The 72,089-nt window shown below is 44.3% G+C and overlaps 1 protein-coding gene, 2 long non-coding RNA genes and 1 other non-coding gene across 11 annotated transcripts; all 4 read left to right on the top strand.

Annotated features, from left to right (window-relative positions):
* The first annotated feature begins 32,732 nt into the window (after window positions 1-32,732).
* On the top strand, window positions 32,733-39,188 carry LOC127333982 (uncharacterized). Of its 8 annotated transcripts, none has more exons than XR_011752143.1 (10): window positions 32,733-33,064; window positions 33,397-33,716; window positions 33,882-33,951; window positions 34,194-34,368; window positions 34,706-34,779; window positions 34,987-35,103; window positions 35,198-35,405; window positions 35,644-35,710; window positions 35,966-36,139; window positions 37,093-39,188. It is a non-coding gene; the product is annotated as an uncharacterized lncRNA (long non-coding RNA). The 8 variants fall into 8 exon arrangements; XR_011752141.1 differs by having other exon boundaries at window positions 35,605-35,710; XR_007871782.1 differs by having other exon boundaries at window positions 35,198-35,710; window positions 37,093-37,168; window positions 38,772-39,188.
* A 7,397-nt stretch (window positions 39,189-46,585) lies between these two features.
* On the top strand, window positions 46,586-47,243 carry LOC127333980 (uncharacterized). Its single transcript, XR_007871775.1, has 2 exons — window positions 46,586-46,759; window positions 46,933-47,243. It is a non-coding gene; the product is annotated as an uncharacterized protein (transcript).
* An 8,533-nt stretch (window positions 47,244-55,776) lies between these two features.
* LOC139835666 (uncharacterized) lies at window positions 55,777-56,364 on the top strand. The gene has a single exon (XM_071825523.1). The coding sequence runs from the start codon at window positions 55,777-55,779 to the stop codon at window positions 56,362-56,364; it is 588 nt and encodes a 195-aa protein (XP_071681624.1).
* A 13,602-nt stretch (window positions 56,365-69,966) lies between these two features.
* Window positions 69,967-70,609, top strand: LOC139829692 (uncharacterized). Its single transcript, XR_011752137.1, has 2 exons — window positions 69,967-70,124; window positions 70,226-70,609. It is a non-coding gene; the product is annotated as an uncharacterized lncRNA (long non-coding RNA).
* The last annotated feature ends 1,480 nt before the right edge of the window (window positions 70,610-72,089 follow it).

The following is a 72,089-nucleotide window of genomic DNA, read 5'->3' as shown; positions in this document are numbered from 1 at the left end:
ATAATGTTAACAAGTAAAGAACAGTGGTTAGTTTTAACACTATATGACATGGTTAATGATTAATTATCATATACTTCAAAAGAATAACTTTTGAAGAACATGTTCTTTAATAAAGAACAAGTATGATAATTAGGTTGATGGGGTTCTATGGTTGACTATGGTTTCATTTAGTTTCTGGGGTAAGTAGTAGATGGATCACAACAATGTTGGATTAATCAATACCTAGGGCTGATAAGGATGAGTTAAGCCTAGGCATCCTAAGCAGGAATTTATACATGGTTGCTATCAAGGTTGATTCATCTGGCTGGTGATTGCTAGCTAAGGTTTATAGGTTCTTATAAGCAGGGTTGATGATGATTCTTTATTTACTTCAAAAGAATAACTTTTGAAGAACATACTTCTTAAGTAATAAGTAGTATCTCAATTAGAGTTGAGGTGGTCTAGGTTTTACTGTTGGTTCTATTAAGTAAGGAATAATTGGCTCCTAAATAGGATGGTTGATAAGTATCCAATACTAGTAGGGTTTAGTGGAATATGGTTAGGTAATGCTCAAGATTTGGCATAGTTGCTCCTAGGGTTCATTACATTGGTGTGATGCTAAATAGGAATGAATAAGGATGATGGCTTTGGTAATAGGATCTAGGGTTTACACTTGGTTGACCCTACTTGATTATTTAGGTCTGATGAAGATGAACAGATGGGATACTAAATAGTAGTGATATGGTTCCCATATTTTATGTGGATTTTAACAAGCATTGAGTTGCTAAATATGAATCTATGATTACTAATGAAGTAACATTATCACATGTTATTTGGGGTTTAGGTTTGGAAACAATTTAGGGTTCACACATAAAATATTGGAGCTAGGGTTTCTAGTGGAATTAGGGTTTTAGGATCCCACATGAAATTATGGGGTTATCACTTTGTTTTATAATGGAACTAGGGTTTCCTAATTATCCTATAATTTTTGGATTAATAACTTCATTAATAAAGTTGAAGTTATGAATAACTTTGAAATTAAAATAATATTGGATTTGTCCTCTTATTATTTTTAAAGAATTAATAATTAAGGTAATTATTAATTAGGGTTTAAATCCTCCTATTAAGGATTTAATAAATTATAAGCAAAGGAAATATAGTTTTAATATTTTCCTGATTTGCTTACTGGTTTTTATTAATTTTAGAAGTTTTTCTTAATTATTGAATTTTTATTAAATTTGGAATTAAAATTAAAGGCTTAATTAACAAGTATTAAATAATTAAATTTTTATTAAAAATAAAAATTTCATTTTATATTTTTATTGGATAGAGTTTTCTTTTCTAAGAATTTTAATATCTCATTTATATTTTTCTGACTTAAATTGGATTTTCTATATTTATTTCAAGTTGCAGTAATTTACTGGAATTAAATTTAAACAGAAAATACTAATTGTACCGGGTTAGGCTACCCACCTGGTCACTGACCAGTGGGCCAGAGACACGTCGGCTGCCACATGGTGCCGATGTGGCAACCATGGGCTCTGCCGGCGGCCAGTGATCGACGGCGCCGGTGCTACGGAGTTCCCGCGGGGTTGTGTGGGTGCTTATTGGAATCGGGACAGTGAGGCGAACTGATTGGTGGCGGCGCCGCTTCCTAATGGTCGCCGGAGCTTGTCCGACGGCGAGGTACCGCGGCGGCGGACACGGTCACACGGCGCGAGACATGCTACTGTACGCAATCGAGCGAGCTAGGCACTCTGGGGAGTTCAGAAGCTCACCAGGATCATGACGCGCGTGACGGCGAGGCTTGCCGGGGCCTGTTTCGCCGGAATCGCCCGCTCCCGTCGTCGGAGAAGACGAGCTCGACGGCGGCACTACGGTCCAATCGGGGTCGATTCCTCTTGCAGGAAGAGCATGTCGAGGACGGCGGTCTCAGTGGTGGTAACGGCGAAGCTCGGGGATGCTCCGAACGGCGGCAATGGTCGACGTCTGAGCGGCTAGGGTTTCGGTAGGAAGGGGAAAATCGAGCAGAGGGAAAAGAATTGGGGCTAGGGTTCGTCGTGGGGATTTATACGGCGCCAGGACGCGCCTCGTCACGCCTTCGGTGAAGGAGAGCTCGCCAGCGCCGTGACGGAGACGAGCACGGCGTCGTGCTGTCGACCATGCGCGGGGGAGAGGATGAGGACGAGCTCCTCGTGTTATTATTTCCACGAAGGGGTATTGGGCTGCTAGGTGGGCTGGTTTTGGGCTCAGGCTTGGGCCAGTGTTAGGCCACTTCACGGGCTGCACGGCCAGGTAAGTGTTTCTCCTATTTTTCTTTTCTATTTTTATTTTCCTGTTTTATATTTATCCATTGAAATTCATATTTGGGTTTGGTTTACATTTGCAGATCTTTCAATTATGCAAATTTCAATCAAGATTTAGTTTCCTGTCTTTCATACCAGTATTCTATTGGAACAATTATTTTAGATGAGGTTATATTGCATATTAGTGACTTATTCAAAATAACAATTAATCATGAATTTATAGGTTCCCTTTAATTCTCCTTTTACTATGCAATCAATTCAGTTTAGAATTATGAGAGTGGATACTTCCATCTCAATGTTTTTCAGAGATTGTTATTATGTCTTGGTTTCCATTTGAGGAATTAATCACTTGCATAATATTTTATGTGAGCATCTTTTTGTTAATGTCATGTAAGTATTATTATAATCCTATTTCAAAGTTAGCACTAGTGTTATATTTTAATAGCACCTTAAAATACCTAAGGTAGATACTACTCTTATTATGGGTTGGTCTTAATTAAGTGGTTGATCACCACCATGGTTCTAATCAAATGGTGTAGCACTAGATTATTCTTAAGTTCCATAATGAAGCATGAGCTTTGATTAGTGAACAATTCTAGGGTTCTCATCATATTCACCTAATGGCAATTGGTTTGAATCTCAATTAGGGCCTAGGTTTATATTATGATCACCAAAGTGATACACATTCTAGGTTTGAGATATGATTACAGGTTGTAGAATTGAGATGACACCATTTTATATTTGCTAGGTTTTAGTCTCCCCTTACCAAGGTAATATGATTACTTGCTTAATAGTTTATGTGCTCCTTTAGTGAATGAGTACTTGGGAAGTGGTTTTATCTTCTACCAATAAATTTCTAGTATTAGCCTTAATCTATCATTAAGGTAATTAAAGTGGTTATGGTTCTTTTTATAGTTAACTTTGGTCATATGGATATATGGTTTCTCACCATTTAGAGTATAGAGTTTGACTCTAAATGTTTTCTTGTGGTTCTTAAGTGAAGAATAGGTGGAATGTAAATGTGGTAGAATTGTACTCATGATCACCAAGTGATTCACAAGTGAAGGTTAGGATATAAGCCTATGGTTGCTTACTAGTTACCTCCCTATGATTTCATGTGGGGAATGATTTCTAGTTATCCTATTAGGGTTTAACTTATCCTCACATATCTCAAGAGCATGATCATGGATTAGGCATGATCAACTTGTTCTTAATATCTCTATCTCAATTTCTTAGGGTTTATGATCATCACTCAATTTATAATGATCAAGGTTTGGCTTCCTAAGTTATCTCTCTAGAATTAGGTTTCTCATTTCCATGATCAGGCATTGTCTTGATCCATTAAGGTATAGCTCTTCTAATTTACCTTCTTGAATGGGTTTACTATGGTTGCCTCTAAAGTTTATATCCCAGGAGAATGCCTGAGATATTATGTTAGGGTTCTACTTGATCAATGATGATATAATCATCTGGTATAAGGATAGTTCCTTCCCTTATATTCAAGTGTTGCCTCAACTACTTGTGTGTAACACCATAGCTTGGGCTCTCTTATAAAGGGATAGTTATTCTAGGGTTTATGGTGTACTCACAATATCTCAATAGGTATTAAGTCTAAAACTCCACTTGGCTATCTTAGTTGGATTAGTCTCCTCCCTATTTCATCAACTCATGGATATTATCTTATCCAATTGGATATTTGGTTATCTCACCCCTCCAAGATGAAATGGTATACAAATCTATTACTTTAGTTCAATGGTTGTCACTTTTTCTTAATTAGGTAAAGCTATGATTTGTATGATTGGTCTCTCTCATTTGGAAAGGTCTTTAATACTAACCTAAGGTTAGGTTCCATAGAGAATGATGTGATCATCAATATCTATGTTTAATATAATTGGGTTCTCTCTCTAAGGATGGTCTGGAATGATATCCTAGGGTTTCTCTTAAAGGTGATGGTTTGAATACATGGATGTATATCCAAGGTTTAGTTCAAGGTTTATCATTGATCCTCTAATAAGTAACATAGAACTCTCACTTCTCTAGGTTTGATGTATATTAATATGTAGTAGAGAGGAATATATATTTCTAAAGTTTATCTCCTTGTCTTGCTTCCAGGAATGAAGTGGAATGGTTACCATGAGGTTCATGGTAGGATCAAGGATTGGTTTAAGGCATGGAAAAGCTAAGTCAAGAATCGTTTCTCCATTTTATTGTTACTTGATTTGCAATTGAATTGATGTTCATATGTTATGGCAAGGAATATCATGTTGTGATCTTTAATAAGTTCAAGTAGTTGATCCTTGATTAATAAGTTCTTGTGTTGATTTTAATTCCCTTTGATCTAATCTCTTAGATCAAATTATCTCTACCCAAAACAAGGTTTTAACAAAGTCACATTGAGGTTTATAGCGCTTGACTTGATGAGCTACTTCAATTCCACCAAGGTCAAGTGAAACTTCAGTTACTGTGACTGTTTTACTTTAAAGCGCGAAAATTCCCCAGATTTTCTATGCATGAATGCAATGCACACATCTGTTTCCTCTATTTTTGTAACCCCAATACCTGGGATATTACAGTTATTAAGTACGGCTGCCCTGGCTGCTGCTCATTCTTCCTCCGTGATGGTGTAATCGCTATTATTGTTACTGGCACTGTTTTCAAAGCTATGTCGTCTGCTGGAGCGCGGGGTGTGATCTCCACCTCCCCTGTTACTCGTGTTTCTTGTGTTATTGGCGGCATAGACTTGGTGATGCGCCGTTTTCCAGGTGACCTTCTTGACAATGCTGTCGACACTGTCCTCTCCCGATGAATACTGGGCACTGCAGATGAACGGTGTGTCACTTGATCCCAACCCGTGCCTGGTGTCGCAGTTCAGGCAGTAGTACGGGGTCATCTATGATGGTACGGGGTTTGTCGTGGTATCGTCACGGCATATGCCATAGGGTGGCTAAACGAAGTGGTTCCTGAGGGATCTCACGGCGGTATCCGGAAGCGGGTATGGGCACGAGCGACACGGCGACGTACCCAGGTTCGAGGCCCTCCGGTGGAGGTAAAACCTCTACTCCTGCTATGAGTGTATATGATGATCACACAGTACAGTGGTGCTCCTAGAGCTGTGTCCGGCTTGCCCTGAGAGGCTAAGGGAGATGATGATCTCTCTCACAGGGCAGCTCTGTAGGTAGGTGAAAGCAATGAAATGATCGATCCTCCCCGCACTAGAGGGGTAGTGCGGCTTATATAGGCACCGGCACTTTTACACATAAGACCCTATAGTCTACTGGCCGGCTTGGCCGGCTTCGGCTCCCGCTCCTTCCCGAGGCGGTGACGTCAGGAGTGGTTGAGCGTCATGGCCTGTCCCATCCGGCTGCCACGGTCAGCGGTATGGAGGAGGTGTCCCTGTCGCCGTCAGCCACTGTGGCCGGTACGGATCGTCGTAAGCTTCTGACGGCCTGCGCGTGGCACTATTGCTCCACAGTGCCCCGCGCATTACGGAAGATGGAGTCAGCGTGGACTTTGGGAACCCGGATCACCAACCCGGTTCCTTCCAGTGCAAGACTCGCCAGCCTCGAGTCGGTCTGAGGTACAAACCCCAGTCGGATATGGCTTGTAGAAGCCGGCCCAGCTACAGCATTGGTGGCCGCAGCCAGGCCGACTAGGACCTAGAGCCAGCCGGCTTCCGGACCAGCCGGCCACGGCGCCAGCCGGCTGCTCCTCAGCCGGCCTTGCCGCGAGCCGGCCAGTGGCCAGCCGGCTGCTCCGCGTCCATTGCCCTATCCGGGGTCTTCCCCCCGACAGGGTTATCGGATCGAACCGACATCGAGGACTTCGATCGAGGGGTTGATGGCGGGGATGAATTTGTTGAGTCTGTCAGGCCTGCCGAAAGGTCGACTGATGATGACATGATTGACCCTGCGGCCGATGGGGGCGATTTCCTTGCTGATCTGGGGGCGAACGCTTCAAGCAGACGAAGGACTCCTTCCACGTTGACTTTGTAGTGGACGCTCTCGAACGTCATCTCCATGTTTCCTTGTAGATCCGAAAAAGTCGAGCGAGAAGAGTCGATGTGCGGGGTGAACTCATAGGAGCCGAATCGGATCGTACTTCCAAGGGTTGGTGATGATGATGGTGTCGACGAAGCTGCCGACGACATGGTTGGATCTGCCGATGATGGATCTTGTGCCAACAGGTTTTCCACAGACGGCGCCAATTATAGAGGGTACTCCTCGGCAATGCCCTCCGTTTGGGGCTTAGGGTAGATGGATTCCTGTAGGCTGACATGAGACATCGGTTATCAAACAAGCGGGGAGAACGATTTACCCAGGTTTTTCGGCGGACACTCGGCGCGACCGCGGAGCGTCCGCGGAGACGCAAACGTGGCGCATATTTGGGCCAGGTTTGCATCTTCGTGGACGGCCTGGTGACTTTCCGTCGCCCCACTGGAGCAGGCCCCAGGCACATTTCCGGTCAAGGCAAACACAAACGGTTGCTCAGCGTCCGTTTGCGTCGCGCCGCTGGAGATGCCCTAAGAGCAACTCCAATAGTATAGCCAGATGTTGGCTATAAGCAAGATGCCATGTTATCTATAGTCAACATATAGCCAATAAGTACAATAGTTGGCTATAAGAATTTACTACTTTTTCAATGGATAGCCCACCTTTTATTCACAAACCTTGCCTAGAAGCACGTGCTAGAGCTAGCTCTTGCATAAGAGCCAACTTCTTTCTCCTCCTCTTCTCTCTCCTCCAACTAGACATAAATATATTATTTTAATCCTTGTAGCCTGCTGACTAGACCTTATTGTACTTTCTCTAACCACTACCTGCAGCCTGCGAGTGGCATCCACGAAAAAGCGCAAGCCCCCACTCCGGCGATGTAAGGGCATTTCCAACACGCTGATCTAAACCGGACGTGTTGATCCGTCTAGATTAAGTTGTTTGGGTCGCCGCGGGGACACGCGGATCTAGCGGACGTTCTGTTTGAGTCATGCACTGCGTTCAACGCGCATCGGAAAAATTAAATAAAAAAAGAAACAATTAAATCTAAAACATAGTTCATTAAACATATCCCCTGTTTTGGGAAAATTTATAAACATATGCCCTCTTTTGGGAAAATTTATATAAAAGAAAGCCTTTTATATGGGCTTTAAACTAAAAAAAGATAAAACCCTAGGCGAGGGTTTGAGGTGGACGAGGTGGCCGCCGGCGCGCCGCCTAGGCCCTGTGGAGGACCTCGTTGCCGTGTGATACGTCTCAAACGTATCTATAATTTCTTATGTTCCATGCTACTTTATTGATGATACTCACATGTTTTATACACACTTTATGTCATATTTATGCATTTTCCGGCACTAACCTATTGACAAGATGCCGAAGAGCCAGTTGCTGTTTTCTGCTGTTTTTGGTTTCAGAAATCCTACAAAGGAAATATTCTCGGAATTGGACGAAATCAACGCCCAGATTCTTATTTTTCCACGAAGCTTCCAGAAGTCCGAAAGGGAAATGAAGTGGGGCGACGAGGCGCCGACAAAATGATGTCTACGGGAGCTTCTATTCTTGTAGACAGTGTTGGTCCTCCAAGAGCAGAGGTTTGTAGAACAGCAGCAAGTTTCCCTTAAGTGGATCACCCAAGGTTTATCGATCTCAGGAAGGAAGAGGTCAAAGATATCCCTCTCAAGCAACCCTGCAACCACAAAGCAAGAAGTCTCTTGTGTCCCCAACACACCTAATACAATAGGTGCACTAGTTCGGCGAAGAGAAAGTGAGATACAAGTAATATGGATGAGTATGAGTGATAATAGCAATCTGAGTAAAATATGGCAGCGAGTAAACATTCAACAAAACAGTAAACAAACGGAGATTCGATGTTTGGAAGCAAGGCCCAGGGATCCTGCTTTCACTAGTGGACACTCTCAACAATGATCACATAATAGGACTACTCTACACCCTCTTGTTGGATGATGAACACCACTAATTGTGTAGGATTACACGAACCCTCAATGCCGGAGTTAACAAGCTCCACAATATTCAATGTTCATATTTAAATAACCTTAGAGTGTAAGATAGATCAACACAATCACACCGAGAACTAACATAGCATGCACACTGTCACCATCACACTATGAAGGAGGCATAGATCATATCAATACTAACATAGCAATAGTTAACTTCATAATCTACAAGAGATCACAATCATAATCCACACCAAGTACTACGCGATGCACACACTGTCACCATTACACCGCGGAGGAGGAATAGACTACTTTAATAACATCACTAGAGTAGCACATAGATAATATTCAACTTGATCACAAAGAGAGAGAGATGAACCACATAGCTACAGCGGAGCCCTCAGCCCCGGGGGTGAATTACTCCCTCCTCATCATGGAGGCAGCGATGGCGGTGAAGATGGCGGTGGAGACGGCGGTGGAGATGGCTCCGGGGGCAATTCCCCATCCCGGCAGGGTGCCGGAACAGAGACTTCTGTCCCCCGAATTGGACTTTCGCGATGGCGGCGGCTCTGGATGGATTTCTCTGTTTTCGTCGAACTGGTCGAGGTTTTTAGGTCAGGGACGATTATATAGGCGGAGAGGCGGAGTCGGAGGGTCGAAGAGGCGGCGAGGAGATAGGGGGGCGCGGGCCACCCCCAGGCCGCGCCGGCCACCCTCCTGGTGGGCCTGTGGCCCCCCTCTGACTCTCTTCCGGTGCTCTGGAAGCTTCCTGGAATTATAAGATCTCCCGTGTTGATTTCGTCCGATTCCGAAAATATTTCCTTACTAGGATTTCTGAAACCAAAAACAGCAGAAAAAAGCAACTGGCCTTTCGGCATCTCGTCAATAGGTTAGTTCCGGAAAACGCATAATAATGACATAAAGTGTGAACAAAACATGTCGGTATTGTCATAAAACAAGCATGGAACATCAGAAATTATAGATACGTTGGAGACGTATCAGCATCCCCAAGCTTAGTTCCTACTCGTCCTCGAGTAGGTAAACGATAAAAGATAATTTCTGAGGTGACATGCTACCAACATAATCTTAATCATACTATTGTAAAGCATATGAGATGAATGCATCGATTCGAAACAATGTAAATGCAATGAGTAAACAATTGAATCATATAGCAAAGACTTTTAATGAATAGTACTTTCAAGACAAGCATCAATAAGTCTTGCATAAGAGTTAACTCATAAAGCAATAAATTCAAAGTAAAGGCATTGAAACAACACAATGGAAGATTAAGTTTCAGCGGTTGCTTTCAACTTGTAACATGTAAATCTCATGGATAGTTGTCAATGCAAAGCAATATAACAAGTGCAATATGCAAGTATGTAAGAATCAATGCACAGTTAACACAAGTGTTTGCTTCTTGAGGTGGAGAGAAATAGGTGAACTGACTCAACAATAAAAGTAAAAGAAAGGTCCTTCGAAGATGAAAGCATCGATTGCTATATTTGTGCTAGAGCTTTGATTTTGAAAACAAGAAACAATTTTGTCAACGGTAGTAATAAAGCATATGTGTTATGTAAATTATATCTTACAAGTTGCAAGCCTCATGCATAGTATACTAATAGTGCTCGCACCTTGTCCTAATTAGCTTGGATTACCGGGATTATCGCAATGCACATTTTTTAACCAAGTGTCACAAAGGGGTACCTCTATGCCGCCTGTACAAAGGTCTAAGGTGAAAGCTCGCATTGAATTTCTCGCTATTGATTATTCTCAACTTAGACATCCATACTGGGACAACATAGACAACAGATAATGGACTCCTCTTTATGCATAAGCATGTAGCAACAATTAATTTTCTCATATGAGATTGAGGATATATGTCCAAAACTGAAACTTCCACCATGGATCATGGCTTTAGTTAGCGGCCCAATGTTCTTCTCTAACAACATGCATGCTCTAACCATTAAAGGTGGTAAATCGCCCTTACTTCAGACAAGACGGACATGCATAGCAACTCACATGATATTCAACAAAGAGTAGTTGATGGCGTCCCCAGGAACATGGTTAACGCACAACAAGCAACTTATAAGAAATAAAATGCATAAGTACATATTCAATACCACAATAGTTTTTAAGCTATTTGTCCCATGAGCTATATATTGCAAAGGTAGAGGATAGAAATTTAAAGGTAGCACTCATGCAATTTACTTTGGAATGGCGGAGAAATACCATGTAGTAGGTAGGTATGGTGGACTCGAATGGCATAATGGTTGGCTCAAGGGTTTTGGATGCATGAGAAGTATTCCCTCTCGATACAAGGCTTAGGCTAGCGAGGTTGTTTGAAGCAAACACAAGTATGAACTAGTACATCAAAACTTACATAAAATACATATTACAAGCATTATAAGACTATACATCGTCTTCCTTGTTGTTCAAACACCTCACTAGAAAATATCTAGACTCTAGAGAAACCACTCATGCAAACCAAATTTCAACAAGCTCTATGTATTTCTTCACTAATAGGTGCAAAGTATATGATGCAAGAGCTTAAACGTGAGCACAACAATTGCCAAGTATCAAGTTATTCAAGACATCATACCAATTACTACATGTAGCATTTTCCGTTTCCAACCATATAACAATTAACGAAGCAGTTTCAACCTTCGCCATGAAAATTAAAGGCTAAGAACACATGTGTTCCTATGATCCAGCGGAGCGTGTCTCTCTCCCACACAAGCATTTATTCAAACAAAAACAAAAACACACAGACGCTCCAAGTAAAATGCATAAGATGTGACGGAATAAAAATATAGTTTCAGGGGAGGAACCTGATAATGTTGTCGATGAAGAAGGGGATGCCTTGGGCATCCCCAAGCTTAGATGCTTGAGTCTTCTTGAAATATGCAGGGATGAACCACCGGGGCATCCCAAACTTAGAGCTTTCACTCTCCTTGATCATAGTATATCATCCTCCTCTCTTGACCCTTGAAAACTTCCTCCACACCAAACTCGAAACAAACTCATTAGAGGGTTAGTGCATAATCAAAAACTCACATGTTCAGAGGTGACACAATCATTCTTAACACTTCTGGACATTGCTCAAAGCTACTGGAAGTTAATGGAACAAAGAATCCATCCCACATAGCAAATGAGGCAATGCGAAATAAAAGGCAGAATCTGTCAAAACAGAACAGTCCGTAAAGACGAATTTTATTGAGGCAACAGACTTGCTCAAATGAAAATGCTCAAATTTAATGAAAGTTGCGTACATATCTGAGGATCACTCACGTAAATTGGCATAATTTTCTGAGTTACCTACAGAGAATTTTGCCCAGATTCGTGACAGCAAAGAAATCTGTTTCTGCACAGTAATCCAAATCTAGTATCAACCTTGCTATCAACGACTTTACTTGGCACAACAAAACACAAAACTAAGATAAGGAGAGGTTGCTACAGTAGTAAACAACTTCCAAGACACAAATATAAAACAAAGTACTGTAGCAAAATAACACATGGGTTATCTCCCAAGAAGTTCTTTCTTTATAGCCATTAAGATGGGCTCAGCAGTTTTAATGATCCACTTGCAGGAAATAGTATTTGAAGCAAAAAGAGAGTATCAAGAGGCAATTCAAAACACATTTAAGTCTAACCCACTTCCTATGCAAAGGAATCTTGTACACAAATGAATTCATGAAGAACAAAGTGACAAGCATAAGAGGATAGAACACGAATAACTTCAAGATTCTCAACATAAAGAGGGGAAACTTAATATTATTAAGATGCATATAACCATGTTTCCCTCTCTCATAATAACTTTCAGTAGCATCATTGATGAAATCCACAATATACCCATCACTTAAAACATTCTTATCATGGTTCATATGCATAAAAGTATCATTAATTTTGGCATAAGAAGAATTCTTCTCATTAATAGTAATTGGAGCAAGATTATTATCAAGAATTTGAACATGGTAAACAAGTTGCATATTAAGGGAATTGTTTTTGGTAATCCAATCATGACTATGACAAGTTTCATAAGGATAGTTATAACCTATATCATAGCATTCTTTATAATAATCATCAAAGGTCGGAGGCACAGTGTCATCATAAGAATAGAATAGTTATCTTTCACAGTTGGTTTATCTGTGTCCATACCATCATTGTTATTAGAAGGAGATGTGTCAAACACATAATGATCAGTAGCAAAAGGATTTTCAAACACCTCTTCCCCAAGCTTAGAGCTTTCTATATCATTATGGGAGGAAGCATGGATAGCACTGACACTATGGCAATTATTATCATCATCATTTTCAGAATTTGTTTCCCAGAGATTTGCAATATCAAAAGTAGTGTGCTCATTCAAATCATGATTGCTAATGTATGTAAAGGGCATAGGAAGATCATCGTATTCAGATTCATTATCACAATAATCATTAGGAGCAACATACTTACGGTTATCTAGCGTTATCTCATTCACGCGGGGATACGCCGTTACCTCTTTCTTTTTATTCTCCTTCTTCTTCTTCTTCTTCTTCTTCGTTCCCTTTTTCTTCTTCTTCTTCTCTTCCTTCTCCTCGTTCCCTTCTTTAGGAGGAAGAGGCTTGAAGGGTGGCTTGTCCGCATAACCTGATTTACTTTCAGAAACAATAGAACAAACTTGGGAGGATCCCTCCTTTTCATTAATTAGTTGAAAACACACAGCGGTCCTATCATATTTTGGCAAGGTGTCATCTTCTAAAATATTTTGTATGTAAGTATTTGTATGGCTATTATCAATGCAATAAGAAGAACACCCATGCAGGACATCATCAATATCAAGATCACTCATATGTAACAAAGAGATTTTTCTTGACAGTTCTTCACACCCCAAAAATAAAGTAAGTTCATCATGCTGATTAGGAGTAATTTCATCATCACAATACAAATTTGCAGCACTCATTGGGTTCAAATTGTCATTGGAGGAGCATTGAAAATTAAAATGACCCACTTCATGGCAAACTTCACAAATGAAAGGATAGAGGGCACAAACTTTTTACCAAGATCATCTAGAGCCCTAAGCCACTTTCTAGTTTTTTCATTAATATGATGGATGCAATATTCATCTTTGACTTGATTAATTCCACAAGGTCTATGCATTCCACAAAAATTAACATGCTTATAGGAAATAGCATTCTTAGGAGTTTGAGCATGCTTATTGCAATAATTAACAACAATTTCATTCTTCATGCAAGCCTCTTTAAAAGGTTCATGATACTTATCAAAATTCTTTTTAGGCAATTCAAAATGAGAAGCAAAGGCTTTATAAAGATTTGCAGCAACTTGAGAGTCAAGACCATAAGTAGCACTCATATTTCGAAATTTATCGGTATCCATAAAAGCTTCAATGCATTCATAATCATAATTTATACCTGACTCTTTACCTTCATTGTTCTCCCATCTTTCAGTGTTCTCCTTAATCCGATCAAGAAGATCCCACCTAGCTTCAACCTCCTTGCTTGTGAAAGATCCCTCCGAACATGCGTCCAGATAGTCCTTGTGTTGTCCTGAAAGCCTCGCATAAAAATTGTTAACAATAACATTACGGGGGAGCTCATGAATGGGACATTTGAGCATTAGTGACTTCAATCTCCCCCACGCTTGAGAAATACTCTCTCCATCATGAGGATAAAAGTTATAAATATAATTCCTATCAATATGCACTTCATGAGGAGGATAAAATTTAGAATAAAAGAGAGATGCAATTTCCTCCCAACCAAGAGAATGACTATTCTCCAACAATTTATACCAATGCGCCGCTTTACCAGACAGCGAAACGGAGAATAGCTTCTTCTTCACTTCATCCATAGAGATACTTGCACACTTGAATAACCCGCATAATTCATGCAAAAACAGTAAATGATCTCCAGGATGGACAGTTCCATCCCCTTTATAGCGGTTATCAATAACACGTTCAATAATTTTCATGGGTATCTTGAAAGCAGTACTTGCAGTTGGTGGATTTAAAGTATCACAAGCATTATTAGAGTTATCGCATATGGGAGATAAAGCATTATTAGAACAAATTTTCTCCCCTAAAGATGGGAAGCCAAAAAGATCACAGAAACTAGCTTCCCCAAGCTTAGACTTATTTGTAGCATTAGCAGTGATTGCGTTCATACCAATAATATTGCTACTAGCATGCAAATGAGGTTCCATAGGTTCTTTAATTTTCGCATCACACAATTCATGTCTTAGCTTAGGAAATAAATTAAGAAGCTCGTAGTTATATTCCATTATGCCTAACTAGTGTAAAACAAGAAACAAAAAGATGCAATTGCAGGATCTAAAGGAAATAGCTTCGAGCACAAACACAATGGCGCCAGAAAAGTACTGTTACCTGGAACCGGAGTATGAGTGCCTTTTACCTTTCCTCCCCGGCAACGGCGCCAGAAAAGTGCTTGATGTCTACGGGAGCTTCTATTCTTGTAGACAGTGTTGGTCCTCCAAGAGCAGAGGTTTGTAGAACAGCAGCAAGTTTCCCTTAAGTGGATCACCCAAGGTTTATCGATCTCAGGGAGGAAGAGGTCAAAGATATTCCTCTCAAGCAACCCTGCAACCACAAAGCAAGAAGTCTCTTGTGTCCCCAACACACCTAATACAATAGGTGCACTAGTTCGGCGAAGAGATAGTGAGATACAAGTAATATGGATGAGTATGAGTGATAATAGCAATCTGAGTAAAATATGGCAGTGAGTAAACATTCAACAAAACAGTAAACAAACGGAGATTCGATGTTTGGAAGCAAGGCCCAGGGATCCTGCTTTCACTAGTGGACACTCTCAACAATGATCACATAATAGGACTACTCTACACCCTCTTGTTGGATGATGAACACCACTAATTGTGTAGGATTACACGAACCCTCAATGCCGGAGTTAACAAGCTCCACAATATTCAATGTTCATATTTAAATAACCTTAGAGTGTAAGATAGATCAACACAATCACACCGAGAACTAACATAGCATGCACACTGTCACCATCACACTATGAAGGAGGCATAGATCATATCAATACTAACATAGCAATAGTTAACTTCATAATCTACAAGAGATCACAATCATAATCCACGCCAAGTACTATGCGATGCACACACTGTCACCATTACACCGCGGAGGAGGAATAGACTACTTTAATAACATCACTAGAGTAGCACATAGATAATATTCAACTTGATCACAAAGAGAGAGAGATGAACCACATAGCTACAGCGGAGCCCTCAGCCCCGGGGGTGAATTACTCCCTCCTCATCATGGAGGCAGCGATGGCGGTGAAGATGGCGGTGGAGACGGCGGTGGAGATGGCTCCGGGGGCAATTCCCCATCCCGGCAGGGTGCCGGAACAGAGACTTCTGTCCCCCGAATTGGACTTTCGCGATGGCGGCGGCTCTGGATGGTTTTCTCTGTTTTCGTTGAACTGGTCGAGGTTTTTAGGTCAGGGACGATTATATAGGCGGAGAGGCAGAGTCGGAGGGTCGAAGAGGCGGCGAGGAGATAGGGGGCGCAGGCCACCCCCAGGCCGCGCCGGCCACCCTCCTGGTGGGCCTGTGGCCCCCCTCTGACTCTCTTCCGGTGCTCTGGAAGCTTCCTGGAATTATAAGATCTCCCGTGTTGATTTCGTCCAATTCCGAAAATATTTCCTTACTAGGATTTCTGAAACCAAAAACAGCAGAAAACAACAACTGGCCTTTCGGCATCTCGTCAATAGGTTAGTTCCGGAAAACGCATAATAATGACATAAAGTGTGAACAAAACATGTCGGTATTGTCATAAAACAAGCATGGAACATCAGAAATTATAGATACGTTGGAGACGTATCACACAACAGGGCGGCGTGGCCCAGGCCTTGGCCGCGCGGCCCTGGCGTGTGGGGCCCTCGCGTCGCCCCCTGACCTACCTTTCCGCCTACTTATAGCCTTCGTCGAGAAAACCCCAGTACAGAGAGCCACGATACAGAAAACCTTCCAGAGACGCCGCCGCCGCCAATCCCATCTTGGGGGATTCAGGAGATCGCCTCCGGCACCCTGCCGGAGAGGGGAATCATCTCCTGGAGGACTCTTCATCGCCATGATCGCCTCCGGAGTGATGTGTGAGTAGTTCACCCCTAGACTATGGGTCCATAGCAGTAGCTAGATGGTTGTCTTCTCCTCATGTGCTATCATTGTTAGATCTTGTGAGCTGCCTATCATGATCAAGATCATCTATTTGTAATGCTACATGTTGCGTTTGTTGGGATCCGATGAATATGGAATACTATGTTATGTTGATTATCAATCTATCATCTATGTGTTGTTTATGATCTTGCATGCTCTCCGTTACTAATAGAGGCTCTGGCCAAGTTGTTACTTGTAACTCCAAGAGGGAGTATTTATGCTCGATAGTGGGTTCATGCCTCCATTAAATCTGGGACAGTGACAGAAAGTTCTAAGGTTGTGGATGTGTTATTGCCACTAGGGATAAAACATCAATGCTATGTCTAAGGATATTTGTGTTGATTACATTACGCACCATACTTAATGCAATTGTCTGTTGTTTGCAACTTAATACTGGAAGGGGTGCGGATGCTAACCCGAAGGTGGACTTTTTAGGCATAGATGCATGCTGGATAGCGGTCTATGTACTTTGTCGTAATGCCCAATTGAATTTCACACTACTCATCATAACATGTATGTGCATTGTCATGCCATCTTTATTTGTCAATTGCCCAACTGTAATTTGTTCACCCAACATGCTATTTCTTATTGGAGAGACACCACTAGTTAACTGTGGACCCCGGTCCATTCTTTACATCGAATACAATCTACTGCAATACTTGTTCTTACTGTTCTTTGCAAACATCATCATCCACACTATACATCTAATCATTTGTTATAGCAAGCCGGTGAGATTGACAACCTCAGCGTTAAGTTGGGGCAAAGTATTTTGGTTGTGTTGTGCAGGTTCCACGTTGGCGCCGGAATCCCTGGTGTTGCACCGCACTACACTCCGCCACCATCAACCTTCAACGTGCTTCTTGACTCCTACTGGTTCGATAACCTTGATTTCTTACTGAGGGAAAACTCGTTGATGTACGCATCACACCTTCCTCTTGGGGTTCCCAACGGACGAGTGCTTTACCGTCACAAGCACCGTGTGCGTCGATGACCTCCCCGGGCGGCGTGTCAACACCCGGCTTTTTAAGTCCAGATGCCTATTATGCCATTCCTCGCAATCCCAAGAATATTGTTTTTGCGAGACATAATAGATTGATATCACAACACATCATTCATTACAACACATAATAGTCTTACAAATAAAAAGGGATCACATGATCCAGTCTCATTACAATAATAGTTGAGCTATTGATCAATTACAAAACACATAGCGGAAGCGAAGTAGCGGTTGTGGTCCATCTGTTCCACATGCAACTGTTGACGTCAGGAGTGGTCCTAGTTGTCGTAGACGTCCTGCTGTCCTTCATCCTGGTACTGGGGCTCATCTTCATAGTCTGGCCATTTGAATAGCCAGGGACAAAGCCATGAGTACTTTAAAGTACTCGCAAACTAATACTAATGTAAGTACTATCAACTATAGTAAGGGGTGCTAAGCTCTAGTTTCATTTGCATAAAGCCAGTTTTACTTCATAAGCACTTTAGAAATCAAAGCCTCTTCATTTGCCTAACTTTACTCAAGTGGGAACATTAGTGTCATTCCCACAACTCAGTTGCGATTCAAAGTCAAAGTCACCTTTCAATTCAAGTCACAAGTCACCATTTGTATTTTTAGAAAAGTTCTGATGACGGAACAATATGGCCTTTCCAACTGTCCATGACCGCGGACGCGCCTATTCGAATAGGTTAAACTCTGCAGAGGTTGTACACTTGTGCCACAACAATTGCAATAGTCCATCAGAGGTAACTGGCCCTGATTTATCACACTCAGTGCGCGAACTACCAATCCTAACCTTTCATTTACATACTCTAGTATAGGCACCTCTCCCCATGAGCATGGCCTCCCGGTGAGAGCAAACCGCCAACCCGGGAATTTCACAGGGCTTGGGTAGGACATTCACCTCATTTCACGTCATTTCACTTTCAATGGAGGCAGCCTCGGCATAACCCCTATGACGCTTGTTCAGAGGGAACCCATACTAAAATACATAAGTTTCCAGCTAAGCCTTACCCAGATTCAGGTATTGTGGGGGTACTTAAGAATTCGAATGGTATCGCATACGAACCCAACCATCAGTTTTGTAAAATTCACCAAGTCATTCACAAGTGATATTCACCTTCCAAATCTCTCAATAGAATGACTCATCATTCCAAGGTTTTCAAAGTCATTTCAAATCACATGTTCCCATCTAGAGTAGTCATTTTTAATTTAGCACTAGCAACTAAGGGTGAGGGGTGCTAAGTTGTTCGCCTTGATTCTAGGCTAACTTTGAGGCTCTTGTACTAATCCAATACTAACCAAGTACATCATGAATCAAAAAGTAACTTTGATAAATCAATTTCAATAAAGCTTGTAAAGTAAAAAACTTGGGATAGGATCATTAAGCATAAAATAAGATGTAATGGTGCCTTGCTCTTGTAGAGCTTTACACTTGGGTAACTTGCAAGAATATTAGCTTGCAACAAAATATCTTGCATTAGTCTAGCTTGCCTTGATTGATGAGGTGATCAAAGTTCTCTTCTTCTTCCTCTTGGTAGAATACCTCCTCCTTTTGATAGTCTCCGGTACTAGCGTCTATAAACGAATACGAGGATACAATCATCATCTACAATACTTAAGTAGACTTAATTAGCCTTAATGGCTCACTCAAAATAATCTAGCATCATCATCTACATTACTCAACATTAGACTAGGGTTTCTTCTTTAGGGTTTGAAAAACTAATTCCTCTTAGTGGGATAGGGATTAGGGTTTCTATTTAGTTCTTTGGAGAAATAATTTCCTCTCATTGGATCTTCTTAATATTTAATATCCTCAATTCATAAATGTGATATTATGATGACCAAGGTCCATACTTCACATTAATCATTTGAGAAAAATGATTTAAATGAGGTTCCATACCTCATGTAATTTAAATCCTATTTGATTTAAGATCCTCAAGTGAGCAAGTTTGAGACCATCTAATAGAGGTCATCACATTTCTTCATAACACTTGAGAAAATGATTTAAAGGAGCTGCTACACCTCATAGATTTGAAAACTTAAATTTGAAAATGATTTAAATGGGCTAGTATTGACTACATAGCCAATTTTTGATTCTAGCCCATGATCATACACAGTACCCATATCATATTTTTGCATAATCAATTAGAGCTTTTGAAATGTGAATTATGTGAGGTGGAATCATTTCAAAATTCGATATGGTCGATTTTCTAATTTTATTTGAATTCTGAAAACTCTTTGACTTGTTATTTTTACTATTCAACTTCTACAACAGTTATGAGGTTGAAAACAGTGTGGTTGGATAGAGCATTTCCTAGGCTTTCCATCAATATAAAGTTCATCAAATTTGGAATAGTGGATTTGAAGCTATTTGATTTTTAGCAAAGCATCTATAAAGAATTTGACTGAAAGGAATTTATTTGAATTCAAAATCTGGGCCTAGGCGGGAAAGTAAATGGGCCAGAATGAGAGAAAACGAACTAGGCTGGCCCAGTAACGCTTCAGCGCGCCGCAGGCCAACTAACATGGTGGGGTCTACATGTCAGCGACTCTTAACAAACCGAATCGGTACGCGAAACGGTGGCCACACGATTAGAAGGAGATCGGATGGACGAGAGAGGTCGTCGTCTCCGGCGAGAAGGGAGCCTACTGGCGGCGAGGGTTGGGGTCCGGCAATCTTACCGGTGCTCCGGTGAGGGTTGGCGTGGTGCAGGAGGAGGTTGTCAAGGATGGGGAGGCTGCTGGTACAGGTGGCGTCGCTCGAGGTGGCGCCAATCAACGGCGATGTCTGCGGTAGTTCCGCGGGCTCCGGCGTGCAATTGGGTGGCTACCGGCGATGATGTGGAGGAGCAAGGGGTGGAGGAGGTCAAGAAAAGGATGGGGAGCAAGATGGTGTGAGTAATTCCTCGCGGGGTGGCCTCCTTATATAGATGCGAGGAGGTGCTGCGGGTGTGAGCTCGGGTTGATCATGGCGTGGCGTTTCTGGACGGCGAAGGGGCAAGGGAGGTTGCGCGCGAGGTAGCTGATATCAGGGCGAGCAGAGGGAGCATGCTGGCGCAGATAAAGTGAGACAGGACAACTCTGGCGAGGTCAATGTCTGCGCGGTACCGTGGCAGAGGACGGTGATCATGGCGACGGCAACAGGTCCTCCGCAGGCGATTGAGCATGTCTATGAGCTAGCTGGTGCCGTGTTAGTGTTGCGTGCAGCGGCAGAGGAGTAGGGGAGGACGGAGGCGACCGGGCACACACACGTTTTGGCGCTCCCAGAGCGTGGTGAGTGCGCACGGCTGGCATGCCTGGGAGCTCTTGGCATGTACGTTCCTGGCCAGTAGGCGCGTCTCCTTGGCCAATGGCTGGTGTGGTCCTGCTCAGTGATGCATGGGGAAGCTGCTGGACATGATTAAAGGGAGAGGAGAGAGCTGAGAGGGGAGATGGCATGGAGGTGCGCATGGTGCACGGCATGGCCGAGTTCTGAGCATTTTCACACTTTAATCACCACCAGCAAGTACATGGCTTGATGCAGGAGATGCAGAGGATCATGATCATGACAATCCCAAAGTGATTTAGGCTAAAATCTATTGTGTAAAAGGGTGTGTGTCAAAACCAAATTGTTGCCTGCAAGGTATTCGACACAATGGCCGCATGAAAGTTTTGTTTGAATTTTTCAAATCTTTTTGGTGGAGTTGATTTAAATAATCAATGGAGTAGAATGGTGGTGGTGGTGGTCAATTTGGTGCAAGTTTGCAAAGTTTCAAAATTGAGGTGATCTTCTCTTTGTTTGAATGTTGCAACTTGTCTCATTTATAATGGTCAAACTAGGCAGAGTCAACCCTGATGGTCAACTCCAAAAATGTTCAACTTGATATGGTCTTGGATGAGGTGGAAAGAGTTGGCCAGGTTTAGTTTAAGAATCTCTCAAACCAAGGGCTCAAAGTGGGCATGATGTTATAAATTCCCATTTTGACCATTATCATATGTGGATGGAATTTGTAATTTCCTTTGGTTTGATTTGTGTTTCTTTGATGCAAAAGTATTTGTTATTGATATATTAGTGTTTCACAAGCAATGGCACAAGCAATGGTGGCCTTGGTTGATGATTCAAAAATGTCCATTTATGTATGTGAGTGAGATTTGCATTTTTCTCATTTATTTTATTTCCCTCTATTTGATTTGGTTTTTCTTGAATCCAAAGTGATTCTTATTAGTTTAGGAACATTTCCAAACCATTGAAACCATTCCAAAAGGCCTAGTTCAAAGATTTGCAAAAATGGCCATAAGCACATGTATGTGATGAATTGAATTTTTCTTAATTTCTTAATTTCCTTTTCTTTGCTTCACTTAGGCATGGTCTAGGGTCCATTTATGGTTACATTAGGTTTAGGGATGGTTTCAACCCATTTGGGTAGAGTAGGAGGGCATAGGGAAAGATTTGGGAATATGGCTAAGTGTCACATATGCCTCTATGTAAAGTTTATTTTATTTTTGTTCCTCACTTGAATTAGTTGGTAAGTACTAAGTTAGATTTGTTGATGTTTTCAAAACATCTAATCAAAGTAGAAAAGCCTAGGTAAAAGTTTTACCAAAAATATCCATAGGCACATAGGCCCTTTTCTTATTTCATTTATTTTTATTTTGTTTTAACTTGGATGGTGAAAAGGATAGGGTTTAGGGTTTAAGATCCTTTCAAAATACTTCAACAAACAATCATGGCAATATCACAACATATAAGCATGATCACTATATATCAAACTTAATTTAATAAAAGTTTTTGTTGGTTCCAAAATTTGGAAATAGTGAAATTCATTTCTTTATTTTTTTGAAATTTTTGGGATGTTACAAACCCTTCCCCCTTAAACAAATCTCGTCTTGAGATTTTAAGAAAAGTTAGGTTCCTAAGAAAGATTGAGCAATTGGATTAACAGGAAAACATACTTGGCATGGCCTGGGGTGCTTCCTGAGCTTCTGTGGCACTCATGTGGTAGAGGCGGCCGTTGTGGTTGTTCTGATTCCTTCTGGCTGCAAAGCGGCACAGTTGCTGAGCAGGTGCAGCAGTATTGGGGGCAGTCTTGGCAAGTTTCTTGGGGCATTCATTGGAGTAATGACCCACAGTTCCATATTCATAGCAGGTGATGGTTGCCTTGTCCTTTGGGGTGATGGGGGTAGCATTGCTCCCAGTCCTTGGGGCAGTGTTGGTGTTGTTGTTGTTCCCATTCTGGTTGTTGCTGTTGTGGTGGTTGTTGTTGTTATTGTTGTTGTTGTTGTTGTTGTTGCCTCCGGGCTTCGGGGGTCCTCCGTTGTTGTTGGTGTAGTTTGGGCGATAAGTCTGAGCAGGGGGCTTGTTGTGTCTTGGGGTAAATCCTCCACAGGAGTTGTTGCGGTACTTCTGGGTATGGTGGGGTCCATTCTGGTTCATCATCCTGCGCTTGCGGTTCTCGTTGGCCTGATGCAGCTTCCCTTCCATCTGTATGGCGGAGTCCACCAGGGCTTCCAAGTCAGCGAACGGAATGTTCACTAACACCGTTTGCATTTCATCATGCAGTCCATTCAGAAATCTTTCCTTTCTCTTCTCATTGGTGTCGGTCTCATCCGGGGCGTACCTTGACAGAGTGAGGAATCTATCGCGGTATTCTACCACGAACATTCTTCCTTGTTTGAGTTCGCGGGACTCGTCTCTCGTCTTCTTGATCAGTCCTTGGGGCACATGGTACTTGCTAAACTTCAACTTGAAGTCTTCCCAAGTCATCATCTGTCCCGCATTCATTGCACGGGCGCTTGTCCACCAGGCTCTTGCAGGTCCTGACAGGTAGTGGGTGGCAAACAGTACTTTTTCTGCGGATTCTACTCCTGCAACTTCCAGGTTGTTCTCCATGGTTTGGAGCCAATCATCTGCGTCAAGTGGCTCTTCTATCTTGCTGGACATGGGTGGGTTGGTGTTCTGAAAATTCTTCAGCTTCGATCCGGGGTGATCATGGTTTCCATGGCCTTGATTGTTCTGAGCTATCTGTTGCAGTGCAGCAATGTTGGCTTGTCTTTCGGCCCTCTCGGCTTCTCGGTCTGCCATCATCATCTGCAACATTTGCATCATTGCGTCCTGGTTGGTGCTTCGGGTTGGTGGTTCCATCTGAATATTGAGGTAGATGGTAAGATAAGAGGGAAATTTCTATGGTTTGTTTGATTTAAAGTTCAAAAAAGTTCAAAACATGAAAACTTGAGTAGTGTTGAGGGGGTAAAACCAACAACACTTTTTCATTCATACCAAACATCACATATTACAAAGCTAACACACCGTTGGTTTTAAGAACCATTCATCGCTCTACGATACAAGGGAATCCTGATACAAACTCACACCTACGAAAGTGCTTTAATGATACTACTCTTCATGGTGGGTTCTTCATCTTCAGGGGTAATGTGCTTGGCGAAAGGTGAGGGAATTGTCCAACTCCTTGCGGGTCTTGTACAACATGAAGTCTAGCTATGCAACATAGTGGTTCATCTCCGGGTGCAGGGGCATAGTTATTGGTCTTCCCATGGGATCATGTCTTGGGTAGTAAATGAAGCGGGTATTCTTGAGCTTGTTCACATTCTGTCCGCACAGATGGGCAATTGCTTCTTGCTTGGCTCTAGCTATTCCATCCTTCCAAGTGTTTCCCGTTACAGAAAACCAGATGGTTTCCCAAATTGGGGCTCCTAGCTTTCCTTTTAGATCTGCAGTAACTTCCCACCGAGGTTGTCCTCCCGAATGATTATTGAGGGGTATTCCGAAGAACTCGGGATACAGGCGTCCTAGATATTCAATTAGTTGCTTCAAATCCTTCTCGAACATGAGGTTTCCTCCATGGCCAAGCTGATAGGACTTGCAGGTGTACTCCATCTGTGAGCAATTTGGGATGAGTAAGTTAGAGATGTGATCAAGTGTGCAAACTTTTATGTAGAATTTTCAAGGAAAAGTAGAGCATGAATTTCTTTTTTTAAAGAAGATCTCAAGGATAAGAGTGAGAATAAGTTTTCATAAATATTCACTTCATGGGTTTTAAAACTAAGTTTGTCAGACGTCCAATCTAACTAGGGTCTCCTAGGGTCAAATAATGGCTCTGATACCAACCTGTCAACACCCGGCTTTTTAAGTCCAGATGCCTATTATGCCATTCCTCGCAATCCCAGGAATATTGTTTTTGCGAGACATAATAGATTGATATAACAACACATCATTCATTACAACACATAATAGTATTACAAATAAAAAGGGATCACATGATCCAGTCTCATTACAATAATAGTTGATCTATTGATCAATTACAAAACACATAGCAGAAGCGAAGTAGCGGTGTTGGTCCATCTGTTCCACAGGCAACTGTTGACGTCAGGAGTGGTCCTAGTTGTCATACACGTCCTGCTGTCCTTCATCCTGGTACTGGGGCTCATCTTCATAGTCTGGCCATTTGAATAGACAGGGACAAAGCCATGAGTACTTTAAAGTACTCGCAAACTAATACTAATGTAAGTACTATCAACTATAGTAAGGGGGTTCTAATCTCTAGTTTCAGTTGCATAAAGCCAGTTTTACTTCATAAGCACTTTAGAAATCAAAGCCTCTTCATTTGCCTAACTTAACTCAAGTGGGAACATTAGTGTCATTCCCACAACTCAATTGTGATTCAAAGTCAAAGTCACCTTTCAATTCAAGTCACAAGTCACCATTCGTATTTTTAGAAAAGTTATGATGACGGAACAGTATGGCCTTTCCAACTGTCCATGACCGCGGACGCGGCTATTCGAATAGGTTAAACTCTGCAGAGGTTGCACACTGGTGCCACAAAAATTGCAATAGTCCATCAGAGGTAACTGGCCCTGATTTATCGCACTCAGTGCGCGAACTACCAATCCTAACCTTTCATTTACATACTCTAGTATAGGCACCTCTTCCCATGAGCTTGGCCTCCCGGTGAGAGCAAACCGCCAACCCGGGAACTGCACAGGTCTTGGGTAGGACATTCACCTCATTTCACGTCATTTCACTTTCAATGGAGGCAGCCTCGGCATAACCCCTATGGCGCTTGCTCAGAGGGAACTCATACTAAAATACATAAGTTTCCAGCTAAGCCTTACCCAGATTCAGGTATTGTGGGGGTACTTAAGAATTGGAATGGTGTCGCATCCGAACACAACCATCAGTTTTCTAAAATTCACCAGGTCATTCACAAGTCATATTCACCTTCCAAATCTCTCAATAGAATGACTCATCATTCCAAAGTTTTCAAAGTCATTTCAAATCACATGTTCCCATCTAGAGTAGTCATTTTTAATTTAGCACTAGCAACTAAGGGTGAGGGGTGCTAAGTTGTTCGCCTTGCTTCTAGGCTAACTTTGAGGCTCTTGTACTAACCCAATACTAACCAAGTACATCATGAATCAAAAAGTAACTTTGATAAATAAATTTCAATAAAGCTTGTAAAGTAAAAAAACTTGGGATAGGATCATTAAGCATAAAATAAGATGTAATGGTGCCTTGCTCTTGTAGAGCTTTGCACTTGGGTAACTTGCAAGAATATTAGCTTGCAACAAAATAGCTTGCATTAGTCTAGCTTGCCTTGATTGGTGAGGTGGTCAAAGTTCTCTTCTTCTTCCTCTTGGTAGAATACCTCCTCCTCTTGATAGTCTCCGGTACTAGCGTCTATAAACGAATACGAGGATACAATCACCAAAAAATACTTAAGTAGACTTAATTAGCCTTAATGGCTCACTCAAAATGATCTAGCATCATCATCTACATTACTCAGCATAAGACTAGGTTTTCTTCTTTAGGGTTTGAAAAACTAATTCCTCTTAGTGGGATAGGGATTAGGGTTTCTATTTAGTTCTTTGGAGAAATAATTTCCTCTCATTGGATCTTTTTAAGATTTAATCTCCTCAATTCATAAATGTGATATTATGATGACCAAGGTCCATACTTCACATTTATCATTTGAGAAAAATGATTTAAATGAGGTTCCATACCTCATGTAATTTAAATCCTATTTGATTTAAGATCCTCAAGTGAGCAAGTTTGAGACCATGCAATAGAGGTCATCACATTAATTCATAACACTTGATAAAATGATTTAAAGGAGGTGCTACACCTCATAGATTTGAAAACTTAAATTTGAAAATGATTTAAATGGGCTAGTATTGACAACATAGCCAATTTTTGATTCTATCCCATGATCATACACAGTACCCATAACATATTTTTGCATAATCAATTAGAGTTTTTGAAATGTGAATTATGAGAGGTGGAATCACTTCAAAATTCATTATGGTTGATTTTCTAATTTTATTTGAATTCTTAAAACTCTCTGACTTGTTATTTTTACTATTCAACTTCTACAATAGTTATGAGGTTGAAACCAGTGTGGTTGGATAGAACATTTCCTAGGCTTTCCATCAATATAAAGTTCATCAAATTTGGTTGAGTGGATTTGAAGCTATTTGACTTTTAGCAAAGCATCTGTAAAGAATTTGACTGAAAGGAATTTATTTGAATTCAAAATCTGGGCCTAGGCGGGAAAGTAAACGGGCCAGAATGAGGGAAAACGAACTGGGCTGGCCCAGTAACGCTTCAGCGCACCGCGGGCCAACTGACAGCGTGGGGTCTCCATGTTAGCGACTCTTAACAAACCGAATCGGTACGCGAAACGGTGGCCACACGATTAGAAGGAGATCGGATGGACGAGAGAGGTCGTCGTCTCCGGCGAGAAGGGAGCCTACTGGCGGCAAGGGTTGGGGTCCGGCAAGCTTACCGGCGCTCCGGCGAGGGTTGGCGAGGTGCAGGAGGAGGTTGTCGAGGATGGGGAGGCTGCTGGTACAGGAGGCGTTGCTCGAGGTGGTGCGAATCAACGGCGATGTCTGCGGCAGTTCCGCGGGCTCCGGCATGCAATTGGGTGGCTACCGGCGACGATGTGGAGGAGCAAGGGGTGGAGGAGGTCGAGAAAAGGATGGGGAGCAAGATGGTGTGAGTAATTCCTCGCGGGGTGGCCTCCTTATATAGATGCGAGGAGGTGCTGCGGGTGTGAGCACGGGTTGATCATGGCGTGGCGTTTCTGGATGGCGAAGGGGCAAGGGAGGTTGCGTGCGAGGTAGCTGATATCATGGCAAGTAGAAGGAGCATGCTGGCGCAGATAAAGTGAGACGGGATAGCTCTGGCGAGGTCAATGTCTGCGCGGTACCGTGGCGGAGGACGGCGATCATGGCGACGGCGACAGGTCCTCCGCAGGCGATTGAGAATGTCTATGAGCTAGCTGGTGCAGTGTTGGTGCTGTGTGCAGCGGCAGAGGAGTAGGGGAGGACGGAGGCGACCGGGCACGCACGCGTTCTGGCGCTCCCAGAGCATGGTGAGTGCGCACGGCTGGCATGCCTGGGAGCTCTGGGCATGTACGTTCCTGGCCAGTAGGCGCGTCTCCTTGTCCAATGGCTGGTGTGGTCCTGCTCAGTGATGCATGGGGAAGCTGGTGGACATGATTAAAGGGAGAGGAGAGAGCTGAGAGGGGAGATGGCATGGAGGTGCGCATGGTGCACGGCATGGCCGAGTTCTGAGCATTTTCACACTTTAATCACCACCAGCAAGTACATGGCTTGATGCAGGAGATGCAGAGGATCATGATCATCACAATCCAAAAGTGATTTAGGCTAAAATCTGTTGTGTAAAAGGGTGTGTGTCAAAACCAAATTGTTGCCTGCAAGGTATTCGGCACAATGGCCGCATGAAAGTTTTGTTTGAATTTTTCAAATCTTTTTGGTGGAGTTGATTTAAATAATTAATGGAGTAGAATGGTGGTGGTAAATTGAGGTGATCTTCTCTTTGTTTGAATGTTGCAACTTGTCTCATTTATAATGGTCAAACTATGCAGAGTCAACCCTGATGGTCAACACAAAAAATGTTCAACTTGATATGGTCTTGGATGAGGTGGAAAGAGTTGGCCAGGTTTAGTTTAAGAATCTCTCAAATCAAGGGCTCAAAGTGGGCATGATGTTATAAATTCCCATTTTGACCATCATCATATGTGGATGGAATTTGTAATTTCCTTTGGTTTGATTTGTGTTTCTTTGATGCAAAAGTGTTTGTTATTGATATATTAGTGTTTCACAAGCAATGGAACAAGCAATGGTGGCCTTGGTTGATGATTCAAAAATGGCCATTTATGTATGTGAGTGAGATTTGCATTTTTCTCATTTATTTTATTTCCCTCTATTTGATTTGGTTTTTCTTGAATCCAAAGTGATTCTTATTAGTTTAGGAATATTTCCAAACCATTGAAACCATTCCAAAAGGCCTAGTTCAAAGATTTGCAAAAATGGCCATAAGCACATGTATGTGATGAATTGCATTTTTCATAATTTCATAATTTCCTTTTCTTAGCTTCACTTAGGCATGGTCTAGGGTCCATTTAGGGTTAGATTAGGTTTAGGGATGGTTTCAACCCATTTGGGTAGAGTAGGAGGGCATAGGGTAAGATTTGGGAATATGGCTAAGTGGCACATATGCCTCTATGCAAAGTTTATTTTATTTTTGTTCCTCACTTGAATTAGTTGGTAAGTACTAAGTTCGGTTTGTTGATGTTTTCAAAACATCTAATCAAAGTAGAAAAGCCTAGGTAAAAGTTTTACCAAAAATAGCCATAGGCACATAGGCCCTTTTCTTATTTCATTTATTTTTATTTTGTTTTAACTTGGATGGTGAAAAGGATAGGGTTTAGGGTTTAAGATCCTTTCAAAATACTTCAACAAACAATCATGGAAATATCACAACATATAAGCATGATCCGTATGTATCAAACTTAATTTAATAAAAAAAATTGTTGGTTCCAAAATTTGGAAATAGTGAAATTCATTTCTTTATTTTTTTTGAAATTTTTGGGATGTTACACGGCGACGCGCTATTGTGGCTCGAGCGCGCCGGGGACTCCAGCCACGGCGACCACTGGGCCTCTTCCCAAGCTCGAGTGGGGGTCCGGAGGGCTGGCCGCCCGCAACTCCACCGCAGCAGCCCGCAGCTTCGCCTCCTCCCTGATGCGGAGGTGGCGCTCCTGCTCCGCCTAGTGCCTGACCTTCTCGCGTCGGAGCCTGGCCTCCTAGCGCCTGGCCGAGCAACGCCTAGGCCTCGGGGTCCTCGAACGCCTGCCTGGCCTCCTCCTCCATCACGGAGGTGTGGATCACCGCCGCGAGCTGCGGCCACTTGGCCTCCTCCTCCGCGAGGACACCGCCAGAGCGGCGCACATGTCGGGGTCATCGTCCTCCTCGGTCTTCGGAACCAGCGGGAGCGGGTTGCGCTAGTGCCACGACGACGCAGCCCGCATCCTCGATGTAGAGCCCGCCGCGGTGGCGGGCAGCCCTCGGCGCGGCGCGATCTGCTGGCTGCTGCCGGCCTCATCATCATTGGCGCCGGGAGCGAAATCTCTCTTCGGGGCCATGGCAGTGGAGTGGGGGCGTGGGGAGTGCCAGTGGGGAAGTGGACTGGACAAGGACAGTCCCCTCACAGTCCACATTTAATAAGACGCGCGCCCGCCCACCGACAGCTGGGCTTAGGGAAGGCAAGCAGATGGACGCGCGAGGACGCCGCATGCCATCCGCAGTCACGCAAATCTGATCCAGATTTGGACCGGGTTTGGATTGTCCCGGACTCCACGGCCATCCGCATTTTGGATGCCTTGCGGCGTTAGACCGCGTTTTTGTCCGCCGCGACCCATCCGAATGCAGGATGGATCGTGGCGTTGGAGATGGCCTAATCCTGGCATAAACTTGAAGATGTCTTCGGTTAAACCTTGTTGAGATCCCACCCCACGGCATATTCCACATCAATCTCGTTCAGTTCGTCGAGATAAAAATGATTGAGTTTTGACCCGTGATGTTTGCAGAAAACACTAAAACTATGCCTAATAGAGAATTGACACGGTTTATCACTTCAGACCTCACATGTCAAGTCGAACTGATGAGATGACGTGCAGCCGACGACCGGTTCGCTCCCCCGCGTCGTCTCCTCCTGGCGACCGGGGGGACGAAACCCTAAGTCGCCGCCTCGATCTCCCCTCCTTGTCGCCCCCTGAGGCGCCGCCGGTCGAAGGTCGCGACGCCGGGGAAGGGGCGGCGGGGATTCGGGCTCCCGGCTCCACGCGTGACGATTGGGGTAGGAACGCCATGCGGGATCTGCTGGTGTGGGCGCGACGTCGGCGCCCCTACTGCGTCTTGCTCCTGCCGGAGCAGCCGTGGGTCAGGGCGTGGTCGACCAGCGCTCTTCCCGGTGGGGGCTTGGGCATCGGAGGCGGCGGCCTCTACTTGGTGAGGGCGGCGCGGTCCCTGGCGGCGGCGGGAGCTTGCTAATGCTGAGGACCGTCTCCTCGGTCGCGTGGGCGGCGTGGAGGCGGTGGAGGGTGCTCGGGCCGCGGTGGTTGCCCCGTCAACCTCGTGGAAGATCTGAAGACGGAGGCCGGTTTCTATGTGGTACCCACCCCAAGGCCATGACATCTGGCGTTCTCATCGGTGTTGGGTGTGGTTGGGGCGGTAGGGCATGGGGCTCTGGCCGGGAGAACTCCTTGACCGGCGGTGGCGGTCATAGCGTCGGCGATGTCCTAGACGCCGTCTTCCTCCTTGGAGGCGATGCTGAGGTATATCCCCCTCCCTCCTTCCTTGGCGCCCGGGTGAAAACCTAAATCTCCGGATTGGGCGGCGACGGTGCTCAGGTGTCGTGTTTCTTCTTGGAGACACCGCCTTGGGTCGGCGGAAGGTGTCCGTGCTGCGTGTGTGTCCTGGTTATCGGTTGCGGCGTTTGTCGTGTCTTCTTTGGCGATCTCCGTCCTGATGCTGAAGTCTTTTGGGTGGCCAGTGCGTTGACCGGCGGCGAGGCTTGTGGTCTTTCGCGTGCGGTGGTCGTGTCTGGTTCTTATCCTTGGTTTGATGCCCCTGTGCTGATACGTGCTCTAGGGAGAGCTGCTCCACCTGCCGACGGTCCGGCGCCCTACGATCCAGGGCGAGAAGGTTGGGACCTTCTTCGGAGGTGGAGGCGGATGGCATTCCGGCTATGATGCGCCAGGACTTGACGGTGGCAGGATTCCCGGTGGCGAGCTTCACGACGTTGTTTCTCCTCCGCTCTGGTTCTTCCTTGAGATGATGGCCTTGATAACAAGTTGTTTATTTGTAATCTTTTGTTTGCTTGTTCATCGATGTTTGTAAGCTGTTTTTCAGCATCCTGTAATACTTGCCGGCAACTGCCTTATTAATTTAAGGCAGGACTACGGCCTACTTTTTAAAAATTGATTAGATGGGCTATCTCCCCACTTGTCAGCCCCACTAAAAATCCAAAGTCGACAGGGTTCTTCCCTGATGCTGCACTAAATCTCCACCTTCTCTTCTAGACCCCCCGGTGCTGGCGCCGACGGCCCATGCTCGGCTGCCACCCAACCGCCCATCCCGCCTCCTCCGCGCTGAGATCCCGGCCCACGGCACCAGCCAGAGCGCCCTCGGCGACTCCCTGTTGTTCCTCCACCCCACGGGCCCGCATCAGCAGCAGCAGCAGCAGACCAGCGCGGCGGGGGCCCAGGAGGCCGGCAGCACGATTGGGGATAGCACAACTTGCCGATCCATGCAGAAAAACAATAGATGAAGACTTCAAGCTCAGAGACCCACTTAGCTTAATCTTTCATTTTCAATAATTGTGTAGATAGCAGTTAAGCGATCTGCCCATCATTCGCAGGTTTCCTATAATACATTAACCCATTTGCTCGACATTCTTTTCCCAGCAACTTGAAAAGTGGAGAAAATCCAATAAGGGGAGGCCTAAGATTATCTCACATGAAAGATAGAAAACCCACTCTACACCTATATTGAATTTCTTTTGGGTTAAACGGCGCGATCACATATGTTGTGCTTGTAGACATCCCCGTTCATTAGTAATTGGCCATTTTTAGGTACGTGACCATGATCCATCAAGAGACGCAGTAGGAGAAATTGTATGTACGGTTGGGGTTAGATAAATCATCCTTGCAAGACATCTAAAGGTATAATAGATGCCACCCCATGGGGGTTTCACAGCGATTAACGTTTCTGGACCATCGGATATTTACAGTGGTTGTCAGATGTTAGATCTCATCCGTCCATTGTGGACAGCAGCGCGGCTTGCTGGTTGGTTGGAGAGCATGTGCGCGTTCTCCCGTCGGTCCATGCTGCTAGAGAAAGGCATGAAATGGCCATGTGTTACTCGCATCTGACTGCACATGGGTCCCACAGTTTCCCGGGTCCGTCCGTCAGTCGCTGCGGGTGGCTTTTAGGTTGGTCTTACCTTGAGCCGGCCGTGGAAAAGATATTCTCCTCGCGCGGGGTAGACTGGGGCTTTCCTTTCGACGGTGTGCTCGACTCGCTGGCGGCGTGCCATTAGCACACGGGAGGAACTCTGCCTGTGCAAGGAGACATAGAGCCGCGCGCCGTCGCCTCGCAGGGACGATCCACCTCACTTTCCCCTCGCCTCTTCCGCTCCACCTTCGTCGTTCTCTCTTCCTCGCCTCGTCCGCTTGGTCGCTGCCCTGCAGATCCGCCGTCGCCTGCGTCTTCCGCGCGCTCCGCCCACGTCCGTCGGTGGTGGCCGATCTTAGCCCATGGCGGTGCTCTGTCCTGGGTTGGGTTAAGGTGAGGTCCTGCTTCATCGATGGGATTCGTTGCTGGCATTATTTTGCCCTATTTTTTTCCTCTTCCTTTTCCTGTTTCTGGAGTGAGGGTGCCGTTCTTCTCCGTGTCGTCAGTGGTGGCCGGTGCTCGGGTTTGGTTGAGGTCAGCGCGCCTGTTTCTTTAGAATTTTTTCCGTTCGCAGACCCGTCAATGGCCGCCCTCCTGCTTGGTTTGTTTTTGCCTAATTTTGTTTCTTTTTCTGTACGTATTTCTAGAGGTCAGGGTACCGCATCTATTCGTTTCTTTTGCTTCTTTGATTTTTTCCCGTCTTCTTGACCGTGTTTCTGGATTAGGGTGCAGGGTGCCATGCGCGGGCGGTTGAGCGGGCGAGCAGCTGAAGGGTGCTATGTGTGTGGCGGCTGATGCGGGAAAAGGAGCAGGCGAGGGAGGATGAGGATTTGCCAGCCGGCCAGAGGTCACGGTGTACCCGGCGACGGAAGGGCAGCCATGGGCGGTCGGTTGGGCGGCGCACGAGAATCTGCAGGCGGCTCACACTTTCCCACTCTCGCTGGGCTCCTCTCTCTCTGATCTGGCCATAGTGCTGCAATGTTCCCATAGAGAAGCATCAGGACCAGCAGTGAAAAAAATCCTTCAGATGCACCGCATCAACCAGGTGATTGCCCAAACTCATCTCCAGCACAACCTTTTGTTCACGAATTTCCGTTTGGATCTCTATCTATTTGGTTCAGTTTTTGTGGCTTGGGTTCTCCTCTCTAGAGGTTGTTCTTATAATGAAAAGACGGTTGATAATTTGTCTGGATTGCTGCTGATTTTGTAGTTGGAGACAGATCAAGGGTCAAGGTCTGAGTGTTGGGAAACGCCACAAGAAGGGGATTTGTAGGATGAAGGTGACCACAAGCATAGGATGATTCTGGTGCACACTACCTGTTTGATGAAATGCAGATACATGGATTCTTTTTATTTTATTATTCTTCCATGTCTTCCTTTGCAACCTATTCATCATCGGTATTGTATGGATTTAGGAAAATCAGTATATGCAAGTGGAGTTGTCCGTTATTACCATCAGTCATAATTCGTATCTACTATTACTTTCCAGCAACGATGTTGACTGTTCCCTACATAAAATTAGGACACAAACCAAGTACCACAGTGCGTGTAGTCGTGGGCATCTATGAAGGCGCTCCTCAGGCTGCTCGAGTGCATCCTGTAGTAGCGAGGTCGACATCCTGGTTTGGGGCGAGTACCATGGCGGCGTGCCACATCCCTGCAGGCAAGCTGGGCAGCAGCATTTCCACGGGTGATGGGTAAGAAATGAGAGCTTCGTACTGACTAATCTCCATCATACAGTAGGTGTCAAACCCTACAAAATATTATAATATTCGGTTTAGTTCATGCAAATAAGAGCCCAGTACAAAGAAAAGAAATATGCATAGTATTTTAGTATTGGTTTATGAATTGATTAAAACAGATTTCGTTGAGAAGTATTACCAAAATTGTATTGTACAAGCATAATAATAAGCCAAGTGGTCAGCTGTGAAAAAAATCAAAAGAACTGAAAGCACAAACATAAAGGCCGACACTTTATTTTATCTCAAATAGAACATGTTTTTAATTAGCTAATTAGCACGGGTACTGGTGCAGGTACAGAACATGTAAGCAAGGAGAGGAGGAATTAAAAAAAAATACCAATTTGGCCACATATTTGATTTGAGAAGGTTAGAGCCCAATTAGGTCAGACTTTATTCATTTTTAGCTAGACATTTCAAATCGTGTTAAACAAGTTTAGTTTATAGGAAGTTTAGCCACTGTCAGCCGTCCACTCATTTGCGCCAATATTCGTTAGGCTTTAGGTTCTGGATTTTAACCTTTCATTGGCTTTAATTCCTTATGTCATGGATCAAATAAACTATTGATTTTGTCAGCAAGGGTGGCCTGGAGTCCATGTTCAGGTTCTCGGTTGACGAGAACACCGTTGTGCCCGGCACCGGTCACAACCATGGCCATCAAGAAGATCAAATAGGAACGCTTACAGGATGCTGGTACTTTTTTACCACTACCAATCTTCTTAACAGAATCATTTCTTATTGAATTTCCCAAATATTTTGCTATCAAATATGTTCTCTGTTTCTGAAGAAAATGTGCAACCTGAATGGAACTGGCTCAGATGATGAGACCACTGTTGTGCTGGCCAGCCCCGACACCGGGATGGTAATCTTCATGAAGAAACTCAAATAGGAAGGCCTCCATAGTGCAGGCATTGACTTATTGGTGTGATATTTCGGTGTAACTGTTGCCATGCGGCTACATCTGCACTACACTTTACATATCGATGAACTAATAGGTGATTCCTGGATTTGTATTTCCAGTTATATGCTTTCAAAGAAGGAAAGCCTAAGTGAGCATGGAGAAAGATTTTGAATAATCTATCTGCCATATCATAAATCTGTTAAATGTGAAATATATTTATGTTACAGGTCTAAAGTCAATAGCGCATTTTATATAATTCTACAACTCTTAACAACTCTATTTTTTGTTGCAAGATATAACTTCCTTCTTCTATACCATATCTTCAATTTCAGAGGAGTGGCAAGGTACCAACAAATCAACATCTTGATTCCAGTGCACATGCAACAACTGAATTTCAATGTAAGTAAATGATTCTTGGGTCCTTAAGTACAAACTGTGTGGATACTGATATTTCATTTGACCTGTAAGTAGTATTTTTCACGTCCTTTTAGTATTTACCCACTATTAATTTTCTGTAGTTCTCTTCCACCTTTTGCAGCTAGATAGTGCTCCAGAAGCTACTGTTTTTTCTTGCATTTTCTCCTGATGTAGTTGGTAGCTAATACAGGTACGCAGTACATGTTGTTCTAAAAGGCATTTTTGTTTCGTTGCTAGGTTTATTATAGGTTGGCTTGGTGAGATGGGCATGCCCTTTGTCTGGTTGCCCTGCTCCGCCTCAAGTGGCCTCCCACACTGCGTTCATCCCTGGTTCGGCATGGTCATGTAAGACATGGATTTCTGTAACTCATGCTGCTTGGTTCATGGCCTCTTCGTAACAAGAAATGAGTGGTATGGCCTATCTTTGTATCGTTCACTATGTATGTATTCCCTTATCTGTATGACCAGATTTGTTTCAGAAATTGGTCTGCTCATGCAAAATTAAGTGTTTGCATGTGGTACATTTATTTAGGCCAGCTCTAGATATGATGTGTTTTGCTTATTCATTTCTATTGCTGCTGTTATCAAACTCGCTTACGTTCATTCATAGATAAATACTACATGTGATTTTGAACGTAAGCGAGTAGTACCTAGGACAGGTGAATACGATCCGTATTCATTATTTATTCAGAAAGGCACAAGGTGTTAGACAAATGATTTTGAAGTGGTCAAACATTTAGCTCTTTTTATTTAGACATGTACTGGAAAGTATTTTAGATTGGTTTTCTGCCTGAAGAAAAGTGAAGGCCGGCATGAAAATACATATGACTAATTTGTTCACTGATTATGTAGTAGCAACGAGGCAACAACCCGCTGGCCGCCGTTACTTTTAAATAATCCAAATTCTAGGAGATCAATCTCAAATACTACCTCTAGCCTTTTAAATTGGTCGCCACATGTAAAATAGGTATAGGTGCCACGTATTTTGAATTTTTCTAGGTTAGTTGCACATAACGCCTTATCGGGTAAGTTTTGCGTTGCAAGTTACAATACAACCTTCTAGAGTAAGAAACATCCTATATGCTGTAATATAGACAAAATGTTACTGATCTGAGAGTAGTACACATCTACTGTTGGATTTTTTAATTTACCTGATTGTTCTCATGTAACCTGACCTCTAAGCTCTACATTTTCTGCAAATTAAGACCCAAGTTGGATATTTTTCCTAGCTCTACTGCTTAGTTTACATTTTACTATCATATTGTAACTTTTCAGTAGAACATGATTATGGCACTCAGCAATTGTGTAAAATATTTTGTAGTTGTGTATCTAAAAATTCTATTTCGCTGGTTCTTATTGTGCAGGTTGTATTCTTTGGTCGTGCAAGATGTATGATGTATGCTCAATCATTTTGATTATTTTTAAAAAATTCTAGAAAAGGTAAATATATCAGAAAGTGTTATATAAGAATGTACAATCAGTTTTGTTTTCCCTGCTACTCTCTGTTTGTTAATATATTGCCTTAGATTACTCTACTCACACATACCATTTAGAGCTGCTTTCTCTGATTCTTATTAACCTGCATAGATATCACTATTAGGTTAGAGTATGTATGATTTGCAATCCAGTTCTCTTACCACAATATCAGATTTGGTACCATGGTTGTAGGCTTGTAGCAGAACGTTTTCTTTAGTAGGTTCCTCAACTTGGCCACTGAATATTCGAATGTTTTTCATGTGCCGAACAATTTCTTACTGTACCTTGGTAAACTTTACTTGAGCAAATCAATTGCAATTCAGACGTCAGAGCCCACCTTTCAGTGATGATCCCTTGTGTTTAAGCATACGTACAATTTTTTGTAGGCTATTATTTATGTTTTCATTTGCTTTCTTTTGTTATATTTATCACATCGATTTTTTTCTTCACAATTCTTCTCTTTTTGAACCTATGTTTATTAATAGTGAGCCTATGGTACCGAGATTTTCTGAGCTCGGAGCCTGGTAGCTGCTGTTTTCGATGTGGGTAGAACCAAATCTACTAAGACCTTTAACTTCACTTCTTATTTGGTTTGGTGCTTCGGTTGTGCATTCTTGAACCTATTTGATTTTGGCAGTGCATTTAGACTTCCAAATCCATTGGATTGGGCCTTCAACATTAATATGCTCAAAGTGAATGTATGAATTCTTGAGGATGAGAAAGAATGGCCCCATTGGAAGGTCCATTTGTCCGTGCCATTGTCGTGAATGCTGTGTTATGCTTGTAGGACCAAATCCCTGAATTCATGATATTTTTTCAAAAGTTTGAGTTCATACATTCCTATTGCATCATCATAAATATATGGTATTTGATTATGCATAATTGGCTTCCTTTCTTGCAAAAGTATGTATGGAGTTAGGCATGTTATTTGTGATACAATAAGGTTGTGCTTGTTTCAACTCGTTTGATGTGGGTGCCATCCTCACCGTTGTCTGGTAAGTATGTACCTAAGAATTATACATCGATACAATCTTTGCTAATTTAAAACAATAAATAACCAAGATTTCTTTTGTTATCTTAAATAACAAACAAGCATGAAAATACAATTCAGTTATTATTAATGTATAACAAGAAAATAATAGACGTTGAGAAAATGGTAAAGAGGTTTGATTTATGGTGGATTAGGATTTTGCATATAGTGAGTTATCTTCAGAAGGTAAAAAATTAACGTAGTCTTTCAAAAATAAACAGATAACCAATTTATTCAAAATATATTTTCTGCTATATATTTATTATTAGGAAAACCTGTGGAGTGGCTTTTTCTAAAAGATGAGACCACTGTACTTAAGTTTTGAGCATAGCTTGTACATCATAAAAAAAAGCCTTTTGTTTTCAGTGTTTTTATTGTACCCATGGCTCATATAAAGGAGACGGAGTTAGATGACAAATGTTGTCCAAAGTATTCCAGTCGCTGTATAGTTTTTGTGCAGGCCACCTTTTTTGTATTCACAGAATTGTTTTCTTCTCTAAATAATGGTATCCTATTCTAATGTTTTTAGGAGAGCAGATGAGGAGCGAGGGTGTCGAGGCAAACATCGTCACCTGGAACATCGTGATCCATGGGTTGTGTAACTAGGAGGACAAAGGAGGCGGCCCAGCTCAACAGGGACATGGTGGCGACAGGGGTGGAGACGAACACCACGTTGGTCAATGGGTATTATTGGGCATGTCGCATGTGATGTGGGGGAGGCCATCAGGCTGCAAAGGGCCAATGGGAACATGGGATTCTAAACAAAATAGTGTACATCTTAGCATCGGTGAGCTCTTTTTTTCCTTCGGATGTTTCTTACTGTTGTGGTGCAAAAAGTTATGGCAAGTTTACTTTTTGGTGCAAAAAGTTATGACAAGCCGAGGGTGTCAACTGCAGACATTGTGATACATTTAAACGGACTTATCGAGCTAGAGGACTGGTTGGAGATGACAATGAGTTTGGGCTACGTTGTTTCATCTTAGACATCTTTTTATGGGAATATTTTATGATTTGCTACACTTTTCTTTGAAGTGTCTATTATTTGCCACATGACAACCACATGTCAGTGAGACACAAAATGGCAAATGATAGAAGTACCAAGAAAAGTGTGGCAAATTGTAAAATTCCCGTCCTACTCTTCTGCAGTGGTACTGAATACTGATGGTTAGAGACTTCGTATTAGCGATACATGACTAATGATATATCTCTATTCGGATTGATACTTCTATGGGTAACTTTGGGGTAGCAATCTTTGCAAATACAAGCTAGATGTTGGGAAACATGCTTATCTTACTAGAAGAATTGCAATATGATAGGGGCACTTTAAATGTCCAATCTTTGTCTCTTGTCCGTCAATTAAATGATGATCAAGCAGTTGTCGTGAAATAATGGATGTTGACGGCCCATTTGGAGGGGCTTATTTTGTCTAAAAAATAGGGAAAATTTTCAGAAATCTAAACATAAATATGAAAGGAGAACAAAAAATGGTACGGAGTAAATTAAGTATAGAGATTAGGGGACTTGCCTTCATCTGCAGCTGGATGTAACCGAACTCCCGAAGCATGATGGCATCGCCTTCCTCGCGCAGAATCGACTCGCATTCCTCTCAGCGGAGCATCCGTTGGTCGAAACCGGTCAGCCCAAGCTCGCAGCGCTGCTTGCTTTCCTGGCCGCCCGCGTTACTCATAGCCGCCGGTCACCGCACTAAGCACAGCAGCCGCCTTCTCTGCCACGTTTTTTTAAGAGAGTACCAGATTATCTTTGTTTTTTTAGAAGGAGCGAGCGAATTGATAAGCTTTGGTGGTTTCTGGTCCATTTGGAGTAAAATTTCGGCCGTAGGAGTTGATTCCGAATACTCCTTTGGATCGAGAAGTGACAGCAGGGAATGAGGAGCGGTTGAACAGCAAGCGGGAGGGCACAACCTCCTCCGTCATTAGCGGTAACCGACCGGGCGCAGCATTAGGAGCATCTAGGCCCTGCCGAGCTCAAGCCGGCTCGTGAATCTCTCGCCGCCGTGCTGCAGTAGGCGAGCCGTTGTCCAGGTCACTCCCATCTTGAGCCACTCCTCAGACACCCCAAGGCCTGGCCCGTCGAGACTCAGATGGGTCCCATATCTAGGATGGGAGGGCGCGTCGATATGCACCGGCCACCCCACCACCAAGCGGCCGCGTCATCGCCACCTCGCCACATGAGAAGGCACGCCGCGGCCGGAACATCGTTGACCTAAGAGAACCGCCACCGACCGAGGAAAATCCAACGCCTCCTCTCCTAGCGTGTGGGTAGGGGCATGACAGCCACCGCCGGCACCGCACGGTCTTTGCCTGGTGGCCTGCACCAACATTGGCGATGGGGAGAGGAGGGGGAGGTGGGCTGGAATCTATGGTTTGAGATCGGTCCAATGTCGCCCGTGTGGGACGGCCAAGACAAAACATGTAGTAGAGATGCTAAAGGTGTCCCTTTCGTTGGCTTCTCTTAGCGGTAGTTTCCTGTTCGACCAACATAATGCATAGCTGTACACGGGCCAAAACCTACAAGAATGTTTATGCGACATGTGGGTATGAGTGTACAACACAACACTGCGGCCAAATATATGAACAATAGGTTGCTCCAAAAATTGCCATTTTGTTCTGTTGATCAGAAACTTCTTTCTAGGATGTAGCTATAAAATTATGAGATGTATTTGTGTATGTGTGGTCATACGGCTAAACTGCTTTTATTCTCGATCCTAACTTGTGGGTGTCGTAGTTTAATGGGTTAGAAGTACCAAGACATCTTCTCATGTAAGTTTTGGCATATAGACATTTGTTCTTATAGTATGCCCAATTCTCTTGAAAGTTTATCCTAAAAATTAGATCATTTTCTAATTACCTAATTACCGTACGTATTTGTTGAAATTCAGGAGTTCCGCAGTTTTTATCTTAGTTGTTTTCACTATAATATCATATTAGTAGCTATTTATATCAATAAATATTGGCATGAGCTACACGGGGTCGTGCGCCAAGGCGCACATCTAAATCTAGTAGCTATGAGAACTGAAGCTAGCATAGAACCGATATGTGGGAAAAGATGATAGAAGGAAAGACAATTTTCTCGCGGTAGAGAAGAATGAAAATAAAAGCTTGCGGAAATCTAATTCGGCCCACGGCTACATATGAACCTATTTTGTGAAAACACATTTTAAGATATTAAAATATTCAGAAATAAAATTCTTCATGTGCAACTAAACATTCTATGCTTGTACACAAGTCTCTGTGAAAAAAAAGGAATATTTTTTGTATCCTTTATAAGAAAGACGAATTTTGATGCTTGACTACTCACGTGACATTCTTTTTTGTTTTTACACAGGTCATATAAGATATTCCTTTTTCCCCGAAAACTTATGTGGGAACATAGTACAAGTTTTACGGTGATTGGCATTTTTAATAACCGTCTATTCACCTCGATCTGGCGGTGATAAATAGACGGAACCAAAATGACGGAACCAAAAAAGTGGGACCGGAACCAAAATTTGTGGGACCGAAACCTCGGATATATTTTGCGAACATTATAAAAAATGAACGTCCTTTTGAGTGGGCGAAGCACCTGATGAGACTACACAAATCTTAAAGCGACAAATAATCGAGCATATATTTGCACAAATCTCAAAGCTACCATCAATTATTCACATCTCTGGATAGAAATATGTAGAGACCTCATCGTCGCTCTCACCCTCCCTCTCTCTCCCGGCGTCTCTCTCACTCTCACAAGCTCTCTCCCGGCGATCCCCTCGACGAGGGGAGGGGGCCGTGTCTCTCCTGGCGATCCCCGCGACGAAGGAAGGGAGCGGAGGTGGCGGCGTTATTTTTCAACCTGGATCGGCACGGTCGCTGACTCGGGGCGGCGACGCAGGGGACGTGGCCGGCGAGCGAAGGAGCGGAACCGGAAGCGGCGGCGGTGTTGGACGTGTTCGGCGAGGGGAGGAGCGGTGGCAACGTTGGTTCAAAATCAAACTTCGCGAGGGGAAGATCGGCAGCGGCGTTGGTTGGTTGTTGGCTGCCGGAGCTAGGCGAGGATTGAACGGGCGTGCCTACCCCTGCGCTGGTCTCCTACATCTTGCTCCCCACACCAGCTTGCAAACGCTGGGACGCCATGCTCCCTGGCTCGCTCTGCATGCTCTGGCTATCATCATCCTCAAGCGCGCATGACCGGCGAACACATGTGTTTGAGGGAATGCCTGTGCGGTACCTCTTTGCTTGGGGTGTCAATGCGTCATGTTTGAGTGATAATGTACATGTTTTTATTTCAGTTCGTTGTGGAGTTGTTTCAAAGATATATATACCAATTATTCTTACCCATAGTAGCCGGATACGGGGTCGAGGCCGTGTTCCGCGAACCAGGATCGACCGATCCGGATCGAGGGTCGGGAACGCGAGCGGATCGACGTGGGTCATCGCCGGGTCACGATCCCGTTCAATCTCTATCGACCCTTGATTTCCGGTAATAAAAACCATGATCTGCAGTTTCTTTTTCTTCGGCCAACCGTCTGCCCTCCAAAATCGCATGAACCGGTCAAGCTTTCCCGTAATAAAAGCCATGATCTTCCGTTTCCAAGCTTTAATCATGCCAGGAGAGCACGGAAAGAGGAAAAACAGCCACGCCAAAGTTAAGTTTAGCACCATAATTAAGGAAAGTAAATGTTATTTGCCTCTTCGTTTCTTCTTTCCTTGAGCAGTTCAGGAGGCCATCGATCCAAAATTAAGAGGATCCCGACCCAGGTTCCAAATTATCGTACCGGAGATGTATACCTCTCGTCGATCCTCGTTCGCTGGGATGTCGACCCGCGATCCTCGATCCCGTTCCTCGACCCGCACGACCCGGAGTTCTGGCAACTATGTTCTTACCTTTTTCCCGCCTAAATTTTTGTGATTTATTGTTGGTACTAGAGAATAGAAGAGGGCGAGTTTCTGCATCATGTTAGTTTTTCCTATGCTTTTTCGTGTTTCCGCAACTTTTAATTTTGGATCAATATTCTCTGATGATGCTGTTACTGAACGATTAAATATTAATCTCTGTTCAAATTCTTACAGAATGAACTGCAGGGATATAGATGATGTTGTCCAACATCTTTGGCAGACCCAACGAGCTCTTTGCTGATGCTGTGGATGAAAAAATGGTTATTGATATTGCACTCTGTTAACACTGACGCCTACACTGACCGTGGAGTGTTCTGCTGTACCATGTATTCCACTACTGTGGAGTGTAGTGCCGCTAACATGACTCTTGAACTAAGCAGTAATTGACACATGAATTTTGGTAGCCAGCTCATGGTTACACCACTGAAGAAGTGTTGAAACTAAAGCACACGGTCACAAGGGTGAAAACAACTAAACATAAATATAGCCGTAACTAAAGAAAATGCTAAGAAGGTCATTCATCTTGTGATGAGACCCCACTAAACTTCACGGTGTTTTGTATGGGCCCATCTTTTTTTTATGGTCTGCATATGCATTTTCTGTCGGCAAGTCCACTAGTAATCTCAGTGGCAATTTCTTGTTCGACTGTATTGGTAGGAGTGTCAGACATGCACGTTTGTGTTTGGGTTTAGGAGTGCTGGTTTCCATAATTTGTTTTCCGCTATGCGTGAATATGGTTATTGAAGTTATTCCAAATTGTATCACAACAAGCCTGGGTGTGTACCACCGGAAGGATTGGTCATCCTCTTATGTCAAGAGGATGTAGATGAAATGGTGCGAGCTCATAAAGATACAAGAAAGTGTGACTTGTAAATTGTGACGAAATATGGTGAAAGCAAGCACTTTAATTCCAGTGCATCATTTGGGAAACAATTTACTAACCGAAGTCCAACAATTTTAGCAAGCATAGAAGAATCAAAGAGGGTAAACACAAATTAACATACAAATTTCTGGGCAAGCATAACACAGCAAGCTACTACTCTGACTAGATTGCATACTCATCAAGACTCACAGCCCCAGATTTTAGACCTAACAAGGTAGCTTTTGAGTATATGCTATTTCTCTGATCTTTCTAATCCTCTTACATGGCTTGGTCCAGGATGCTTCTATCTAAAAGAAGGTCCTGTAGCATGGTATTTCCACGATGCTGGGAACCGATATTTATTCTGACAACCTGAAAGTTATGTTATCACATAGTATTACAAGTCCTGTTCATTTGGCTTGTTCTCAAACCTGGATGATCTGTTCGTGTTTTAATTGCTGAAACCAAATGTCACAAGTAGGAGAACAACACTGCAAATGCCAAAGTTATATTCACACGCTGTACATTAATTTCATTTGTACAATATCAAGACCCACCTTAAATAGGGGAAGACAAATTCTTAAGAAAAAAAAAGAAGAAAGCATCACTATCCGCAGCTACTTGAGTTGAGATCTTGAGTGTCATCTTGCTTAATGAAACAACATCTAGTGAGTGGCACACAATGCGCAGAACATTCATGGGCGATGCACGATAGATGCTGTCAGAAAATTGTCACTGTCGGCAACTTCGAGCTTCCTTTAGTAACGAGATCAAGTGGATCAACCAAATTTGGTGCCTCCGTGCCATGATGTGAGTACTGCATATAATGGAGAGCCCTGATTCATCAGTACAGTTGACTACCTGCATAAGATAATTTTGATCACAAAAACTGGCGTGGATCCACCTTGTACCAGATGACGAGCCGCCAAGTCGTAGGAATCAACCATGGTAACCAGCTTCTACATTGTTGTTCCTTGTAGCCCATTAACATTGTTACCTTCGTCTGATACTTGCAGCTAAGAAGACATGCATTCAGCAAAAATATAAATCTAACATTTAGGAACAACACATGATATGGTACTAAGGTTAATGTGCAGAGTACAAAATAATGAAAGCGAACATATATACCAACATGAATTTAGATTGTGCCGAACTAAGAGAATCACGAGACAACATTATAACCATTATAATATGCTACCACTCCTTCCAAAAGCTCTGCCATTACATAACTATTACAGGGGCAAAAGGTTTCATGCATCAGGAAACAATGTAACTCAAAGCTAGAATGCTAAACAGGTCTCACACTTGGAGAGCCACCACTAGAATACGTTAGAAGTGTCAAGCTTTTCTTAATGAAAATCCACAAAGATCAAACAGAGATGTACATCACATCTAAAATGCCACATTTGGGGAATCGCTGGTTGATAACTGTACTGTACATCAATAAATCTTAAAATCGGAAGGTCAAGGAATGATGGTTCAATTCAGCAATAGTACTGGTCATAGATAGAGGAAGGTTATCACAATTCACCGTACAGTAATTTAGTGAAGACATGATCATCTGATCCTTATCCTGATCCTTGAAGGAGGGGGCGGCAGCGGCTGCGACGGAGGGAGGGGCCGGCGGAGTCTGGCGGCTGCGACGGAGGGAGGAGCGGCGGCTCGCGTCTGCGATGGAGGAGAGGGCCGGGCTGGCGTCCGCGATGGAGGAGAGAGGGCGGCTGCGGCGGCCGGCGGCTTCGACGGAGGGAGGGGGCGGCGGAGGCGACGGCTGCGATGGAGGAGAGGGTGCGTCCGCGGCGGCTGGCGGTGCGATTGAGGAGAGGGCGGTGCCTGGGGCGGGCGTTCGTGGGAAGAAGGATTTGATGATTTTTTTTTCTGATTAGACCTTCAGAACGTACGGTTAAAATTGTTGGAGTATTATAGAAGTTACACACCGATTTAATCAACGGCTACGAAAAAATACATTAGACGGAACCACATTTGATTAGACGGAACCAAAGTTCCGTGCCAATCACTGTAAAAGAGCTCGGGAACATAGTATGTCCAAATATACACGAAATTTTAATTTAGAATTTTTTGATATTTTTAAAATTTATTTTTATGCATTATTTTATAAGAGGTTTATATACACATGTGAGCCAAAACACCACCTCCCGTGATGTGGTACAGAAATAAGATGTGTAATAAAGCTCAACATATATAGTCCTTATTCCCGTGCGCATCAACGAACAAGACGGGATTTGATCAATCTTTCCTCTGTATGTACTTCAGAAGATATTCTGTAGCGACACACTAGTTTAAATTTGTGCGTGGTGATTCCTTGTCGTCTCGCTGATGCCTTGATGGTGCATGCAGTGGATTTTACTGAAAGTTAGTCCGCACACCAGAATGAACGACGACTAACTAACTAGCAAAGTGGCAAATCGTGGGCTGGAAAATATGGCGACTAACCAGCAAGGTGCCAACTTTGCCCCAAAATTCCAGAAAGAGACCAATAAAAGGGTCAAGCATTGACTTACGTCAACGCCACAATCCCTTGGTGGAGGCTGTGTCTCTCGTCCACTCGAATGGTCTATATAATAGCTCAACCTCAACACACAGATGTACACAGCCCCGGGGTAAAGCAGCAGCATAGCAAGCAAGTGAACAAGAAAATCAGATCAGAGATTCAGAGATGAGGACGCAGAAAAATGCTCTCTCTTTCCGCACACTGCTCGTCATGGCTTTTCTGCTCTTCGCTACTCTCCAGGCCGTCTCCGTGCAGGGAGGTAAAGTGCACTTCTTTCGTTTGCTTGATTTCAGTTCAGTTGCTGTGTTTTCATGCAACGCCATTCCCTTCACTATCTTCTTTTTGTTGCTTGGGTTGGGATTGATTATCGCGTGCACCACGCCATGTATTACGAATTAGATTCAACTCTAACTATCTTCAGCATTTGTACAGGGAGAGCTATGAAAGAAGACGTAGGTTATGGTCCACTGAACCCAGGCACCACACCGGCTGTCCCCCGAGGCAAGCCTTACGGCCGCGGATGTCAGAGGATCTACGGTTGCTACCGGGGCGGGCCACCTTCTACAGCGCCATGACTCGTGAAAGAAGTCTTTCCGGTGACAGCTACCGCTCGTATGTATGGAGATTGCGGAATAAATTTATATGAGGCTTCCAAAGTAGACCAGACTCTCTAGTTGTGTGCTCTATAAAATGTAATGCTTATCCTAGTATAAAGGACGGCATGTGCCAATTTTATTTAAAAACGGAAATATCAATAAAGAGATCAGTTATATCACTTATTAGGGTCATTGATGTGGATGACTTATCGCTTATGAAGTGGGAGACGGAGCCGGTCAGAGTGCGGTTCCAGTGTCGCTATCCTGAGAGGATCAAGGGGTCGGTGCTGGTCTTGTGAATGGGGAAGGATACACTGTAGGGGTGCAGGCTGAGCGGGGCCCGAGAGGCGGGTCGGGAGGAGGGTCTGGGGCACCAACTCCACCACCACCACGGACTGACAGGGAGGACGATGACGACTTCTCTGATGAGGGTTCTACTGACAACGAATGGAACAACCATGGGAGGAGGAAGAAGGTGGACCATCCGGAGGCCCAGGAGAAGGGCAGGGGGGAACGATGGTGGCGAGGGTGTCAAGTCTGTAGGGAAGCAGGCACTAGGGTCACGGAGTGCCCCGGTTGCGGGGCGGGTTTGGGAGGGACCCAATATGCCGAGGTCTTTTGACCAATACGGCTCGAATCTGGAGCTGGGAGTGTGGCAACAAGGGCTCCTTCCCAAGGACAAGGGCAAGAAGCTCACGATGGGGGCGATGGCTGAGGAGTCGCTGATCTCGACGGAGGCTGGCTCGCAGGTGACCGACCCGCTAGCCTCTTGGGTGGCGGACATCCAACCGCTGGTTGGTCCTCCGGCCAAGGTGGCAAGGACGAGCGAGAGGGAGGTAATGTCGGAGGTGCGGGTTCTGGGGTGGTGGAGGACGTGGTGTCAGTGTTGTGTGACAAGGTGGGGTTGCCGGTGCAGCCCGACCTGCGGTCGGTGGTTACCTTGGGTGCCCCCATCCCGCAAGCGAATCGCACGCCGACGATCCCATACACGCGGAAGACGCGGTGGCCAGGGGCACGGCCACTCGCAAGAGCTCGAGGTGCAAGGGGGTGGCCATGCCAGTCTTGGAGAAGGCACAAAGGAGGGCTAGCGAGAAGAACCTCGAGATGGTCATCGACAACATCAAGGCTCAGGGGCTGGTGGGCACTGGGCAGACGCTCGGACTGGGACCTCCCGGTCTCGGCTCTGGACGGCGTTAGCAGGCTCTACGCGAGGACGAGGGGAGGCGCGTGGCGACATTTTGGCCCCTGCCTACTCGCGGTAGTGGACGTGTTTCTTTGCTAGGTACCAGTTTGTATTGGGGGCGGGCTGCCTTGTCGTTGTATTGCATGGTTCGTGTGAGTGTTGGGTACCAGCTTTGTAGCAGCTAGATATGGTCCCTGTGTATGGTTTCAGTCGGGGGTGTATGGTGTACTATGTTTCTGCCGTGTGGCTTTATTAATTTAAAGCTAGGCTTAGATCTTATGTTTATATACTTATTAGGGCTCGTGAAAACTAGTCTCTATAATGATGTTGCTGCCGCAGTTTTGGTCTAAGACCACATAGGACTGGTAGGCGTAGCTGCTTACTGAGATTAGCTAGTAGCCTAGTACTTGTCCTACCTATGTGCTGGGCACCCATAGATTATCTGGGTTCGAGCCTAGTTTTTCCATCTACGTTGGATGCATATGTTTCCTTGCAACGTGTCCAACGATTCGTGAGTTAGTCTACGGCGGTGCTGAAGTTATACATTTATGTCTGCTGCGTTTTTTCGTTTTCCATTTTGGATCATGTTAACTTCGCCAGAAAAAAATTAATGCAGGTTTCCCCAACCCAACACAAACAAAGCTCCGACCTTTGTGCAGCAGTGCACCAGTTCCAACACATCGTTTGCACCGTGATGATGCTCTACATTCCTCAAGCCAATGGAGCAATACATCACGATGGAACAGGATTTTTACAACAGCAACTTGGAGGGATATCGTCCTTGTCCCCACCACTTCCTCTCTCCTCTCCCTTACGTCCCCTTTGAGAGTCGCTCCCGCATGGCCGCATGGCCGGCTAGCTCCTCTCTCCTTTCCGACGGTGCTGCCGGTCCGCATGGAGACGGATGCTTAGAGCATCCCCAAACGGCGCTGAATCGAGCGTTTGGGGGAATGTGTTTTTGTTCGCGCCGTGTTTCGGGGACATCGCGTCCCCAAACGCCGCTCCTAAACATTTTATAACATTAAAATACTTTCTTTTTTGCATTTTTATTTCAATAGAAAGAAAAAATATTTCACAAACTAATACATAATTCGGAACATGATTTACACAAACTAAGATATAGTTTGAAACATGGTTTCTACAAACTAATACATAGTTTGAATCATGGTTGACAGAAATTTAAAACATTGCAAAATAACGAAACCTAACTAGTGTTGGCATCGCAGATTTCGTGTGTTCGTTGCCAACAAAGAACACTCTCAGGCACTCCCAGTCACCCAAACTGGAAAATCCAGCTGTTGACAGTACCCCTGTTGGTTGTTTCGAGGAAGAACAACCAGAAACCTCCGTGCCTATTTTCGCTGCGAAGAAACAACACTCAGTCGTCCTCCTCCTCGTCGTTGTCGCCGTGGTAGTGTCGGTGGCAGCACGTCTCGTCGAACACCTTGAGGCTCATGTCCCCCTCGCCAAGGAGGAGAACGTGAGCACGAAGCCGGCTTCGAGGTGGTGGTAGCGCGTGAACTTCTTCCAGCCGATGTGGAGGTACATCTTGCCACGCGCGTCGAAGATCATGTCCACAATCCACCAGCAGCAGCCGCAGGCAGCCTCCCGCAGATGCAGCGAGGACGGCTCGTTGCCAGCGATGAAGTCTGCAAACTTGTCCGACAGCCTCTGGATGCCGAGTGGGTCTCCCTTGAGGACGATGACGAACTCAAGAAGTTGCCGCTCCTCGTCCTGCATGTCCGACGATGAAGACGACGGCATCGCAGGTGACGGCGCCACGACCACGACCACGGCCGTTAGCTCGTCCTCTGCCTCTACCAGACATGGCGTCGACTCTTGAGATGGTGGCGGCTAGGGTTGGGGAGAGAGGCGCTAGGGTTTGTGTGTGAGTGACAATGAGAGAGCTACCCTTTTTATTGGCCGGAGGGAGGCGGGGGTGGCGCTCATTAATTCCTGCACGCAGAGCTAGGTGCGACGAGACTCTTCGCTGTGCCTCTGCGGGAATTTCACTGTCGCTGCGCGCTAATAACTTCCGTCGCGAGGTAGGCGATGGTTAGGTTAAACTTCAATGTTTCGCTGACGGGTCGGTCCCGCCACTCCTCGCTCGCTTTTCGTTGTGTCCGGCGTGCCCGGAGCATCCCCTGTGTAGCGGGGACGGGCTTGGGGCACCGGACACCGTATCGGGCCGCGCCGGACAAAAAGAGGCTTTGGGGTACGCGACTGGGAACGTTTTTTTTGTCCGACGCGCCCCAAATCCCTTTGGGGGACGCTTTGGGGGATGCGGCTGGAGATGCTCTTAGCGCGGCATGTATAGAGTAGATGTAGGATGATACGTCTCCAACGCATCTATAATTTCTGATGTTCCATGCTTGTTTTATGACAATACCTACATGTTTTGTTCACACTTTATGATGATTTTATGTGTTTTCCGGAACTAACCTATTGACGAGATGCCGAAGTGCCAGTTCCTGTTTTCTGCTGTTTTTGGTTTCAGAAATCCTAGTTGGACGAAGGAAATATTCTTGGAATTGGATGAAATCAACGCCCAGCATCTTATAATTGGACGAAGCTTCCAGAACACCCGAGAGCCACCAGAGGGGAGCCCTGGGGGCCCCACACACCAGGCTGGCGTGGCCGGGGGGTGGGCCGCGCCCCCCTGTGGTGTCACCGCCTCGTCGACCTTCCGACTCCGCCTCTTCGCCTATTTAAAGGTCCCTGACCTAAATCTTCGATACGGAAAAGCCACGGTATGAGAAACCTTCCAGAGCCGCCGCCATCGCGAAGCCAAGATCTGGGGGATAGAAGTCTCTGTTCCGGCACGCCGCCGGGATGGGGAAGTGCCCCCGGAAGGCTTCTCCATCGACACCGCTGCCATCTCCACCGCCATCTTCATCACCGTTTCTGTCTCCCATGAGGAGGGAGTAGTTCTCCATCGAGGCTAAGGGTTGTACCGGTAGCTATGTGGTTAATCTCTCTCCTATGTACTTCAATACAATGATCTCATGAGCTACCTTACATGATTGAGATTCATATGAGTTTTGTATCACAATTCATCTATGTGCTACTCTAGTGATGTTATTAAAGTACTCTATTCCTCCTGCACGGTGTAATGGTGACAGTGTGTGCATCGTGTAGTACTTGGCGTAGGTTATGATTGTAATCTCTTGTAGATTATGAAGTTAATTATTGCTATGATAGTATTGATGTGTTCTCACTACTACGAAAAGGCTTATAGCCGCACTCCTTCCCGCCGGCGAGCACGATCCCAAGATGCCGGCGGTAAGGTCTTCCAGGGTCGCCTCACGTTACCGCCAGCGAGTTGGTTTCAGGTCGCCGGGGATAGGGCACTTACCGCCGGCGAATCGGGATTGGAACAGCCAGCGGTAAGGTGGACTAAGAGCATCTGGATGGGCCTCTGCTTACCGCCGGCGAGTTTGTCTCGAAGATGCCGGGGGTAAATTAACTACCGCCGGCGAAATGGACTTGCACGTGCCAGTGCTAACGTGGGCTGCTGTGAGCCATTTGGGCCGAAATTACCGCCCGCGTCCCTGTTTCGTTTTCGCCGGGGGTATTTGGTCATCTTGGATTTCTCCACCCCACACCCTACATACGCACCCTCGTCGCCACACACGCACAAGTCGCTCCTATATCCCCATTTCCTCCCCACCCAGACGTGGCGGCGACGGCCACCCACCGAGCCCGCCTCACCAAGTTCGTGTCGCCGGGCCGCCAAAGCCCCTTCTCCCTGTCCTCAGGATCCCCTCCTGCTCACCGGATCTGGTCGCCCCCGTCTCCTCCTCCTGCTGCTCTCTCCACACTAACGGACACGCTCCCTCCTCCTCCACCCACGCACGCACGCAGGTGAGCCTCCGCCGCTCGAATCCGCCCTGATTCGCCGCCGATTCCGCCGGATCTGACCTGTGCGCTCGCTGATTTCCGCTCGCAGGAACCAGCCAGCCAGCCAGCCATGAAAGGTGCCAAATCCAAGGGCGCCGCCAAGGCCGAAACCAAGTAAGTGCTTTCCTCCAGCTTCTCTCCGTTGTACTAGATCTGTTTTTGGAGGATTCGTGTTTTGCTGACCCCGCTCGCGCGCGATCTGCACCCTTCCCTTTTGCCTATTTTTTCTACTTCGAGCTTACTTGTTATTTTCCGGTTACGTCCGGCCAACCGGGTTGACCTTGCGCTTATGCTGCCTCTGTACAGGGACGAGTTCCGCACGGAGTTCAAGGAGAAGAACCCCAAGAACAAATCTGTAGCTGCCGTAAGTTCCCTTTCTCCAGTAACCAATTCTCCAACCTATTTTACTCCGTGTCGATGGGATCATGATCCGTGAGCTGATTAGTTTACTGTTTGGTATAACTTTCCCAGGTCGGTAAGGCAGCCGGCGAGAGGTGGAAAAGCTTGAGCGAATTGGTAAACCTTCCTCCACCATAGCCACTACTTCCGTTTGACTTAATACCACTACACTTGATCTGTTTTTCACATTTGCTGTTGAGTTCAAGAAGATATGCTATAGTATCCACGGTCATTTTTTTCCACTTTATTTGCAGCTAGATCTCTTCCTAGTCACTCTCGAATATTGCCAGATCTACTTACGAATCATGTTTATTTATGAATAATAATTAATGCATATATGTCTGGCAGTGACTTCTTCTTTCTATTTAATTCTTTTGTACATGGAAACTCGTTGTCTAATGTCTGTTGGTACAGATATTTCACACTTTACCGTATGTGATTCATTCCTTAATAAGTGGTGCACCTTACTTGTCATGTCTTAGCTAGATCTGTAGTTATTGCTCTGAATATTTGTCGAAAACTCGGATCAGGAAAACATTTAATATAGTGCTTGCATTTGATCTTGAGATTTCTTATTAATCCAGTGGCAAACAGCAACGAAATCCCCTCAATTTTTTTTGGTTTTTCTGTAATTATGCATGCTTTTCGATCTAATTTATACGGAGGTGTTGTTTTGCTTGTGAAGATTCCTCCAGTATGTGATTTGGTGCTGGTTAATCATTCTAATCAAGGTTGCATCAACATGACTCTTCCTCCTGGTTATTTGGAGGTCGGGGAGTCTGCAGCGGAGGGAGCCTCCAGGGAAACTTTGAAAGAAGCTTGTGCAGATGCGACCCTTGGTCCTGCGATTGCGACCGCTAGCAGTCACCTGCTCACGCGTATCGTAGGTAGAAGCTGGGTCGGCTCGTGGGCCGCCACAGGTTCAGTCTAGCCGGCGCCTACCGCATCTGCACCAAGATGCTGAAGGCCACCAGGAGGACACCGTCGAGCCCGGCCTGGCTGCTTGCTGCTTCCCCCAACCTAGGTCAGTCCAATCCTCCTTCGCAAGACGTCAGTTAGTTGTTCTTCGACACTCATAATCACAGCTGCTCATTGCTGCTCTCCCATAGCATGAAAAATTCCACTAGCTGGCCTTAATGCAATTAGCTATTTACTTCTTGATTGCTCATTGCAGTAGGATGTTTTGTTCATAGATGTCCTATTCTCTGCTATTATTCTAGACATTCTTGATTGCTCTTTTTGGTGAACTCGTTGTTTGAACCGATAAATAGGTTTTGCATAATTTCTTGCTTAAAATTGTTTCCTTTTTCGAGCAGTATGCATATTTGTGTAGATAGTAGGGAAAGCGAACATGCATAGATGGATATTTGCTTCAGCTTAATGAATACTTGTGCGCATAGATGGAATAATATGTGCTTGCTATTTGCTGTTTTTAGCTGCAAGCTGCGAAGGATCATGATGAGCTGCCGAGGACTGGGACATGAGCATGGTGAGGATGCGGAGCTCGTCACGAGTGACGGTGGCGCACCGATCAACCTAGGAGCGCAAAGAGGGGTTCTGACGATCTACCTGAGTTTTGGGCGTGGCTGACGTGGCCAGAATTTTGAATCTTGAAACTAGCTAAATTTGTAACGGATAGAATATATATGAGTTTATTTGTAATTTGTAAAATATTTTTTTTTTGTTTCTTAAATTCATTACTGCCGGCGCTTTGCCTTGGTTGCCAGTGGTAACTGATTTTTTTTTAGTTCTTTAAATATGTACTGCCGGCGCATACAAATATGGCTAATGTGCCTGTGGTACTAGATACCCCTGGCGAATATGCGAAGACGCCGGGGATAATAGCATGTTACCACCGGCGAAAATGAAGGTGCCAGCGATAAGGCATTACCACCGGCGAGGCGATCGCCGGCGAACGCGAAAACGCCGGCGGTAAGCCTTTTCAGTGTGCCGGTGGTAAGCCTTTGCCTAGTAGTGTCTATGCCTCCTTCATAGTGTGATGGTGACAGTGTGCATGCTATGTTAGTACTTGGTGTAATTGCAATGATCTATCATGCACTCTAAGGTTATTTAAACATGAATATCGAATATTGTGGAGCTTGTTAACTCCGGCATTGAGGGTTCGTGTAATCCTACAGAATTAGTGGTGTTCATCATCCAACAAGAGAGTGTAGAGTATAGCATTTATCTATTCTGTTATGTGATCAATGTTGAGAGTGTCCACTAGTGAAAGTATAATCCCTAGGCCTTGTTTCCAAATACTGCAATCGCTGCTTGTTTACTGTTCTATTGTATCTGTACTGCCTGCAATATTACCACCATCAACCACACGCCAGTTGTAGCAGCAAGCTATTTTCTGGTGCCGTTACTACTGCTCATATACATTTATACCACCTGTATTTCACTATCTCTTCGCCGAACTAGTGCACCTATACATCTGACAAGTGTATTAGGTGTGTTGGGGACACAAGAGACTTCTTGCTTTGTGGTTGCAGGGTTGTATGAGAGGGATATCTTTGACCTCTTCCTCCCTGAGTTCGATAAACCTTGGGTGATCCACTTAAGGGAAAACTTGCTGCTGTTCTATAAACCTCTGCTCTTGGAGGCCCAACACTGTCTACAGGAAAAGGAGTGTGCGTAGACATCATAGGATTAGATCTAGGTTTAGTTTTAAGTTGTTGTTTACCCAAGTGGAGTATGGCGCTAGTAGAAAACAGGCCTTTCGTTAGGCCCCTTTAGTCCCGGCCGTGTCCTGGGCCGGGACTAAAGGCCTGGCCACGTCGCCCCGAATTTGTCCAAGCGTATGGTCCCGTTTCGTTAGGAACTATTTGTCCCGGTTTGTATCCCAAACCGGGACTAAAGGGTTTTGCGGCCCGCTGCGCCTGCGGTACCCCTTTAGTCCCGGCTGGTGACACGAGCCGGGACTTAAAGTCAAACGGTTCGTTCCCGCGGAAGCTGATCGTCGCGTCGCCATTACTAGCGTCGAAATCGAGCGTCACGCGCCGCACGGACAAGGGAATCTAGGTTGTCGGCACCGGCGGCCAGCCACGGGAATTGATCACCCAGTGGCTGGCATGTTCATCTTCATCTTGCTTACCTTTATATGCTCATCTCTTCCACATCATTGCCACACACATTCTTCTCACATATCCATCATTCTCTACCAAAAATCTCTCTCTTCGTCGACGTCCGGCCCCAATGGAGCACCTCGCGCACGACCCGGCTCCTCGATCTCGTATATACCACCTCATGGCCGAAGGGATTTCTTTCAAGATCACTGCCACTTTCTGTGCATCAAGGTTGGAGAAGTGGATCCGCGCCTTCAAGAGGGACTATCTCGACGCCACACCAATCAAGTGCGTCAACTTGGATTGCGAGTTCACCAACCCTCGCGAGGGTGATCAGCGCACCGCTGTCCTTCAACTCTCGGGGGCGACCAAGAATTTAGTATTCCAGATTTGTTGGGCTGATGAAGTGCCACAAGTTCTCAAGGAGTTCTTGCAGGACAAGACCATCAGATTCTGTGACGCGGCTATTGACAAGGATGTGGAAATGCTTAGTCCCTACGGTATTGATATTAAATCTGCGTTCGACCTCCATAAGATACTCCCGAACCACACCAAAAATCCCATTCCGAGTCTTTATGATCTGGCAAATTCTGTCATTGAGACAAATCTTGAGAAGAAGAGGAAGAAGTGCAAGAAGAAGGACGCAGCGGAAGAAAATGAAGATGAACAGATTTTTGGGCGGGCACTTGTTCCATTGGCTGAAGGAGATATGCCCTAGAGGCAATAATAAAGTGGTTATTATTTATATCTTTATGTTTATGATAAATGTTTATATATCATGCTAGAATTGTATTAACCGAAACATTAGTACATGTGTGATATGTAGACAAACAAGAAGTCCCTAGTATGCCTCTTAAACTAGCTTGTTGATTAATGGATGATTAGTTTCATAATCATGAACATTGGATGTTATTAATAACAAGGTTATGTCATTGTGTGAATGATATAATGGACACACCCAATTAAGCGTAGCATAAGATCTCGTCATTAAGTTATTTGCTATAAGCTTTCGATACATAGTTACCTAGTCCTTATGACCATGAGATCATGTAAATCACTTATACCGGAAAGGTACTTTGATTACACCAAACACCACTGCGTAAATGGGTGGCTATAAAGGTGGGATTAAGTATCCGGAAAGTATGAGTTGAGGCATATGGATCAACAGTGGGATTTGTCCATCCCGATGACGGATAGATATACTCTGGGCCCTCTCGGTGGAATGTCGTCTAATGTCTTGCAAGCATATGAATGAGTTCATAAGAGACCACATACCACGGTACGAGTAAAGAGTACTTGTCAGGAGACGAGGTTGAACAAGGTATAGAGTGATACCGAAGATCAAACCTCGGACAAGTAAAATATCGCGAGACAAAGGGAATTGGTAATGTATGTGAATGGTTCATTCGATCACTAAAGTCATCGTTGAATATGTGGGAGCCATTATGGATCTCCAGATCCCGCTATTGGTTATTGGTCGGAGTGAGTACTCAACCATGTCCGCATAGTTCTCGAACCGTAGGGTGACACACTTAAAGTTGGATGTTGAAATGGTAGCACTTGAATTATGGAATGGAGTTCGAATATTTGTTCGGAGTCCCGGATGAGATCCCGGACATCACGAGGAGTTCCGGAATGGTCCGGAGAATAAGATTCATATATAGGATGTCATTTTATGTGAAATAAAATGTCGCGGAAGGTTCTATGGAAGGTTCTAGAAGGTTCTAGAAAAGTCCGGAAGAAACCACCAAGGAAGGTGGAGTCCACAAGGGACTCCACCTCCATGGCCGGCCAGCCCTAGTGGGGGTGGAGTCCCAAGTGGACTCCACCATAGGGGGCCGGCCACCCCCATCATGGGAGGTGGGAATCCCACCTTTGGGTGGGAGTCCTAGTTGGGCTAGGTTTCCCCCCTCCTATGGAAGGTTTTGGTTTCGGGTCTTATTCGAAGACTTGGACACCAACACTTGGGATCCACCTATATAATGAGGGGCCAAGGGAGGGGGCCGGCCACCCCCAAGACCATAAGCTGGCCGCCCCCCTTGAGTGGCCGGCCACCCCTCCCAAACCCTAGCTTTGCTCCTCCACTCCATATTGCCCGCGTAGCTTAGCGAAGCTCCGCCGGACTTCTACACCGCCACCGACACCACGCCGTCGTGCTGTCGGATTCAAGAGGAGCTACTACTTCCGCTGCCCGCTGGAACGGGGAGGTGGACGTCGTCTTCATCAACAACCGAACGTGTGACCGAGCACGGAGGTGCTGCCCGTTCGTGGCGCCGGAACCGATCGTGATCAAGATCTTCTACGCGCTTTTGCAAGCGGCAAGTGATCGTCTACCGCAGCAACAAGAGCCTCATCTTGTAGGCTTTGGAATCTCTTCAAGGGTGAGACTCGATACCCCCTCGTTGCTACCGTCTTCTAGATTGCATCTTGGCTTGGATTGCGTGTTCGCCGTAGGAAAATTTTTGTTTTCTATGCAACGTTATCCTACAGTGGTATCAGAGCCGTGTCTATGCATAGATGGTTGCACGAGTAGAACACAATGGTTTGTGGGCGTTGATGCTCTTGTTATCTTTAGTTTGAGTACTTTGCATCTTTATGGCATAGTGGGATGAAGCGGCTCGGACTAACTTTACATGACCGCGTTCATGAGACTTGTTCCTCGTTCGACATGCAACTTGTATTGCATAAGAGGCTTTGCGGGTGTCCGTCTCTCCTACTATAGTAAAGATTCAATTTACTCTTCTATTGAAAACATTAGTATCAACGTTGTGGTTCATGTTCGTAGGTAGATTAGATCTCTCTCGAAAACCCTAAACCACGTAAAATATGCAAACCAAATTAGAGACGTCTAACTTGTTTTTGCAGGGTTTGGTGATGTGATATGGCCATAATGTGATGATGAATATGTATGAGATGATCATTATTGTATTGTGGCAACCGGCAGGAGCCTTATGGTTGTCTTTAAATTTCATGTTGAGTAGTATTTCAAAGTAGTTGTAATAGTTGCTACATGGAGGACAATCATGAAGACGGCGCCATTGACCTTGACGCTATGCCGACGATGATGGAGATCATGCCCGAAGATGATGGAGATCATATCCGTGCTTTGGAGATGAAGATCAAAGGCGCAAGAACAAAAGGGCCATATCATATCACATATGAACTGCATGTGATGTTAATCCTTTTTATGCATCTTATTTTGCTTAGATCGCGACGGTAGCATTATAAGATGATCCCTCACTAAAATCTCAAGATAATAAAGTGTTCATCCTTAGTAGCACCGTTGCCAAGTCTTGTCGTTTCGAAGCACCTCGTGATGATCGGGTGTGATAGATTCAATAAGTACATATGACGGGTGCAAGACAGTTTTGCACATGCGGATACTAAGGTGGCCTTGACGAGCCTAGCATGTACAGACATGGTCTCGGAACACGTGATACCGAAAGGTAGAGCATGAATCATATGGTTGATATGATGAACACTTTGAGTGTTCGCCATTGAAATCACACCTTTTCTCGTGATGATCGGGTTTAGGTGCGGTGGATTTGGTTCATGTGATCACTAAGACAATGCGAGGGATATTGTTTTGAGTGGGAGTTCACTTAGTTTTTTAATTATATTGAATTAAAATTTGAACTCAATTTGTCATAAACCTAGTCTAAACTATTGCAAATATATGTTGTAGAGATGGCGTCCCCAATCAATTTTAATCAGTTCCTAGAGAAAGAGAAACTTAAGAGCAACGGTAGCAACTTCACCGACTGGTTCCGTCATGTGAGGATCTTCCTCTCTGGCGGAAATCTGCAATTTGTGCTTGATGCACCGCTATGTGACCCTCCTGCAGAAGATGAATCCGATGAAGTAAAAGCTGTTTACGCGACTCGGAAAACTCGGTACTCTCAAGTTCAGTGTGCCATCCTGTGCAGTCTGGAATCCGATCTTCAAAAACGTTTTGAGCACCATGATCCTCATGAGTTGATGAATGAGCTGAAAGCTATATTCGAGACTCATGCGGCCGTGGAATGCTATGAAGCATCGAAACATTTCTTCAGCTGTATGATGGAAGAAGGCAGCTCCGTTAGTGAGCACATGCTCGCCATGACCGGGCATGCGAAGAAACTCAGTGACTTGGGAATAGTGATTCCTAACAGACTGGGGATTAATCGTGTCCTTCAATCACTGCCACCAAGTTACAAGAACTTTGTGATGAACTACAATATGCAGAACATGAACAAGGAGTTACCTGAACTCTTTGGCATGCTAAAAGCTGTTGAGATTGAGATCAAGAAAGAGCACCAAGTGTTGATGGTCAACAAGACCACCAGCTTTCAAGAAACAGGGCAAGTCTAAGGAAAATTCAAGAAGGGTGGCAAGAAAGCTGCCACGCCTCCTATGAAACCTAAGAACGGCCCTAAGCCCGATGCTGAGTGCTATTATCGCAAGGAGAAGGGACACTGGAAGCGTAATTGCTCCAAGTATCTCGCTGATCTCAAGAGCGGCCTTGTCAAGAAGAAGAAAGAAGGTATATTTGATATACATGTTATAGATGTTCATTTCACCGGTTCTCGTTCTAGTACTGGGTATTTGATACCGGTTCGGTTGCTCATATTTGTAACTCGAAACAGGAACTAAAGAATAAACGACAACTGCTGAAAGATGAAGTGACGATGCGCGTTGGAAACGGATCCAAGGTCAATGTGATCGCAGTCGGCACACTTCCTCTACATCTACCTTCGGGATTAGTTTTAAGCCTAAATAATTGCTATTATGTACCTGCGTTGAGCATGAACATTATATCTGGATCTTGTTTAATGCAAGACGGTTATTCATTCAAGTCTGAGAATAATGGTTGTTCTATTTTTATGAATAATATCTTTTATGGTCGAGCACCACAAAAGAATGGCTTATTTCTATTAGATCTCGATAGTAGTGATACACATATACATAACATTGATGCTAAGCTTAATTAAACTTAATGATAATTCTACTTATATGTGGCACTGCTGCCTTGGTCATATTGGAGTGAAACGCATGAAGAAACTCCATACCGATGGATTACTTGAATCACTTGACTTTGAGTCACTTGATAGATGCGAAGCATGTCTAATGGGAAAAATGACAAAGACTCCATTTTCTGGTATGATGGAGCGAGCCATGCGATTTATTGGAAATCATACATACCGATGTATGTGGACCAATGAGCGTAGCATCGCGCGGTGGTTATCGTTATGTTCTAACCTTCACAGATGATCTGAGTAGATATGGGTATATCTATTTCATGAAACATAAATCCGAAACTTTCGAGAAGTTTAAGGAATTTCAAAGTGAAGTAGAAAATCAACGTAACAAGAAGATCAAATTTCTACGATCTGATCGTGGAGGTGAATATCTGAGTTATGAGTTTGGCATGCATTTAAAGAAATGCGGAATACTTTCACAATTGACACCGCCGGGAACACCTCAACGAAACGGTGTGTCCGAACGTCGTAATCGAACTCTCTTAGATATGGTTCGTAGTATGATGTCTCTTACTGATTTGCCGTTATCTTTTGGAGTTATGCATTAGAGACAGCCGCATTCACTTTAAATAGAGCACCATCAAAATCTGTAGAAACGACACCGTATGAATTATGGTTTAATAAGAAACCTAAGCTGTCGTTCCTGAAAGTTTGGGGTTGCGAAGCCTATGTAAAGAAGTTACAACCAGACAAGCTAGAACCCAAAGCGGAGAAATGCGTCTTCATAGGATACCCTAAGGAAACTATAGGGTACACTTTCTATCACAGATCCGAAGGCAAAATCTTTGTTGCTAAGAACGGAACCTTTCTTGAGAAAGAATTTCTCACTAAAGAAGTGACTGGAAGAAAAGTAGAACTCGATGAGATTGATGAATCTATACTCGTTGATCAGAGTAGCGCAAGATCGGAAGTTGTACTTGCATCGCCTACACTGCAACAGAGGAAGCTAATGATAATGATCATGAAACTTCGAACGAGGAAACCATCGAACCTCGCAGATCGACAAGGGAACGTGCCACTCCTGATTGGTATGATCCTTGTCTAAATGTCATGATTGTGGATAACAATGATGAGGACCCTGCGACGTATGAAGAAGCGATGATGAGCCCAGTATTCCAACACAAGGCAAGAAGCCATGAAATCCGAAATGGGATCCATGTATGATAACAAAGTATGGACTTTGGTAGACTTACCTGATAGCCGTAAGGCTGTCGAAAATAAATGGATCTTCAAGAGAAAAACAGATGCTGATGGTAATATTACTGTCTATAAAGCTCGACTTGTCGCAAAGGGTTTCCGACAAATTCAAGGAGTTGACTACGATGAGACATTCTCACCTGTAGCGAAGCTAAAATCTGTGAGGATTTTGTTAGCAATAGCTGCATTTTTCGATTATGAGATTTGGCAGATGGATGTCAAAACGGCGTTCCTTAATGGAGACATTGAGGAAGAGTTGTATCTGGTTCAACCCAAAGGTTTTGTCGATCCTAAAAATGTCGACAAAGTATGCAAACTTCAGCGTTCAATCTATGGACTGAAGCAAGCATCAAGAAGTTGGAACCGACGCTTTGATAAGGTGATCAAAGACTTCGGGTTTATACAAGGTCATGGAGAGGCCTCGTATTTACAAGAAAGTGAGTGGGAGCTCTGTAGCATTCCCGATATTATATGTAGATGACATATTATTGATCGGGAATGATATAGAACTATTAAGCAGAGTTACAGGTTATTTGAATAAGAGTTTTTCAATGAAAGACCTTGGTGAAGCATCGTATATATTAGGCATCAAGATTTATAGAGATAGATCAAGACGCCTAATAGGGCTATCTCAGAGTACATATCTCGGACAAGATTCTAAAGAAGTTTAGAATGGACGAAAGTAAGAAAGGGTTCTTACCTATGTTACTGTGCAAGGTATTGAGTAAAACTCAAGGACCGCTACGGCAGAAGAAAGAGAAAGGATGTGTAACATCCCCTATGCTTCGGCAAGAGGCTCTATTATGTATGCCATGCTATGTACAAGACCGGATATAGCACATGCCGTTAGTTTGACTAGCAGATATCAAAGTGATCCAGGAATGGAACACTCGGACAGCGGTCAAGACTATCCGGTAGTACGTGAAAGGAACTAAGGCTTTGTTTCTTGGTTCTGGAGGTGCCCCAGAGCTCGTTGTACCTAGTTACACCGATGCACGTTGGAACACTGATCCGGGTGGCTCTCGGTCACATTCTGGGTACGTGGTTATATTGAATGGTGCTGCAGAAGCTGGGCAAGCTCAAGCAAAGTGCACGGTGGCGAAGTCTTCAACGTAATCAGAGTACATAGCGGCTTCAGAGGCTTCATCGAAGCGGTATGGATGAAGAGGTTCATTGTAGAGCTCGGTGTGGTTCCTAGTGCATTGGACCCATTAATCATTTACCGTGATAACATGGGTGCCATCGCCAATGCACAAGAGCCAAGGTCACACAAGAGGCTGAAGCATATCAAGCTGCGTTACCACTCGATTCGCGAGTACATCGAAGATGGAGAAGTAAAGATTTGCAAAGTACACACCGATCCGAATGTAGCAGATCCGTTGACTAAAGCTCTCCCTAGGGCAAAGCATGACCAACACCAGAATGCCATGGGTGTTAGGTATATTACAATGTAATCTAGATTATTGACTCTAGTGCAAGTGGGAGATCAAGGAGATATGCCCTAGAGGCAATAATAAAGTGGTTATTATTTATATCTTTATGTTTATGATAAATGTTTATATATCATGCTAGAATTGTATTAACCGAAACATTAGTACATGTGTGATATGTAGACAAACAAGAAGTCCCTAGTATGCCTCTTAAACTAGCTTGTTGATTAATGGATGATTAGTTTCATAATCATGAACATTGGATGTTATTAATAACAAGGTTATGTCATTGTGTGAATGATATAATGGACACACCCAATTAAGCGTAGCATAAGATCTCGTCATTAAGTTATTTGCTATAAGCTTTCGATACATAGTTACCTAGTCCTTATGACCATGAGATCATGTAAATCACTTATACCGGAAAGGTACTTTGATTACACCAAACACCACTGCGTAAATGGGTGGCTATAAAGGTGGGATTAAGTATCCGGAAAGTATGAGTTGAGGCATATGGATCAACAAAGGGAATTGTCCATCCCGATGACGGATAGATATACTCTGGGCCCTCTCGGTGGAATGTCGTCTAATGTCTTGCAAGCATATGAATGAGTTCATAAGAGACCACATACCACGGTACGAGTACGGAGTCCTTGTCAGGAGACGAGGTTGAACAAGGTATAGAGTGATACCGAAGATCAAACCTCGGACAAGTAAAATATCGCGAGACAAAGGGAATTGGTAATGTATGTGAATGGTTCATTCGATCACTAAAGTCATCGTTGAATATGTGGGAGCCATTATGGATCTCCAGATCCCGCTATTGGTTATTGGTCGGAGTGAGTACTCAACCATGTCCGCATAGTTCTCGAACCGTAGGGTGACACACTTAAAGTTGGATGTTGAAATGGTAGCACTTGAATTATGGAATGGAGTTCGAATATTTGTTCGGAGTCCCTGATGAGATCCCTGACATCACGAGGAGTTCCGGAATGGTCCGGAGAATAAGATTCATATATAGGATGTCATTTTATGTGAAATAAAATGTCGCGGAAGGTTCTATGGAAGGTTCTAGAAGGTTCTAGAAAAGTCCGGAAGAAACCACCAAGGAAGGTGGAGTCCACAAGGGACTCCACCTCCATGGCCGGCCAGCCCTAGTGGGGGTGGAGTCCCAAGTGGACTCCACCATAGGGGGCCGGCCACCCCCCACATGGGAGGTGGGAATCCCACCTTTGGGTGGGAGTCCTAGTTGGGCTAGGTTTCCCCCCTCCTATGGAAGGTTTTGGTTTCGGGTCTTATTCGAAGACTTGGACACCAACACTTGGGATCCACCTATATAATGAGGGGCCAAGGGAGGGGGCCGGCCACCCCCAAGACCATAAGCTGGCCGCCCCCCTTGAGTGGCCGGCCACCCCCTCCCAAACCCTAGCTTTGCTCCTCCACTCCATATTGCCCGCGTAGCTTAGCGAAGCTCCGCCGGACTTCTACACCGCCACCGACACCACGCCGTCGTGCTGTCGGATTCAAGAGGAGCTACTACTTCCGCTGCCCGCTGGAACGGGGAGGTGGACGTCGTCTTCATCAACAACCGAACGTGTGACCGAGTACGGAGGTGCTGCCCGTTCGTGGCGCCGGAACCGATCGTGATCAAGATCTTCTACGCGCTTTTGCAAGCGGCAAGTGATCGTCTACCGCAGCAACAAGAGCCTCATCTTGTAGGCTTTGGAATCTCTTCAAGGGTGAGACTCGATACCCCCTCGTTGCTACCGTCTTCTAGATTGCATCTTGGCTTGGATTGCGTGTTCGCCGTAGGAAAATTTTTGTTTTCTATGCAACGTTATCCTACATTGGCTACGAGCAAGTAGGTTATGCCGCTCTAGACGCTCACCTGGTTTCGATATGGCTAGGAGTTATTGGGATATAATTGGCTACAATAGGGATGCTGATCATCTCAATATTTAAAGAACTAATATATGAATTGTGTGTCTTTTTATAAATCGTCTTCAATATATATCGAACTATGTGTACGAATTGTGTGTCTTTCTATAAATCGTCTTCTATATTTGTATGAACTGTGTGTCTTTTTATAAATCGACTTCTATATTTGTATGGACTATGTGTTTTTCTATATTTGTATGAACTATGAATCTATCAATATATCGAACCTTGCGCATGCCGATAAGGGAAGTTAGTGACATGGAATTTCTCTCCCTAAATGAGTTTTTGTATTTGATAACAAAATTAAGAGTTTTTAACCGTTGTGCTAGTGTTTGTTGTGAAATTCATAATTATTTGTCCAATTGTGGTTTACAGATTTTAAAGATACTAAATATTTTGCCATATTATATGAATAATCCAATTATTATTGACAATAATAATAAAAAAATGAAAAAAAAATACTTATTTCATAATCAAATTCCTCATATTTTCTGATAATAATGCATATAGTATTTGTCCAATTACGGTTTACAGATTTAAAGATATTAAATATTTCGTCATATTATATGAATAATGCATATATTATTTAATAATTATAATAAAAATGAATAAAATATAATTATTTCATATTCAAATTCCTCACATTTTTCTAATAATAATGCATACATTATTTGTCCAATTACGATTTACAGATTGTTTTTGGTTTCAAAAAATACATAAATAATTACTATAAATAATAACAGTGTGAGGATGGGTGACCAATTATTATTTAGTAATAAGAAAAAAATGAATAAAAACACAATTATTTCATATTCAAATTCCTCACATTTTTATAATAATAATGCATATATTATTTGTCAAATTGCGGTTTACAGATTTAAAGATACTAAATATTTTGCCATATTATATGAATAATGCAATTATTATTTTATAATAGTATTAAAAAATGAATAAAAACATAATGATTTGTATTCAAATTCCTCACATTTTCCTAATAATAATTCCTATATATTTGTCCAAATACGGTTTACAGATTTAAAGATATTAAATATTTGGCCATATTAAATGAAAAATGCATATATTATTTGATAATAATAAAAAATGAATAAAAACATAATTATTTCGTATTCAAATTCCTCACATTTTTATAATAATAATGCATATATTATTTGTCCAATTGCGATTTGGAGATTTAAAGATATTAAATATTTGGCCATATTATATGAATAATGTAATTATTATTTGATAATAATAATAATAATATGAATAAAAATATAATTATTTCATATTCAAATTCCTCACATTTTTCTAATAATAATGCATACATTATTTGTCCAATTACGATTTACAGATTGTTTTTGGTTTCAAAAAATACATAAATAATTACTATAAATAATAACAAAATGGTCCAAGTGAGGATGTAACAAGTCAAATAATTAGGAAAAAGAAAATTGAAATTAGAAAAATGAAAAACATAATTATTGAAAAGGAGAGGAGAAGAAGAAGAAGGAGAGGAGGAGAAGAAGAAGAAGAAGAAGAAGAAGAAGAAGAAGAAGAAGAAGAAGCAGGAGGAGGAGAAGGAGGAGGATAAAAAGGAGGAGGAGAAGCAGGAGGAGGAGAAGCAGGAGGAGAAGAAGGAGGAGGAGGAGAAGCAGAAGAAGAAGAAGAAGAAGAAGAAGAAGAAGAAGAAGAAGAAGAAGAAGAAGTGGATCAAATTGTACAAGTAGGTCAGACCGAACACTTTCGAAATATGGATTTGACACAAAACACCTCCCTTGATACTCATATCGAGAATATGAAATGAACACATATCGAGAATATGAAATGAACAGCTTTCCTATTTCGCTATCTTGCTTGGATAGCTTAGGCTTTTTCTTCCTCATTCACCAATCTCTCTCAGTAGGGAAAAGAGGAGTTATGGTATAGAGAATACCGACCTACTGGATGCATTGATTAGGGACAAAGACCTGGTATTTTAAGTCAAGCTTAGGCGAAGAGGTCCTTGAACCGCAATCGATGGAAAAGATCAGAAGAAGAAGAAGAAGAAGAATTGGATCAAATTGTACAAGTAGGTCAGATCGAACACTTTAGAAATCTGGATTTGACACAAAACACATCTCTTAATACTCATATCGAGAATATGAAATGAACAGCTTTCCTATTTCGCTATCTTGCTTGGATAGCTTAGGCTTTTCCTTCCTCATTCACCAATCTATCTCAGTAGGGAAAAGAGGAGTTATGGCATAGAGAATACCGACCTACTGGATGCATTGATTAGGGACAAAGACCTGGTATTTCAAGTCAAGCTTAGGCGAAGAGGTCCTTGAACCGCAATCGATGGAAAAGATCAGGAGAAGAAGAAGAAGAAGAGGAGGAGAAGGAGGAGGAGGAGGAGGAGGAGAAGAAGAAGAAGAAGAAGAAGAAGAAGGAGGGTGGACATGCTCATGATCATGTTTTTTGACCTCACACCTGCTTGCATCATCTAAAGCAGAAGGACACATTATGTCTTCCAATGTTGATCTGTGAGGACAGCAAGGATGGCGCAGACCCTAAATGCACACTGGAAATGCGCATGCTCTAGAAGTTGCAACTGCCATCTTGAGGAAAGAGGTCAACGCATTGATTTTGACAAGCCTGTCCTCGACGCAACCACAAAGCCATACAACGCCACCACCTGTGTGCGCCCATCGTCAATTGCCCGTTGCCAATTTCTCGTTACACCACACTGCCAAGCTTTGCTATCTTCGACCTGAAAGGAAACACGCTGCTCCACCTCAGGCACCCTCCAGCTAACACATGCTCCAAAACATGCCCTCAAAAAGGAGTGTCGCGCCGAGAACCGTATGATCTAGGAGGGCTTCGTACAGAGCAATTCAAGAGAGGAGACGAGAGGTGCAACCATGATGCCCCTCTCGCTCCCCTGAGGGCGATGGAGCGTCCCCGCCTCCGACCGCCGCCAACTCTCACATCCCCTCTCCCCCGTTGTCGTCGCCGCCAGAAGTCATCGGGCGATATGCCCGGGCGATGTCGGCGGCGGCTTGCCCTTACCCGCGTCACAAAAGGCCGGTCTAGGCCATCCCCTTCCATGGCGGCGGTGCTCCTCGGGAGGCCATGGACTGTCACAGCCGGGATATGTTGAAGACGGTGGCACTCCTGCGACAGGGATCCACGGCTGCGGTCGGCGTCTCTGGCTCAGCCATGGTCTAGGGTTCCCGACGCCATATGGGCTTGGGTGGGCCCATATGCGCTCGAGAGGGCTGGGCACTGCGGGTATGGAGCTTCCTGGAGGTGGTGGCGATGACAAGGTTGGGAAGACCGGTGGCAGCGTTGCGGCCTGCTTATCGCTGCAGGGTGGTCGGGGCTTTATGGGCATATCTAGGCCCGACCGGGCTAGCCAGGGGTCTGGTGTGCCCCCGTTGCTCTGTCCGGTTGATGACTGCCTCTCGGCGGTGGAGGTGGGTTCCTCCTGCAGCTACGAAGCTGCTGCTGGTCGTTTAGTCAATGTCGTGTGTCTCCGTCCTTGAGCCCGCATGTCGGTATCTCGAAACTTCTGATGATGGTGACTGCAAGATCGTGGTGGAGCATGCTGGTGGGTGAAGCTAGGTGGCGGTGCCCCTTGCGCCATAGTTTTATTGTGGATGGGGGCGGGAGAAATCCGTGTCAGCTAGCCTGACCCTGACGCGGTGCCGCTGTCTAGTGGTGACATTCCTTCCCGAAGGGCGTCATGGGAATCCCCTGTCCAGTGTACTCTTCGTGTCGGGGGAAACCCTAGGACCGTTCTGGTGCGGGCAACAACGCCGTGTCGACGGTGATGCCCTTCTCGAAGGGGCTGCTTGGCACGTGGTGCTTTGGGGTACTTGGAGCGTGGTGGGTCATAGATGGAGGGCGCATCGGTTGTGGGTCATCATCGTTTCGTTGCTTTGCCATTGCTTTCATTTCTTTTCTTTTTGGGGATGTTGTTGTTGTTGCCCTAACATTTTCCTTTGTTTCGAACTGTTGTATCGGTGTAGTTGCTATATTAATATAGTGGGATGAAAGCCTGTTTCGGCGATAATGAATTGAATTGAAATGAAAAATGTAGTGTAGAATTCAAGAGAAAATAAAATCTGCAGTGTAGTGTAGAATTTATTGTGTTATGTAGAACTTATTGTGAAGTGTTGCCGAAAATTTGCAGATATCCAAAATTGAATTCGTTGTTATACTAGTCGCGCCCGTGACTAAGACTATTCCGACTCTTCTGATAATGACCGCAACCCCAGCGAATCAGCGAAGATGAGAACATTATTTTCAAACCCCAGACAAGTCAACTTTGCAGGTTTTCAAAATGGGCTTATTAACTTTCCTTAGGTGCTACTTGGCGCACTCGCAGCCCCTTCGCACGTCGCCCTCCGCCCCTCCCCCTGCTTCCTTGCTAGTTAGTCGCCGTTTATTCCAGATTTCCAGGCCACTACTAGCTGATCGTCATGGCAGCAGGACTACACTGAGGGATAAATTTAGTACCACTCAGAAATTTAAACTACTAGCTGATGGTAGACTAGAAAATTTGGCGACTAACTATAGCAACGTTCCAATTTTGCCCAAAAATTCCAGAAAGAGGCCAATAGAAGGGTCACGGCATGCAGTAGACTCACGTCAACGCCCAATCCCGATAGATCACCATCGAATAATCTACACCTCTGTATGCCTACTCGTATGGTCTATAAAAAGCAGCTTAACCCAACACAAAGGTACACAGCCCGCAGTACAGCAGCAGCATAGCCGTAGCAAGCGAGAACATATATATCAGATCAGAGATTCAAAGATGAGGACGCAGCGAAATGGTCTGTCTTTCCGCGCGCTGCTCGTGATGGCTTTCATGCTCATCGCTGCCTTCCAGGCCGTCTCTGTGCAGGGAGGTAAAGTGCAATTCTTTCGTTTGCTTGGTTAATTCAGTTACTGAAGTAGTCTACCTGAAGCATTGTTTTCAATAACTAACTGTCCACTACTTTGACCACAGGGAGGGCTATGAAAGAAGTCGTAGGTTCTGAAGCGATAACGGCCAATCCACTGAACCCAGGCAGCACGCCGGCCGTCCCCCGTGGCCAGCCTTACACCAGGCCCGGATGTACCAAGACCTACGGTTGCAACCCACCTGCTGCGCCGTGACCTAATGTGTGGCAGAAGCCTTTCCGATTACATGTTACCAATCACAAGTATCACATAGAAGTATGGAGAATATATTACAGAATAAATATCCGTGGTCGCTTTGAAAGTAGACCGATGTAAGGTCGCTGCGTCTCTAGTTGCATTACATGTAATGTTAATTTTAGGTGCTATATCCACTGCAATGGACCTGCTTGTCCTATATATCAAGAAATGCAGGGGTTATTTTACTGTCCAACCGAAAGATATCACTGAAGATATTAGTTTTATGACTAATTCTTCCATCAGTTTCGTTGTCAAGGTGGATCTAATATAGAATTATGTGATGTGGAACGTACACATAGTATTGATATGTTCGGAAAATAAAAATGAACAGTAAAATTGTTGGGAAGTGCTGCAGCTAGCACTGGGCCGATTCCCATGCATCCCTTTCACGGTGATGTTCTTCAAACCACTGCGGCAATGGACAGACATTAGTATGGAACGCACTGTTAGAATATATGACCTTCCGCCTGGGTCGTCTCACACCATGGTTACTCGTGCCAAGAGGGCATCGTGCAGCCAAAAACGATCTTTGATCTTTATGTTGAGGGTTTATCTACGATTTCGAAGACTTATCGTGGAGCGCTCAAGGACCCAAACTAGCACTCAGCTATGGTTGAGGCATACGAATGCTCTCCTATCCAACACCTTTGGAACCTCATTGATCCACCTCACAACGCCAACACTGTTAGAGGCAAGTGGATTTACCGTCACAAGATGAAGTTTGATGGTTCTTTGGAACGATACAAAGCACGTTGGTTGCTCACTTGCTCTGTGGATTTACTCAACGTGAAGGTGTTGATTTTCATGAAACTTTCAGCCCAGTTGTCAAGACAGCCACTATACGCACTGTGTTGTCAATGGCACTCTCACACATCGTCTCTATGCTCGTCAACCTTCAGGTTTTATTGATCCCAAGTTTCCTGATAAAGTGTTCTGCCGCAAAAAATCTCTGTATGGGTTGAAGGAGGCACATCGAACATGATTTTAGCGGTTTGCCTCTTTCATTGCTTCTATTGGGTTCATTGGCTCCAAGTCTGACAGCTCATTGTTTATCTATCAGCATGGCGCTGGCATGACCTATCTCCCGCTCTATGTGGATGACATCATCACGACTGCATCTTCATCGCATCTGTTACACAGTTCGATTGACACTCTTCGTACCAAGTTTAGTATAACAGACATGGAGAACCAACATGTGCTTGGATGGTTAGGAGGGCAGTGGAACCCCTAGCCCACCATAGTTCAAATCTCAGATTTGACACTTTGGTGTCTCATAATGACGGAATATTGTTCAGTGGGAGGCGATGTTCCCGTCGATAGCGAGGCGCATGTGGTGACTAAATCAATCTCAAGACCCGTCGGATCAGTTCTTCGACGCAGTCTCTTGGAGGTGCTCATAGGGGCAGTGATGAGGCCTGAGGCCATGATACGTCTCCAATGTATCTATAATTTCTGATGTTCCATGCTTGTTTTATGACAATACCTACATGTTTTGCTCGCACTTTATAATGTTTTTATGCGTTTTCCGGAACTAACCTATTAACAAGATGCCACAGTGCCAGTTCCTGTTTTCTGTTGTTTTTGGTTCCAGAAAGGCTGTTCGGGCAATATTCTCGGAATTCAACGAAACGAAGACCAAACATCATAATTCACCGAGACGGACCAGGAAACCG

The sequence above is a fragment of the Lolium perenne genome, chromosome 2 (assembly GCF_019359855.2).
Source record: "Lolium perenne isolate Kyuss_39 chromosome 2, Kyuss_2.0, whole genome shotgun sequence".
Lineage (NCBI taxonomy): Eukaryota > Viridiplantae > Streptophyta > Magnoliopsida > Poales > Poaceae > Lolium > Lolium perenne.
The sequence above is the reverse complement of the archived record's forward strand: the minus strand, read 5'-3'. Positions and strand labels throughout refer to the sequence as shown.

What these genes read in the sequence shown, in the direction of transcription:
- LOC139835666 (XM_071825523.1), top strand. Translation starts at nt 55,777, where the DNA reads ATGGAGCACCTCGCGCACGACCCGGCTCCTCGATCTCGTATATACCAC.